Raw genomic sequence first — 72,089 nt, forward strand, 5'->3', positions numbered from 1 at the left:
TAACCTACTGTATAAAAAAATAAATACAATTAAATTTCAAAATTAAAAAAAAAATTTAAAATAAAACAGAAAAAAGTTCTTCCCTTCACACAGATGTATTTATAGGAATGAATTATTTCCATGCTTATATCTATAAATACATAAAAGAGGAATAAAATCTAACTTGAACCATAAAAGAAAAAAAATACCAGAACCCACAAGTTATACAGAGGGAAACCCTATCAGGGCACTTGCTCCAGCGGTAAACAATTATGAAATTGGTCAGAGGTGGGGAATCACCTCCCATACAGCCAGCAACCCACCCCCCATGCAAGGAGCGTCCTCATTGAGAAGCTGGGGGACCGTGCTGAGGCATCTGTGAGTAAACGTGAGCTGAGCCCCAGGCCAGCTGCTGCTGAACTGTTCCCACCCTTCCCAGGTAAAACACCTGAATATGTACAAGGGCTTGAAAGCCTAGAGGAAGGGCCCTGGAGCCACACCAGCGACAGCACGCAGGCCAACTTGGTGCCTGCAGGCCAGCCAGGATGGTCCTGGCCCCGTGCGCTCTTCTGGAAGCTTTCTATTGCCCTGCCTGAGATACCCCTCCTGTCCCGGCCCCCACTGCTTTTCTCTTTCCTCACCTCTGTCCGGAGAGAAATTCCATCGGAAGGTATGGGTGACACATCCTCTTCTTTACAGGTGGCAGCCTGGCAACTCCTGCAGAAAGGCCAGCAGAGCCCCACTCACACCGGGCCACCAACAAATCCTTGGCCCCTCACTCCCTCCCACCAGCACAGCCCCGAGACTGCTGACGGGGCAGAGAATATGGAGTCAGGCACAACTTCAGGGGCTATTGCTGCCTGGAGCGCTGTTTATATTGACCTCAACCAGGCACACCTGGGGAGGGCCGGCCGGCAGGGTAAGGCTGCCCAGGTCAGCTAATCCACAACCCTCAGGGAATCACATTGTTGAAAATGGACCTCGCTAAGGCAGAATAGAAGCCAAGGAAAAAAAGGACACAATGCCATTGGCAGCCCCGTAGATGAGTCTAGAGGTAATCACGTGAATTGGAGTAAGTCAGAAAGTGAAAGACACATATCGTATCATATCACTTATAGGTGTTACCTAAAAATGGATACCAGGGCAGATATTTCCACGGAGAAGGGCAATCACAGATTCATTAAACAAACTTATGGTTCACCAATGGAAAGGTGTGAGGATTGGTTTCATTACGATTTCGTGGTTAACAGACATAATGAAACACAGGTGACATATATAATCACCAAAGACCTACGGAATACCAAGAGAAGACTACTCAACATTCTGTCCTAACGTACATGATAAAAGGATCCCAGGAAAAACAGACATCTGTATATGTGTAAAAGAACCACATCTTCCACACCTACAACAAGCCAAACATTGTAATCAAACTTGCTGTAATAGAAAATTAAAAAAAATTAAAAACACGAACAAGAAGTAGTGAGACAAACTTGAGGGGCTTTCTCCTGGCACATTCCATTCTAAATTCCAATCTAGAACACAACTTCCATTGAGGCTCTGTTGCTCTAGTAACCAGATTTGGTAAGGGAGAACTGCTGCCACCTTGTGGCCGTTTCAAGCAACAGCAGCTTTAATCCCAGCGCTAATGGTCAGTTGATATTCAAAATCATTGCAGCCCTGTAAATGACACCTGCCCTGAAAACAAATCCTGGGGTCACATATCGACCAAAAAATTCAAAGGACGTCCATATTTCAAAACAACCATTTCAAAAGGCATATTTTACGCACATTAGTGTTCTGCTTCTTTTTCTTTCTTTCCTTTTTTGTTAAAAAAAACGGGAATGGAAAATGGCATCCCTCAGAATGGGCGAAAATTGTTGCAAATGAATCAATGGACAAAGGTTTAATCTCCAATATATATATATAAACAGCTCATGCAGCTTAATATTAAAAAAACAAGCAACCCAATACAGAAATGGGCAGAAGATCTAAAGAGACGTTTCTTCAAAGAAGACACAGAGATGGCCAAGACGCACATGAAAAGCTGCTGAACAGCACTAATTATTAGAGAAATGCAAATCAAACTACAATGAGGTATCACCTCACACCTGTTAGAATCGGCATCATCAGAAAATCTACAAACAACAAATTCTGGGGAGGGTGTGGACAAAAGGAGCCCTCTTCCACTATTGGTGGGGATGTAAATTGATACAGTCACTATGGAGAACAGTATGGAGTTTCCTTAAAAAAACTAGAAATAGAATTACCATCTGATCCAGCAATCCCACTTCTGGACATATACCCAAAGAAAACCATAAATCAAAAAGGCACATTCACCACAATGTTCATTGCAGCACTATTTACAATAGCCAGGTAATGCAAGTAACCTAAATGCCCACAGACAGATGAATGGATAAAGATGTGGTACATATATAAAATGGAATATTACTCAGCCATAAAAAGGAATGAAACTGGGTCATTTGTAGAGACATCGATGGATCTAGAGACTGTCATACAGAATGAAGTAAGTCAGAAAGAGGAAAACAAATATTGTATATTAATGCATATATGTGGAACCGAAAAAATGGTACAGATGAACTGGTTTGCAGGGAAGAAATAGAGACACAGAGGTAGAGAACAAACGTATGGACACCAAGTGGGGGAAGCCATGGGGTGGTGGTGGTGGGATGAGTTGGGAGATTGGGATTGACCTGTATACATGTATATGCATAAAATTCATAACTAATAATAACCTACTGTATAAAAAAATAAATACAATTAAATTTCAAAATTAAAAAAAAAATTTAAAATAAAACAGAAAAAAGTTCTTCCCTTCACACAGATGTATTTATAGGAATGAATTATTTCCATGCTTATATCTATAAATACATAAAAGAGGAATAAAATCTAACTTGAACCATAAAAGAAAAAAAATACCTGAACCCACCAGTTATACAGAAGGAAACCCTATCAGGGCACTTGCTCCAGCGGTAAACAATTATGAAATTGGTCAGAGGTGGGGAATCACCTCCCATACAGCCAGCAACCCACCCCCCATGCAAGGAGCGTCCTCATTGCGAAGCTGGGGGACCGTGCTGAGGCATCTGTGAGTAAACGTGAGCTGAGCCCCAGGCCAGCTGCTGCTGAACTGTTCCCACCCTTCCCAGGTAAAACACCTGAATATGTACAAGGGCTTGAAAGCCTAGAGGAAGGGCCCTGGAGCCACACCAGCGAGAGCACGCAGGCCAACTTGGTGCCTGCAGGCCAGCCAGGATGGTCCTGGCCCCGTGCGCTCTTCTGGAAGCTTTCTATTGCCCTGCCTGAGATACCCCTCCTGTCCCGGCCCCCTCTGCTTTTCTCTTTCCTCACCTCTGTCCGGAGAGAAATTCCATCGGAAGGTATGGGTGACACATCCTCTTCTTTACAGGTGGCAGCCTGGCAACTCCTGCAGAAAGGCCAGCAGAGCCCCACTCACACCGGGCCACCAACAAATCCTTGGCCCCTCACTCCCTCCCACCAGCACAGCCCCGAGACTGCTGACGGGGCAGAGAATATGGAGTCAGGCACAACTTCAGGGGCTATTGCTGCCTGGAGCGCTGTTTATATTGACCTCAACCAGGCACACCTGGGGAGGGCCGGCCGGCAGGGTAAGGCTGCCCAGGTCAGCTAATCCACAACCCTCAGGGAATCACATTGTTGAAAATGGACCTCGCTAAGGCAGAATAGAAGCCAAGGAAAAAAAGGACACAATGCCATTGGCAGCCCCGTAGATGAGTCTAGAGGTAATCACGTGAATTGGAGTAAGTCAGAAAGTGAAAGACACATATCGTATCATATCACTTATAGGTGTTACCTAAAAATGGATACCAGGGCAGATATTTCCACGGAGAAGGGCAATCACAGATTCATTAAACAAACTTATGGTTCACCAATGGAAAGGTGTGAGGATTGGTTTCATTACGATTTCGTGGTTAACAGACATAATCAAACACAGGTGACATATATAATCACCAAAGACCTACGGAATACCAAGAGAAGACTACTCAACATTCTGTCCTAACGTACATGATAAAAGGATCCCAGGAAAAACAGACATCTGTATATGTGTAAAAGAACCACATCTTCCACACCTACAACAAGCCAAACATTGTAATCAAACTTGCTGTAATAGAAAATTAAAAAAAATTAAAAACACGAACAAGAAGTAGTGAGACAAACTTGAGGGGCTTTCTCCTGGCACATTCCATTCTAAATTCCAATCTAGAACCCAACTTCCATTGAGGCTCTGTTGCTCTAGTAACCAGATTTGGTAAGGGAGAACTGCTGCCACCTTGTGGCCGTTTCACGCAACAGCAGCTTTAGTCCCAGCGCTAATGGTCAGTTGATATTCAAAATCATTGCAGGCCTGTAAATGACACCTGCCCTGAAAACAAATCCTGGGGTCACATATCGACCAAAAAATTCAAAGGACGTCCATATTTCAAAACAACCATTTCAAAAGGCATATTTTACGCACATTAGTGTTCTGCTTCTTTTTCTTTCTTTCCTTTTTTGTTAAAAAAAACGGGAATGGAAAAAGGCATCCCTCAGAATGGGCGAAAATCGTTGCAAATGAATCAATGGACAAAGGTTTAATCTCCAATATATATATATAAACAGCTCATGCAGCTTAATATTAAAAAAACAAGCAACCCAATACAGAAATGGGCAGAAGATCTAAAGAGACGTTTCTTCAAAGAAGACACAGAGATGGCCAAGACGCACATGAAAAGCTGCTGAACAGCACTAATTATTAGAGAAATGCAAATCAAACTACAATGAGGTATCACCTCACACCTGTTAGAATCGGCATCATCAGAAAATCTACAAACAACAAATTCTGGGGAGGGTGTGGACAAAAGGAGCCCTCTTCCACTATTGGTGGGGATGTAAATTGATACAGTCACTATGGAGAACAGTATGGAGTTTCCTTAAAAAAACTAGAAATAGAATTACCATCTGATCCAGCAATCCCACTTCTGGACATATACCCAGAGAAAACCATAAATCAAAAAGGCACATTCACCACAATGTTCATTGCAGCACTATTTACAATAGCCAGGTAATGCAAGTAACCTAAATGCCCACAGACAGATGAATGGATAAAGATGTGGTACATATATAAAATGGAATATTACTCAGCCATAAAAAGGAATGAAACTGGGTCATTTGTAGAGACATCGATGGATCTAGAGACTGTCATACAGAATGAAGTAAGTCAGAAAGAGGAAAACAAATATTGTATATTAATGCATATATGTGGAACCGAAAAAATGGTACAGATGAACTGGTTTGCAGGGAAGAAATAGAGACACAGAGGTAGAGAACAAACGTATGGACACCAAGTGGGGGAAGCCATGGGGTGGTGGTGGTGGGATGAGTTGGGAGATTGGGATTGACCTGTATACATGTATATGCATAAAATTCATAACTAATAATAACCTACTGTATAAAAAAATAAATACAATTAAATTTCAAAATTAAAAAAAAAATTTAAAATAAAACAGAAAAAAGTTCTTCCCTTCACACAGATGTATTTATAGGAATGAATTATTTCCATGCTTATATCTATAAATACATAAAAGAGGAATAAAATCTAACTTGAACCATAAAAGAAAAAAAATACCTGAACCCACCAGTTATACAGAGGGAAACCCTATCAGGGCACTTGCTCCAGCGGTAAACAATTATGAAATTGGTCAGAGGTGGGGAATCACCTCCCATACAGCCAGCAACCCACCCCCCATGCAAGGAGCGTCCTCATTGCGAAGCTGGGGGACCGTGCTGAGGCATCTGTGAGTAAACGTGAGCTGAGCCCCAGGCCAGCTGCTGCTGAACTGTTCCCACCCTTCCCAGGTAAAACACCTGAATATGTACAAGGGCTTGAAAGCCTAGAGGAAGGGCCCTGGAGCCACTCCAGCGACAGCACGCAGGCCAACTTGGTGCCTGCAGGCCAGCCAGGATGGTCCTGGCCCCGTGCGCTCTTCTGGAAGCTTTCTATTGCCCTGCCTGAGATACCCCTCCTGTCCCGGCCCCCTCTGCTTTTCTCTTTCCTCACCTCTGTCCGGAGAGAAATTCCATCGGAAGGTATGGGTGACACATCCTCTTCTTTACAGGTGGCAGCCTGGCAACTCCTGCAGAAAGGCCAGCAGAGCCCCACTCACACCGGGCCACCAACAAAGCCTTGGCCCCTCACTCCCTCCCACCAGCACAGCCCCGAGACTGCTGACGGGGCAGAGAATATGGAGTCAGGCACAACTTCAGGGGCTATTGCTGCCTGGAGCGCTGTTTATATTGACCTCAACCAGGCACACCTGGGGAGGGCCGGCCGGCAGGGTAAGGCTGCCCAGGTCAGCTAATCCACAACCCTCAGGGAATCACATTGTTGAAAATGGACCTCGCTAAGGCAGAATAGAAGCCAAGGAAAAAAAGGACACAATGCCATTGGCAGCCCCGTAGATGAGTCTAGAGGTAATCACGTGACTTGGAGTAAGTCAGAAAGTGAAAGACACATATCGTATCATATCACTTATAGGTGTTACCTAAAAATGGATACCAGGGCAGATATTTCCACGGAGAAGGGCAATCACAGATTCATTAAACAAACTTATGGTTCACCAATGGAAAGGTGTGAGGATTGGTTTCATTACGATTTCGTGGTTAACAGACATAATGAAACACAGGTGACATATATAATCACCAAAGACCTACGGAATACCAAGAGAAGACTATTCAACTTTCTGTCCTAACGTACATGGGAAAAGGATCCCAGGAAAAACAGACATCTGTATATGTGTAAAAGAACCACATCTTCCACACCTACAACAAGCCAAACATTGTAATCAAACTTGCTGTAATAGAAAATAAAAAAAAAATTAAAAACACGAACAAGAAGTAGTGAGACAAACTTGAGGGGCTTTCTCCTGGCACATTCCATTCTAAATTCCAATCTAGAACACGACTTCCATTGAGGCTCTGTTGCTCTAGTAACCAGATTTGGTAAGGGAGAACTGCTGCCACCTTGTGGCCGTTTCACGCAACAGCAGCTTTAATCCCAGCGCTAATGGTCAGTTGATATTCAAAATCATTGCAGGCCTGTAAATGACACCTGCCCTGAAAACAAATCCTGGGGTCACATATCGACCAAAAAATTCAAAGGACGTCCATATTTCAAAACAACCATTTCAAAAGGCATATTTTCCGCACATTAGTGTTCTGCTTCTTTTTCTTTCTTTCCTTTTTTGTTAAAAAAAACGGGAATGGAAAAAGGCATCCCTCAGAATGGGCGAAAATCGTTGCAAATGAATCAATGGACAAAGGTTTAATCTCCAATATATATATATAAACAGCTCATGCAGCTTAATATTAAAAAAACAAGCAACCCAATACAGAAATGGGCAGAAGATCTAAAGAGACGTTTCTTCAAAGAAGACACAGAGATGGCCAAGACGCACATGAAAAGCTGCTCAACAGCACTAATTATTAGAGAAATGCAAATCAAACTACAATGAGGTATCACCTCACACCTGTTAGAATCGGCATCATCAGAAAATCTACAAACAACAAATTCTGGGGAGGGTGTGGACAAAAGGAGCCCTCTTCCACTATTGGTGGGGATGTAAATTGATACAGTCACTATGGAGAACAGTATGGAGTTTCCTTAAAAAACTAGAAATAGAATTACCATCTGATCCAGCAATCCCACTTCTTGGCATATACCCAGAGAAAACCATAAATCAACAAGGCACATTCACCACAATGTTCATTGCAGCACTATTAACATAGCCAGGTAATGCAAGCAACCTAAATGCCCACAGACAGATGAATGTATAAAGGTGTGGTACATATATAAAATGGAATATTACTCAGCCATAAAAAGGGATGAAACTGGGTCATTTGTAGAGACATCGATGGATCTAGAGACTGTTATCGAGAATGAAGTAAGTCAAAAAGAGGAAAACAAATATTGTATATTAATGCATATATGTGGAACCTAAAAAATGGTACAGATGAACTGGTTTGCAGGGAAGAAATAGAGACACAGAGGTAGAGAACAAACGTATGGACACCAAGTGGGGGAAGCCATGGGGTGGTGGTGGTGGGATGAGTTGGGAGATTGGGATTGACCTGTATACATGTATATGCATAAAATTCATAACTAATAATAACCTACTGTATAAAAAAATAAATACAATTAAATTTCAAAATTAAAAAAAAAATTTAAAATAAAACAGAAAACAGTTCTTCCCTTCACACAGATGTATTTATAGGAATGAATTATTTCCATGCTTATATCTATAAATACATAAAAGAGGAATAAAATCTAACTTGAACCATAAAAGAAAAAAAATACCTGAACCCACCAGTTATACAGAGGGAAACCCTATCAGGGCACTTGCTCCAGCGGTAAACAATTCTGAAATTGGTCAGAGGTGGGGAATCACCTCCCATACAGCCAGCAACCCACCCCCCATGCAAGGAGCGTCCTCATTGCGAAGCTGGGGGACCGTGCTGAGGCATCTGTGAGTAAACGTGAGCTGAGCCCCAGGCCAGCTGCTGCTGAACTGTTCCCACCCTTCCCAGGTAAAACACCTGAATATGTACAAGGGCTTGAAAGCCTAGAGGAAGGGCCCTGGAGCCACTCCAGCGACAGCACGCAGGCCAAATTGGTGCCTGCAGGCCAGCCAGGATGGTCCTGGCCCCGTGCGCTCTTCTGGAAGCTTTCTATTGCCCTGCCTGAGATACCCCTCCTGTCCCGGCCCCCTCTGCTTTTCTCTTTCCTCACCTCTGTCCGGAGAGAAATTCCATCGGAAGGTATGGGTGACACATCCTCTTCTTTACAGGTGGCAGCCTGGCAACTCCTGCAGAAAGGCCAGCAGAGCCCCACTCACACCGGGCCACCAACAAATCCTTGGCCCCTCACTCCCTCCCACCAGCACAGCCCCGAGACTGCTGACGGGGCAGAGAATATGGAGTCAGGCACAACTTCAGGGGCTATTGCTGCCTGGAGCGCTGTTTATATTGACCTCAACCAGGCACACCTGGGGAAGGCCGGCCGGCAGGGTAAGGCTGCCCAGGTCAGCTAATCCACAACCCTCAGGGAATCACATTGTTGAAAATGGACCTCGCTAAGGCAGAATAGAAGCCAAGGAAAAAAAGGACACAATGCCATTGGCAGCCCCATAGATGAGTCTAGAGGTAATCACGTGAATTGGAGTAAGTCAGAAAGTGAAAGACACATATCGTATCATATCACTTATAGGTGTTACCTAAAAATGGATACCAGGGCAGATATTTCCACGGAGAAGGGCAATCACAGATTCATTAAACAAACTTATGGTTCACCAATGGAAAGGTGTGAGGATTGGTTTCATTACGATTTCGTGGTTAACAGACATAATCAAACACAGGTGACATATATAATCACCAAAGACCTACGGAATACCAAGAGAAGACTACTCAACATTCTGTCCTAACGTACATGATAAAAGGATCCCAGGAAAAACAGACATCTGTATATGTGTAAAAGAACCACATCTTCCACACCTACAACAAGCCAAACATTGTAATCAAACTTGCTGTAATAGAAAATTTAAAAAAATTAAAAACACGAACAAGAAGTAGTGAGACAAACTTGAGGGGCTTTCTCCTGGCACATTCCATTCTAAATTCCAATCTAGAACACAACTTCCATTGAGGCTCTGTTGCTCTAGTAACCAGATTTGGTAAGGGAGAACTGCTGCCACCTTGTGGCCGTTTCACGCAACAGCAGCTTTAATCCCAGCGCTAATGGTCAGTTGATATTCAAAATCATTGCAGGCCTGTAAATGACACCTGCCCTGAAAACAAATCCTGGGGTCACATATCGACCAAAAAATTCAAAGGACGTCCATATTTCAAAACAACCATTTCAAAAGGCATATTTTACGCACATTAGTGTTCTGCTTCTTTTTCTTTCTTTCCTTTTTTGTTAAAAAAAACGGGAATGGAAAAAGGCATCCCTCAGAATGGGCGAAAATCGTTGCAAATGAATCAATGGACAAAGGTTTAATCTCCAATATATATATATAAACAGCTCATGCAGCTTAATATTAAAAAAACAAGCAACCCAATACAGAAATGGGCAGAAGATCTAAAGAGACGTTTCTTCAAAGAAGACACAGAGATGGCCAAGACGCACATGAAAAGCTGCTCAACAGCACTAATTATTAGAGAAATGCAAATCAAACTACAATGAGGTATCACCTCACACCTGTTAGAATCGGCATCATCAGAAAATCTACAAACAACAAATTCTGGGGAGGGTGTGGACAAAAGGAGCCCTCTTCCACTATTGGTGGGGATGTAAATTGATACAGTCACTATGGAGAACAGTATGGAGTTTCCTTAAAAAAACTAGAAATAGAATTACCATCTGATCCAGCAATCCCACTTCTGGGCATATACCCAGAGAAAACCATAAATCAAAAAGGCACATTCACCACAATATTCATTGCAGCACTATTAACATAGCCAGGTAATGCAAGCAACCTAAATGCCCACAGACAGATGAATGGATAAAGATGTGGTACATATATAAAATGGAATATTACTCAGCCATAAAAAGGGATGAAACTGGGTCATTTGTAGAGACATCGATGGATCTAGAGACTGTCATACAGAATGAAGTAAGTCAGAAAGAGGAAAACAAATATTGTATATTAATGCATATATGTGGAACCTAAAAAATGGTACAGATGAACTGGTTTGCAGGGGAGAAATAGAGACACAGAGGTAGAGAACAAACGTATGGACACCAAGTGTGGGAAGCCATGGTGTGGTGGTGGTGGGATGAGTTGGGAGTTTGGGATTGACCTGTATACATGTATATGCATAAAATACATAACTAATAATAACCTGCTGTATAAAAAAATAAATAAAATTAAATTTCAAAATTTTAAAAAATAAAATTTTAAAATAAAACAGAAAACAGTTCTTCCCTTCACACAGATGTATTTTTAGGAATGAATTATTTCCATGCTTATATCTCTAAATACATAAAAGAGGAATCAAATCTAACTTGAACCATAAAAGAAAAAAAAACCTGAACCCACCAATTATAGAGGGAAACCCTATCAGGGCACTTGCTCCAGCGGTAAACAATTCTGAAATTGGTCAGAGGTGGGGAATCACTTCCCATACAGCCAGCAACCCACCCCCCATGCAAGGAGCGTCCTCATTGCAAAGCTGGGGGACCGTGCTGAGGCATCTTTGAGTAAACGTGAGCTGAGCCCCAGGCCAGCTGCTGCTGAACTGTTCCCACCCTTCCCAGGTAAAACACCTGAATATATACAAGTGCTTGAAAGCCTAGAGGAAGGGCCCTGGAGCCACATCAGCGACAGCACGCAGGCCAACTTGGTGCCTGCAGGTCAACCAGGATGGTCCTGGCCCCGAGCGCTCTTCTGGAAGCTTTCTATTGCCCTGCCTGAGATACCCCTCCTGTCCCGGCCCCCACTGCTTTTATCCTTCCTCACCTCTGTCCGGAGTGAAATTCCATCGGAAGGTATGAGTGACACATCCTCTTCTTTACAGGTGGCAGCCTGGCAACTCCTGCAGAAAGGCCAGCAGAGCCCCACTCACACCGGGCCACCAACAAAGCCTTGGCCCCTCACTCCCTCCCACCAGCACAGCCCCGAGACTGCTGACGGGGCAGAGAATATGGAGTCAGGCACAACTTCAGGGGCTATTGCTGCCTGGAGCACTGTTTATATTGACCTCAACCAGGCACACCTGGGGAGGGCCGGCCGGCAGGGTAAGGCTGCCCAGGTCAGCTAATCCACAACCCTCAGGGAATCACATTGTTGAAAATGGACCTCGCTAAGGCAGAAGAGAAGCCAAGGGAAAAAAGGACACAATGCCATTTGCAGCCCCGTAGATGAGTCTAGAGGTAATCACGTGACTTGTAGTAAGTCAGAAAGTGAAAGACACATATCGTATCATATCACTTATAGGTATTACCTAAAAATGGATACCAGGGCATATATGTCCACGGAGAAGGGCAATCACAGATTCATTAAACAAACTTATGGTTCACCAATGGAAAGGTGTGAGGATTGGTTTCATTACGATATCGGGGTTAACAGACATAATCAAACACAGGTGACATATATAATCACCAAAGACCTACGGAATACCAAGAGAAGACTACTCAACATTCTGTCCTAACGTACATGGGAAAAGGATCCCAGGAAGAACAGACATCTGTATATGTGTAAAAGAACCACATCTTCCACACCTACAACAAGCCAAACATTGTAATCAAACTTGCTGTAATAGAAAGTAAAAAAAAAATTAAAAACACGAACAAGAAGAAGTGAGACAAACTTGAGGGGCTTTCTCCTGGCACATTCCATTCTAAATTCCAATCTAGAACACGACTTCCATTGCGGCTCTGTTGCTCTAGTAACCAGATTTGGTAAGGGAGAACTGCTGCCACCTTGTGGCCGTTTCACGCAACAGCAGCTTTAATCCCAGCGCTAATGGTCAGTTGATATTCAAAATCATTGCAGGCCTGTAAATGACACCTGCCCTGAAAACAAATCCTGGGGTCACATATCGACCAAAAAATTCAAAGGACGTCCATATTTCAAAACGACCATTTCAAAAGGCATATTTTACGCACATTAGTGTTCTGCTTCTTTTTCTTTTGTTTCTTTTTTGTTAAAAAAACGGGAATGGAAAAAGGCATCCCTCAGAATTGGTGAAAATCGTTGCAAATGAATCAATGGACAAAGGTTTAATCTCCAATATATATATAAACAGCTCATGCAGCTTAATATTCAAAAAACAAACAACCCAATACAGAAATGGGCAGAAGTTCTAAAGAGACGTTTCTTCAAAGAAGACACAGAGATGGCCAAGACGCACATGAAAAGCTGCTCAACATCACTAATTATTAGAGAAATGCAAATCAGAAGTACAATGAGGTATCACCTCAAACCTGTTAGAATCGGCATCATCAGAAAATCTACAAACAACAAATTCTGGGGAGGGTGTGGACAAAAGGAGCCCTCTTCCAGTATTGTTGGGGATGTAAATTGATACAGTCACTATGGAGAACAGTATGGAGTTTCCTTAAAAAAACTAGAAATACAATTACCATCTGATCCAGCAATCCCACTTCTGGGCATATACCCAGAGAAAACCATAAATCAAAAAGGCACATTCACCACAATGTTCATTGCAGCACTATTTACAATAGCCAGGTAATGCAAGTAACCTAAATGCCCACAGACAAATGAATGGATAAAGATGTGGTACATATATAAAATGGAATATTACTCAGCCATAAAAAGGAATGAAACTGGGTCATTTGTAGAGACATCGATGGATCTAGAGACTGTCATACAGAATGAAGTAAGTCAGAAAGAGGAAAACAAATATTGTATATTAATGCATATATGTGGAACCGAAAAAATGGTACAGATGAACTGGTTTGCAGGGAAGAAATAGAGACACAGAGGTAGAGAACAAACGTATGGACACCAAGTGGGGGAAGCCATGGGGTGGTGGTGGTGGGATGAGTTGGGAGATTGGGATTGACCTGTATACATGTATATGCATAAAATACATAACTAATAATAACCTACTGTATAAAAAAATAAATACAATTAAATTTCAAAATTAAAAAAAAATTAAAATAAAACAGAAAAGTGTTCTTCCCTTCACACAGATGTATTTATAGGAATGAATTATTTCCATGCTTATAATTATAAATACATAAAAGAGGAATCAAATCTAATTTGAACCAGAAAAGAAAAAAAAAACCTGAACACACCAGTTATACAGAGGGAAACCCTATCAGGGCACTTGCTCTAGCGGTAAACAATTCTGAAATTGGTCAGAGGTGGGGAATCACATCCCATACAGCGAGCAACCCACCCCCCATGCAAGGAGCGTCCTCATTGCAAAGCTGGGGGACCGTGCTGAGGCCTCTGTGAGTAAACGTGAGCTGAGCCCCAGGCCAGCTGCTGCTGAACTGTTCCCACCCTTTCCAGGTAAAACACCTGAATATGTACAAGGGCTTGAAAGCTTAGAGGAAGGGCCGTGGAGCCACACCAGCGACAGCACGCAGGCCAACTTGGTGCCTGCAGGTCAGCCAGGATGGTACTGGCCCCGGGCGCTCTTCTGGAAGCTTTCTATTGCCCTGCCTGAGATACCCCTCCTGTCCCGGCCCCCACTGCTTTTTTACTTCCTCACCTCTGTCCGGAGAGAAATTCCATCGGAAGGTATGGGTGACACATCCTCTTCTTTACAGGTGGCAGCCTGGCAACTCCTGCAGAAAGGCCAGCAGAGCCCCACTCACACCGGGCCACCAACAAAGCCTTGGCCCCTCACTCCCTCCAACAGCACAGCCCCGAGACTGCTGACGGGGCAGAGAATATGGAGTCAGGCACAACTTCAGGGGCTATTGCTGCCTGGAGCGCTGTTTATATTGACCTCAACCAGGCACACCTGGGGAGGGCCGGCCGGCAGGGTAAGGCTGCCCAGGTCAGCTAATCCACAACCCTCAGGGAATCACATTGTTGAAAATGGACCTCGCTAAGGCAGAATAGAAGCCAAGGAAAAAAAGGACACAATGCCATTTGCAGCCGCGTAGATGAGTCTAGAGGTAATCACGTGACTTGGAGTAAGTCAGAAAGTGAAAGACACATATCGTATCATATCACTTATAGGTGTTACCTAAAAATGGATACCAGGGCAGATATTTCCACGGAGAAGGGCAATCACAGATTCATTAAACAAACTTATGGTTCACCAATGGAAAGGTGTGAGGATTGGTTGCATTATGATATCGGGGTTAACAGACATAATCAAACACAGGTGACATATATAATCACCAAAGACCTACGGAATACCAAGAAAAGACTACTCAACATTCTGTCCTAACGTACATGGGAAAAGGATTCCAGGAAGAACAGACATCTGTATATGTGTAAAAGAACCACATCTTCCACACCTACAACAAGCCAAACATTGTAATCAAACTTGCTGTAATAGAAAATAAAAAAAAAATATTAAAAACACGAACAAGAAGTAGTGAGACAAACATGAGGGGCTTTCTCCTGGCACATTCCATTCTAAATTCCAATCTAGAACAGGTCTTCCATTGAGGCTCTGTTGCTCTAGTAACCAGATTTGGTAAGGGAGAACTGCTGCCACCTTGTGGCCGTTTCACGCAACAGCAGCTTTAATCCCAGCGCTAATGGTCAGTTGATATTCAAAATCATTGCAGGCCTGTAAATGACACCTGCCCTGAAAACAAATCCTGGGGTCACATATCGACCAAAAAATTCAAAGGATGTCCATATTTCAAAACGACCATTTCAAAAGGCATATTTTATGCACATTAGTGTTCTGCTTCTTTTTCTTTCTTTCCTTTTTTGTTAAAAAAACGGGAATGGAAAAAGGCATCCCTCAGAATGGGCGAAAATCGTTGCAAATGAATCAATGGACAAAGGTTTAATCTCCAGTATATATATAAACAGCTCATGCAGCTTAATATTAAAAAAACAAACAACCCAATACAAAAATGGGCAGAAGATCTAAAGAGACGTTTCTTCAAAGAAGACACAGAGATGGCCAAGACACACATAAAAAGCTGCTCAACAGCACTAATTATTAGAGAAAGGCAAATCAAAACTACAATGAGGTATCACCTCAAACCTGTTAGAATCGGCATCATCAGAAAACCTACAAACAACAAATTCTGGGGAGGGTGTGGACAAAAGGAGCCCTCTTCCACTATTGGTGGGGATGTAAATTGATACAGTCACTATGGAGAACAGTATGCAGTTTCCTTAAAAAAACTAGAAATAGAATTACCATCTGATCCAGCAATCCCACTTCTGGGAATATACCCAGAGAAAACCATAAATCAAAAAGGCACATTCACCACAATGTTCATTGCAGCACTATTTACAATCGCCAGGTAATGCAAGCAACCTAAATGCCCACAGACAGATGAATGGATAAAGATGTGGTACATATATAAAATGGAATATTACTCAGCCATAAAAAGGGATGAAACTGGGTCATTTGTAGAGACATCGATGGATCTAGAGACTGTCATACAGAATGAAGTAAGTCAGAACGAGGGAAAAGAAATATTTATATTAATGCATATATGTGGAACCTAAAAAATGGTACAGATGAACTGGTTTGCAGGGAAGAAATAGAGACACAGAGGTAGAGAACAAACGTATGGACACCAAGTGTGGGAAGCCATGGGTTGGTGGTTGTGGGATGAGTTGGGAGGTTGGGATTCACCTCTATACATGTATATGCATAAAATACATAACTAATAATAACCTGCTGTATAAAAAAATAAATACAATTAAATTTCAAAATTTTTTTTAAAAAAATTTAAAATAAAACAGAAAAAAGTTCTTCCCTTCACACAGATGTATTTACAGGAATGAATTATTTCCATGCTTATATCTATAAATACATAAAAGAGGAATCAAATCTAACTTGAACCATAAAAGAAAAAAAAACCTGAACCCACCAATTATACATAGGGAAAACCTATCAGGGCACTTGCTCTAGCGGTAAACAATTCTGAAATTGGTCAGAGGTGGGGAATCACCTCCCATACAGCCAGCAACCCACCCCCCATGCAAGGAGCGTCCTCATTGCAAAGCTCGGGACCGTGCTGAGGCATCTGTGAGTAAACGTGAGCTGAGCCCCAGGCCAGCTGCTGCTGAACTGTTCCCACCCTTCCCAGGTAAAACACCTGAATATGTACAAGGGCTTGAAAGCCTAGAGGAAGGGCCCAGGAGCCACACCAGCCACAGCACGCAGGCCAACTTAGTGCCTGCAGGTCTGCCAGGATGGTCCTGGCCCCGGGCGCTCTTCTGGAAGCTTTCTATTGCCCTGCCTGAGATACCCCTCCTGTCCCGGCCCCCACTGCTTTTATCCTTCCTCACCTCTGTCCGGAGAGAAATTCCATCGGAAGTTATGAGTGACACATCCTCTTCTTTACAGGTGGCAGCCTGGCAACTCCTTCAGAAAGGCCAGCAGAGCCCCACTCACACTGAGCCACCAACAAAGCCTTGGCCCCTCACTCCCTCCCACCAGCACAGCCCCGAGACTGCTGACGGGGCAGAGAATATGGAGTCAGGCCCAACTTCAGGGGCTATTGCTGCCTGGAGCGCTGTTTATATTGACCTCAACCAGGCACACCTGGGGAGGGCCGGCCGGCAGGGTAAGGCTGCCCAGGTCAGCTAATCCACAACCCTCGGGAATCACATTGTTGAAAATGGACCTCGCTAAGGCAGAATAGAAGCCAAGGAAAAAAAGGACACAATGCCATTTGCAGCCCCGTAGATGAGTCTAGAGGTAATCACGTGACTTGGAGTAAGTCAGAAAGTGAAAGACACATATCGTATCATATCACTTATAGGTGTTACCTAAAAATGGATACCAGGGCAGATATTTCCACGGAGAAGGGCAATCACAGATTCATTAAACAAACTTATGGTTCACCAATGGAAAGGTGTGAGGATTGGTTTCATTACGATATCGGGGTTAACAGACATAATCATACACAGGTGACATATATAATCACCAAAGACCTACGGAATACCAAGAGAAGACTACTCAACATTCTGTCCTAACGTACATGGGAAAAGGATCCCAGGAAGAACAGACATCTGTATATGTGTAAAAGAACCACATCTTCCACACCTACAACAAGCCAAACATTGTAATCAAACTTGCTGTAATAGAAAATAAAAAAAAAAATTAAAAACACGAACAAGAAGTAGTGAGACAAACTTGAGGGGCTTTCTCCTGGCACATTCCATTCTAAATTCCAATCTAGAACACGACTTCCATTGAGGCTCTGTTGCTCTAGTAACTAGATTTGGTAAGGGAGAACTGCTGCCACCTTGTGGCCGTTTCATGCAACAGCAGCTTTAATCCCAGCGCTAATGGTCAGTTGATATTCAAAATCATTGCAGGCCTGTAAATGACACCTGCCCTGAAAACAAATCCTGGGGTCACATATTGAACAAAAAATTCAAAGGACGTCCATATTTCAAAACGACCATTTCAAAAGGCATATTTTACGCACATTAGTGTTCTGCTTCTTTTTCTTTCTTTCCTTTTTTGTTAAAAAAACAGGAATGCAAAAAGGCATCCCTCAGAATGGGGAAAATCGTTGTAAATGAATCAATGGACAAAGGTATAATCTCCAATATATATATAAACAGCTCATGCAGCTTAATATTAAAAAAACAAACAACCCAATACAAAAATGGGCAGAAGATCTAAAGAGACGTTTCTTCAAAGAAGACACAGAGATGGCCAAGACGCACATGAAAAGCTGCTCAACAGCACTAATTATTAGAGAAATGCAAATCAAAACTACAATGAGGTATCACCTCACACCTGTTAGAATCGGCATCATCAGAAAATCTACAAACAACAAATTCTGGGGAGGGTGTGGACAAAAGGAGCCCTCTTCCACTATTGGTGGGGATGTAAATTGATACAGTCACTATGGAGAACAGTATGGAGTTTCCTTAAAAAAACTAGAAATAGAATTACCATCTGATCCAGCAATCCCACTTCTGGGCATATACCCAGAGAAAACCATAAATCAAAAAGGCACATTCACCACAATGTTCATTGCAGCACTATTTACAATAGCCAGGTAATGCAAGCAACCTAAATGCCCACAGACAGATGAATGGATAAAGATGTGGTACATATATAAAATGGAATATTACTCAGCCATAAAAAGGGATGAAACTGGGTCATTTGTAGAGACATCGATGGATCTAGAGACTGTCATACAGAATGAAGTAAGTCAGTAAGAGGAAAACAAATATTGTATATTAATGCATATATGTGGAACCGAAAAAATGGTACAGATGAACTGGTTTGCAGGGAAGAAATAGAGACATAGAGGTAGAGAACAAACGTATGGACACCAAGTGTGGGAAGTCATGGGGTGGTGGTGGTGGGATGAGTTGGGAGATTGGGATTGACCTGAATACATGTATAAGCATAAAATACATAACTAATAATAACCTGCTGTATAAAAAAATAAATAAAATTAAATTTCAAAATTTTAAAAAATAAAATTTTAAAATAAAACAGAAAACAGTTCTTCCCTTCACACAGATGTATTTATAGGAATGAATTATTTCCATGATTATATCTATAAATACATAAAAGAGGAATCAAATCTAACTTGAACCATAAAAGAAAAAAAAACCTGAACCCACCAATTATACAGAGGGAAACCCTATCAGGGCACTTGCTCCAGGGGTAAACAATTCTGAAATTGGTCAGAGGTGGGGAATCACTTCCCATACAGCCAGCAACCCACCCCCCATGCAAGGAGCGTCCTCATTGCAAAGCTGGGGGACCGTGCTGAGGCATCTGTGAGTAAACGTGAGCTGAGCCCCAGGCCAGCTGCTGCTGAACTGTTCCCACCCTTCCCAGGTAAAACACCTGAATATATACAAGTGCTTGAAAGCCTAGAGGAAGGGCCCTGGAGCCACATCAGCGACAGCACGCAGGCCAACTTGGTGCCGGCAGGTCAGCCAGGATGGTCCTGGCCCCGTGCGCTCTTCTGGAAGCTTTCTATTGCCCTGCCTGAGATACCCCTCCTGTCCCGGCCCCCACTGCTTTTATCCTTCCTCACCTCTGTCCGGAGAGAAATTCCATCGGAAGGTATGAGTGACACATCCTCTTCTTTACAGGTGGCAGCCTGGCAACTCCTGCAGAAAGGCCAGCAGAGCCCCACTCACACCGGGCCACCAACAAAGCCTTGGCCCATCACTCCCTCCCACCAGCACAGCCCCGAGACTGCTGACGGGGCAGAGAATATGGAGTCAGGCACAACTTCAGGGGCTATTGCTGCCTGGAGCGCTGTTTATATTGACCTCAACCAGGCACACCTTGGGAGGGCCGGCCGGCAGGGTAAGGCTGCCCAGGTCAGCTAATCCACAACCCTCAGGGAATCACATTGTTGAAAATGGACCTCGCTAAGGCAGAAGAGAAGCCAAGGGAAAAAAGGACACAATGCCATTTGCAGCCCTGTAGATGAGTCTAGAGGTAATCACGTGACTTGTAGTAAGTCAGAAAGTGAAAGACACATATCGTATCATATCACTTATAGGTATTACCTAAAAATGGATACCAGGGCATATATGTCCACGGAGAAGGGCAATCACAGATTCATTAAACAAACTTATGGTTCACCAATGGAAAGGTGTGAGGATTGGTTTCATTACGATATCGGGGTTAACAGACATAATCAAACACAGGTGACATATATAATCACCAAAGACCTACGGAATACCAAGAGAAGACTACTCAACATTCTGTCCTAACGTACATGGGAAAAGAATCCCAGGAAGAACAGACATCTGTATATGTGTAAAAGAACCACATCTTCCACACCTACAACAAGCCAAACATTGTAATCAAACTTGCTGTAACAGAAAATAAAAAAAAAATTAAAAACACAAACAAGAAGTAGTGAGACAAACTTGAGGGGCTTTCTCCTAGCACATTCCATTCTAAATTCCAATCTAGAACACGACTTCCATTGAGGCTCTGTTGCTCTAGTTACCAGATTTGGTAAGGGAGAACTGCTGCCACCTTGTGGCCGTTTCACGCAACAGCAGCTTTAATCCCAGCGCTAATGGTCAGTTGATATTCAAAATCATTGCAGGCCTGTAAATGACACCTGCCCTGAAAACAAATCCTTGGGTCACATATCGACCAAAAAATTCAAAGGACGTCCATATTTCAAAACGACCATTTCAAAAGGCATATTTTACGCACATTAGTGTTCTGCTTCTTTTTCTTTCTTTCCTTTTTTGTTAAAAAAACGGGAATGGAAAAAGGCATCCCTCAGAATGGGTAAAATCGTTGCAAATGAATCAATGGACAAAGGTTTAATCTCCAATATATATATAAACAGCTCATGCAGCTTAATATTCAAAAAACAAAAAACCCAATACAGAAATGGGCAGAAGATCTAAAGAGACGTTTCTTCAAAGAAGACACAGAGATGGCCAAGACGCACATGAAAAGCTGCTCAACAGCACTAATTATTAGAGAAATGCAAATCAAAACTACAATGAGGTATCACCTCACACCTGTTAGAATCGGCATCATCAGAAAATCTACAAACAACAAATTCTGGGGAGGGTGTGGACAAAAGGAGCCCTCTTCCACTATTGGTGGGGATGTAAATTGATACAGTCACTATGGAGAACAGTATGGAGTTTCCTTAAAGAAACTAGAAATAGAATTACCATCTGATCCAGCAATCCCACTTCTGGGCATATACCCAGAGAAAACCATAAATCAAAAAGGCACATTCACCACAATGTTCATTGCAGCACTATTTACAATAGCCAGGTAATGCAAGCAACCTAAATGCCCACAGACAGATGAATGGATAAAGATGTGGTACATATATAAAATGGAATATTACTCAGCCATAAAAAGGGATGAAACTGGGTCATTTGTAGAGACATCGATGGATCTAGAGACTGTCATACAGAATGAAGTAAGTCAGTAAGAGGAAAACAAATATTGTATATTAATGCATATATGTGGAACCGAAAAAATGGTACAGATGAACTGGTTTGCAGGGAAGAAATAGAGACATAGAGGTAGAGAACAAACGTATGGACACCAAGTGTGGGAAGTCATGGGGTGGTGGTGGTGGGATGAGTTGGGAGATTGGGATTGACCTGAATACATGTATAAGCATAAAATACATAACTAATAATAACCTGCTGTATAAAAAAATAAATAAAATTAAATTTCAAAATTTTAAAAAATAAAATTTTAAAATAAAACAGAAAACAGTTCTTCCCTTCACACAGATGTATTTATAGGAATGAATTATTTCCATGATTATATCTATAAATACATAAAAGAGGAATCAAATCTAACTTGAACCATAAAAGAAAAAAAAACCTGAACCCACCAATTATACAGAGGGAAACCCTATCAGGGCACTTGCTCCAGGGGTAAACAATTCTGAAATTGGTCAGAGGTGGGGAATCACTTCCCATACAGCCAGCAACCCACCCCCCATGCAAGGAGCGTCCTCATTGCAAAGCTGGGGGACCGTGCTGAGGCATCTGTGAGTAAACGTGAGCTGAGCCCCAGGCCAGCTGCTGCTGAACTGTTCCCACCCTTCCCAGGTAAAACACCTGAATATATACAAGTGCTTGAAAGCCTAGAGGAAGGGCCCTGGAGCCACATCAGCGACAGCACGCAGGCCAACTTGGTGCCGGCAGGTCAGCCAGGATGGTCCTGGCCCCGTGCGCTCTTCTGGAAGCTTTCTATTGCCCTGCCTGAGATACCCCTCCTGTCCCGGCCCCCACTGCTTTTATCCTTCCTCACCTCTGTCCGGAGAGAAATTCCATCGGAAGGTATGAGTGACACATCCTCTTCTTTACAGGTGGCAGCCTGGCAACTCCTGCAGAAAGGCCAGCAGAGCCCCACTCACACCGGGCCACCAACAAAGCCTTGGCCCATCACTCCCTCCCACCAGCACAGCCCCGAGACTGCTGACGGGGCAGAGAATATGGAGTCAGGCACAACTTCAGGGGCTATTGCTGCCTGGAGCGCTGTTTATATTGACCTCAACCAGGCACACCTGGGGAGGGCCGGCCGGCAGGGTAAGGCTGCCCAGGTCAGCTAATCCACAACCCTCAGGGAATCACATTGTTGAAAATGGACCTCGCTAAGGCAGAAGAGAAGCCAAGGGAAAAAAGGACACAATGCCATTTGCAGCCCTGTAGATGAGTCTAGAGGTAATCACGTGACTTGTAGTAAGTCAGAAAGTGAAAGACACATATCGTATCATATCACTTATAGGTATTACCTAAAAATGGATACCAGGGCATATATGTCCACGGAGAAGGGCAATCACAGATTCATTAAACAAACTTATGGTTCACCAATGGAAAGATGTGAGGATTGGTTTCATTATGATATCGGGGTTAACAGACATAATCAAACACAGGTGACATATATAATCACCAAAGACCTACGGAATACCAAGAGAAGACTACTCAACATTCTGTCCTAACGTACATGGGAAAAGGATCCCAGGAAGAACAGACATCTGTATATGTGTAAAAGAACCACATCTTCCACACCTACAACAAGCCAAACATTGTAATCAAACTTGCTGTAACAGAAAATAAAAAAAAAATTAAAAACACAAACAAGAAGTAGTGAGACAAACTTGAGGGGCTTTCTCCTAGCACATTCCATTCTAAATTCCAATCTAGAACACGACTTCCATTGAGGCTCTGTTGCTCTAGTTACCAGATTTGGTAAGGGAGAACTGCTGCCACCTTGTGGCCGTTTCACGCAACAGCAGCTTTAATCCCAGCGCTAATGGTCAGTTGATATTCAAAATCATTGCAGGCCTGTAAATGACACCTGCCCTGAAAACAAATCCTTGGGTCACATATCGACCAAAAAATTCAAAGGACGTCCATATTTCAAAACGACCATTTCAAAAGGCATATTTTACGCACATTAGTGTTCTGCTTCTTTTTCTTTCTTTCCTTTTTTGTTAAAAAAACGGGAATGGAAAAAGGCATCCCTCAGAATGGGTGAAAATCGTTGCAAATGAATCAATGGACAAAGGTTTAATCTCCAATATATATATAAACAGCTCATGCAGCTTAATATTCAAAAAACAAAAAACCCAATACAGAAATGGGCAGAAGATCTAAAGAGACGTTTCTTCAAAGAAGACACAGAGATGGCCAAGACGCACATGAAAAGCTGCTCAACAGCACTAATTATTAGAGAAATGCAAATCAAACTACAATGAGGTATCACCTCACACCTGTTAGAATCGGCATCATCAGAAAATCTACAAACAACAAATTCTGGGGAGGGTGTGGACAAAAGGAGCCCTCTTCCACTATTGGTGGGGATGTAAATTGATACAGTCACTATGGAGAACAGTATGGAGTTTCCTTAAAAAAACTAGAAATAGAATTACCATCTGATCCAGCAATCCCACTTCTGGGCATATACCCAGAGAAAACCATAAATCAAAAAGGCACATTCACCACAATGTTCATTGCAGCACTATTTACAATAGCCAGGTAATGCAAGCAACCTAAATGCCCACAGACAGATGAATGGATAAAGATGTGGTACATATATAAAATGGAATATTACTCAGCCATAAAAAGGGATGAAACTGGGTCATTTGTAGAGACATCGATGGATCTAGAGACTGTCATACAGAATGAAGTAAGTCAGTAAGAGGAAAACAAATATTGTATATTAATGCATATATGTGGAACCTAAAAAATGGTACAGATGAACTGGTTTGCAGGGAAGAAATAGAGACATAGAGGTAGAGAACAAACGTATGGACACCAAGTGTGGGAAGTCATGGGGTGGTGGTGGTGGGATGAGTTGGGAGATTGGGATTGACCTGAATACATGTATAAGCATAAAATACATAACTAATAATAACCTGCTGTATAAAAAAATAAATAAAATTAAATTTCAAAATTTTAAAAAATAAAATTTTAAAATAAAACAGAAAACAGTTCTTCCCTTCACACAGATGTATTTATAGGAATGAATTATTTCCATGATTATATCTATAAATACATAAAAGAGGAATCAAATCTAACTTGAACCATAAAAGAAAAAAAAACCTGAACCCACCAATTATACAGAGGGAAACCCTATCAGGGCACTTGCTCCAGGGGTAAACAATTCTGAAATTGGTCAGAGGTGGGGAATCACTTCCCATACAGCCAGCAACCCACCCCCCATGCAAGGAGCGTCCTCATTGCAAAGCTGGGGGACCGTGCTGAGGCATCTGTGAGTAAACGTGAGCTGAGCCCCAGGCCAGCTGCTGCTGAACTGTTCCCACCCTTCCCAGGTAAAACACCTGAATATATACAAGTGCTTGAAAGCCTAGAGGAAGGGCCCTGGAGCCACATCAGCGACAGCACGCAGGCCAACTTGGTGCCGGCAGGTCAGCCAGGATGGTCCTGGCCCCGTGCGCTCTTCTGGAAGCTTTCTATTGCCCTGCCTGAGATACCCCTCCTGTCCCGGCCCCCACTGCTTTTATCCTTCCTCACCTCTGTCCGGAGAGAAATTCCATCGGAAGGTATGAGTGACACATCCTCTTCTTTACAGGTGGCAGCCTGGCAACTCCTGCAGAAAGGCCAGCAGAGCCCCACTCACACCGGGCCACCAACAAAGCCTTGGCCCATCACTCCCTCCCACCAGCACAGCCCCGAGACTGCTGACGGGGCAGAGAATATGGAGTCAGGCACAACTTCAGGGGCTATTGCTGCCTGGAGCGCTGTTTATATTGACCTCAACCAGGCACACCTTGGGAGGGCCGGCCGGCAGGGTAAGGCTGCCCAGGTCAGCTAATCCACAACCCTCAGGGAATCACATTGTTGAAAATGGACCTCGCTAAGGCAGAAGAGAAGCCAAGGGAAAAAAGGACACAATGCCATTTGCAGCCCTGTAGATGAGTCTAGAGGTAATCACGTGACTTGTAGTAAGTCAGAAAGTGAAAGACACATATCGTATCATATCACTTATAGGTATTACCTAAAAATGGATACCAGGGCATATATGTCCACGGAGAAGGGCAATCACAGATTCATTAAACAAACTTATGGTTCACCAATGGAAAGGTGTGAGGATTGGTTTCATTACGATATCGGGGTTAACAGACATAATCAAACACAGGTGACATATATAATCACCAAAGACCTACGGAATACCAAGAGAAGACTACTCAACATTCTGTCCTAACGTACATGGGAAAAGAATCCCAGGAAGAACAGACATCTGTATATGTGTAAAAGAACCACATCTTCCACACCTACAACAAGCCAAACATTGTAATCAAACTTGCTGTAACAGAAAATAAAAAAAAAATTAAAAACACAAACAAGAAGTAGTGAGACAAACTTGAGGGGCTTTCTCCTAGCACATTCCATTCTAAATTCCAATCTAGAACACGACTTCCATTGAGGCTCTGTTGCTCTAGTTACCAGATTTGGTAAGGGAGAACTGCTGCCACCTTGTGGCCGTTTCACGCAACAGCAGCTTTAATCCCAGCGCTAATGGTCAGTTGATATTCAAAATCATTGCAGGCCTGTAAATGACACCTGCCCTGAAAACAAATCCTTGGGTCACATATCGACCAAAAAATTCAAAGGACGTCCATATTTCAAAACGACCATTTCAAAAGGCATATTTTACGCACATTAGTGTTCTGCTTCTTTTTCTTTCTTTCCTTTTTTGTTAAAAAAACGGGAATGGAAAAAGGCATCCCTCAGAATGGGTGAAAATCGTTGCAAATGAATCAATGGACAAAGGTTTAATCTCCAATATATATATAAACAGCTCATGCAGCTTAATATTCAAAAAACAAAAAACCCAATACAGAAATGGGCAGAAGATCTAAAGAGACGTTTCTTCAAAGAAGACACAGAGATGGCCAAGACGCACATGAAAAGCTGCTCAACAGCACTAATTATTAGAGAAATGCAAATCAAAACTACAATGAGGTATCACCTCACACCTGTTAGAATCGGCATCATCAGAAAATCTACAAACAACAAATTCTGGGGAGGGTGTGGACAAAAGGAGCCCTCTTCCACTATTGGTGGGGATGTAAATTGATACAGTCACTATGGAGAACAGTATGGAGTTTCCTTAAAGAAACTAGAAATAGAATTACCATCTGATCCAGCAATCCCACTTCTGGGCATATACCCAGAGAAAACCATAAATCAAAAAGGCACATTCACCACAATGTTCATTGCAGCACTATTTACAATAGCCAGGTAATGCAAGCAACCTAAATGCCCACAGACAGATGAATGGATAAAGATGTGGTACATATATAAAATGGAATATTACTCAGCCATAAAAAGGGATGAAACTGGGTCATTTGTAGAGACATCGATGGATCTAGAGACTGTCATACAGAATGAAGTAAGTCAGTAAGAGGAAAACAAATATTGTATATTAATGCATATATGTGGAACCGAAAAAATGGTACAGATGAACTGGTTTGCAGGGAAGAAATAGAGACATAGAGGTAGAGAACAAACGTATGGACACCAAGTGTGGGAAGTCATGGGGTGGTGGTGGTGGGATGAGTTGGGAGATTGGGATTGACCTGAATACATGTATAAGCATAAAATACATAACTAATAATAACCTGCTGTATAAAAAAATAAATAAAATTAAATTTCAAAATTTTAAAAAATAAAATTTTAAAATAAAACAGAAAACAGTTCTTCCCTTCACACAGATGTATTTATAGGAATGAATTATTTCCATGATTATATCTATAAATACATAAAAGAGGAATCAAATCTAACTTGAACCATAAAAGAAAAAAAAACCTGAACCCACCAATTATACAGAGGGAAACCCTATCAGGGCACTTGCTCCAGGGGTAAACAATTCTGAAATTGGTCAGAGGTGGGGAATCACTTCCCATACAGCCAGCAACCCACCCCCCATGCAAGGAGCGTCCTCATTGCAAAGCTGGGGGACCGTGCTGAGGCATCTGTGAGTAAACGTGAGCTGAGCCCCAGGCCAGCTGCTGCTGAACTGTTCCCACCCTTCCCAGGTAAAACACCTGAATATATACAAGTGCTTGAAAGCCTAGAGGAAGGGCCCTGGAGCCACATCAGCGACAGCACGCAGGCCAACTTGGTGCCGGCAGGTCAGCCAGGATGGTCCTGGCCCCGTGCGCTCTTCTGGAAGCTTTCTATTGCCCTGCCTGAGATACCCCTCCTGTCCCGGCCCCCACTGCTTTTATCCTTCCTCACCTCTGTCCGGAGAGAAATTCCATCGGAAGGTATGAGTGACACATCCTCTTCTTTACAGGTGGCAGCCTGGCAACTCCTGCAGAAAGGCCAGCAGAGCCCCACTCACACCGGGCCACCAACAAAGCCTTGGCCCATCACTCCCTCCCACCAGCACAGCCCCGAGACTGCTGACGGGGCAGAGAATATGGAGTCAGGCACAACTTCAGGGGCTATTGCTGCCTGGAGCGCTGTTTATATTGACCTCAACCAGGCACACCTGGGGAGGGCCGGCCGGCAGGGTAAGGCTGCCCAGGTCAGCTAATCCACAACCCTCAGGGAATCACATTGTTGAAAATGGACCTCGCTAAGGCAGAAGAGAAGCCAAGGGAAAAAAGGACACAATGCCATTTGCAGCCCTGTAGATGAGTCTAGAGGTAATCACGTGACTTGTAGTAAGTCAGAAAGTGAAAGACACATATCGTATCATATCACTTATAGGTATTACCTAAAAATGGATACCAGGGCATATATGTCCACGGAGAAGGGCAATCACAGATTCATTAAACAAACTTATGGTTCACCAATGGAAAGGTGTGAGGATTGGTTTCATTATGATATCGGGGTTAACAGACATAATCAAACACAGGTGACATATATAATCACCAAAGACCTACGGAATACCAAGAGAAGACTACTCAACATTCTGTCCTAACGTACATGGGAAAAGGATCCCAGGAAGAACAGACATCTGTATATGTGTAAAAGAACCACATCTTCCACACCTACAACAAGCCAAACATTGTAATCAAACTTGCTGTAACAGAAAATAAAAAAAAAATTAAAAACACAAACAAGAAGTAGTGAGACAAACTTGAGGGGCTTTCTCCTAGCACATTCCATTCTAAATTCCAATCTAGAACACGACTTCCATTGAGGCTCTGTTGCTCTAGTTACCAGATTTGGTAAGGGAGAACTGCTGCCACCTTGTGGCCGTTTCACGCAACAGCAGCTTTAATCCCAGCGCTAATGGTCAGTTGATATTCAAAATCATTGCAGGCCTGTAAATGACACCTGCCCTGAAAACAAATCCTTGGGTCACATATCGACCAAAAAATTCAAAGGACGTCCATATTTCAAAACGACCATTTCAAAAGGCATATTTTACGCACATTAGTGTTCTGCTTCTTTTTCTTTCTTTCCTTTTTTGTTAAAAAAACGGGAATGGAAAAAGGCATCCCTCAGAATGGGTGAAAATCGTTGCAAATGAATCAATGGACAAAGGTTTAATCTCCAATATATATATAAACAGCTCATGCAGCTTAATATTCAAAAAACAAAAAACCCAATACAGAAATGGGCAGAAGATCTAAAGAGACGTTTCTTCAAAGAAGACACAGAGATGGCCAAGACGCACATGAAAAGCTGCTCAACAGCACTAATTATTAGAGAAATGCAAATCAAACTACAATGAGGTATCACCTCACACCTGTTAGAATCGGCATCATCAGAAAATCTACAAACAACAAATTCTGGGGAGGGTGTGGACAAAAGGAGCCCTCTTCCACTATTGGTGGGGATGTAAATTGATACAGTCACTATGGAGAACAGTATGGAGTTTCCTTAAAAAAACTAGAAATAGAATTACCATCTGATCCAGCAATCCCACTTCTGGGCATATACCCAGAGAAAACCATAAATCAAAAAGGCACATTCACCACAATGTTCATTGCAGCACTATTTACAATAGCCAGGTAATGCAAGCAACCTAAATGCCCACAGACAGATGAATGGATAAAGATGTGGTACATATATAAAATGGAATATTACTCAGCCATAAAAAGGGATGAAACTGGGTCATTTGTAGAGACATCGATGGATCTAGAGACTGTCATACAGAATGAAGTAAGTCAGTAAGAGGAAAACAAATATTGTATATTAATGCATATATGTGGAACCTAAAAAATGGTACAGATGAACTGGTTTGCAGGGAAGAAATAGAGACATAGAGGTAGAGAACAAACGTATGGACACCAAGTGTGGGAAGTCATGGGGTGGTGGTGGTGGGATGAGTTGGGAGATTGGGATTGACCTGAATACATGTATAAGCATAAAATACATAACTAATAATAACCTGCTGTATAAAAAAATAAATAAAATTAAATTTCAAAATTTTAAAAAATAAAATTTTAAAATAAAACAGAAAACAGTTCTTCCCTTCACACAGATGTATTTATAGGAATGAATTATTTCCATGATTATATCTATAAATACATAAAAGAGGAATCAAATCTAACTTGAACCATAAAAGAAAAAAAAACCTGAACCCACCAATTATACAGAGGGAAACCCTATCAGGGCACTTGCTCCAGGGGTAAACAATTCTGAAATTGGTCAGAGGTGGGGAATCACTTCCCATACAGCCAGCAACCCACCCCCCATGCAAGGAGCGTCCTCATTGCAAAGCTGGGGGACCGTGCTGAGGCATCTGTGAGTAAACGTGAGCTGAGCCCCAGGCCAGCTGCTGCTGAACTGTTCCCACCCTTCCCAGGTAAAACACCTGAATATATACAAGAGCTTGAAAGCCTAGAGGAAGGGCCCTGGAGCCACATCAGCGACAGCACGCAGGCCAACTTGGTGCCGGCAGGTCAGCCAGGATGGTCCTGGCCCCGTGCGCTCTTCTGGAAGCTTTCTATTGCCCTGCCTGAGATACCCCTCCTGTCCCGGCCCCCACTGCTTTTATCCTTCCTCACCTCTGTCCGGAGAGAAATTCCATCGGAAGGTATGAGTGACACATCCTCTTCTTTACAGGTGGCAGCCTGGCAACTCCTGCAGAAAGGCCAGCAGAGCCCCACTCACACCGGGCCACCAACAAAGCCTTGGCCCATCACTCCCTCCCACCAGCACAGCCCCGAGACTGCTGACGGGGCAGAGAATATGGAGTCAGGCACAACTTCAGGGGCTATTGCTGCCTGGAGCGCTGTTTATATTGACCTCAACCAGGCACACCTGGGGAGGGCCGGCCGGCAGGGTAAGGCTGCCCAGGTCAGCTAATCCACAACCCTCAGGGAATCACATTGTTGAAAATGGACCTCGCTAAGGCAGAAGAGAAGCCAAGGGAAAAAAGGACACAATGCCATTTGCAGCCCTGTAGATGAGTCTAGAGGTAATCACGTGACTTGTAGTAAGTCAGAAAGTGAAAGACACATATCGTATCATATCACTTATAGGTATTACCTAAAAATGGATACCAGGGCATATATGTCCACGGAGAAGGGCAATCACAGATTCATTAAACAAACTTATGGTTCACCAATGGAAAGGTGTGAGGATTGGTTTCATTACGATATCGGGGTTAACAGACATAATCAAACACAGGTGACATATATAATCACCAAAGACCTACGGAATACCAAGAGAAGACTACTCAACATTCTGTCCTAACGTACATGGGAAAAGGATCCCAGGAAGAACAGACATCTGTATATGTGTAAAAGAACCACATCTTCCACACCTACAACAAGCCAAACATTGCAATCAAACTTGCTGTAACAGAAAATAAAAAAAAAATTAAAAACACAAACAAGAAGTAGTGAGACAAACTTGAGGGGCTTTCTCCTAGCACATTCCATTCTAAATTCCAATCTAGAACACGACTTCCATTGAGGCTCTGTTGCTCTAGTTACCAGATTTGGTAAGGGAGAACTGCTGCCACCTTGTGGCCGTTTCACGCAACAGCAGCTTTAATCCCAGCGCTAATGGTCAGTTGATATTCAAAATCATTGCAGGCCTGTAAATGACACCTGCCCTGAAAACAAATCCTGGGGTCACATATCGACCAAAAAATTCAAAGGACGTCCATATTTCAAAACGACCATTTCAAAAGGCATATTTTACGCACATTAGTGTTCTGCTTCTTTTTCTTTTGTTCCTTTTTTGTTAAAAAAACGGGAATGGAAAAAGGCATCCCTCAGAATGGGTGAAAATCGTTGCAAATGAATCAATGGACAAAGGTTTAATCTCCAATATATATATAAACAGCTCATGCAGCTTAATATTCAAAAAACAAAAAACCCAATACAGAAATGGGCAGAAGATCTAAAGAGACGTTTCTTCAAAGAAGACACAGAGATGGCCAAGACGCACATGAAAAGCTGCTGAACAGCACTAATTATTAGAGAAATGCAAATCAAACTACAATGAGGTATCACCTCACACCTGTTAGAATCGGCATCATCAGAAAATCTACAAACAACAAATTCTGGGGAGGGTGTGGACAAAAGGAGCCCTCTTCCACTATTGGTGGGGATGTAAATTGATACAGTCACTATGGAGAACAGTATGGAGTTTCCTTAAAAAAACTAGAAATAGAATTACCATCTGATCCAGCAATCCCACTTCTGGACATATACCCAGAGAAAACCATAAATCAAAAAGGCACATTCACCACAATGTTCATTGCAGCACTATTTACAATAGCCAGGTAATGCAAGTAACCTAAATGCCCACAGACAGATGAATGTATAAGGGTGTGGTACATATATAAAATGGAATATTACTCAGCCATAAAAAGGAATGAAACTGGGTCATTTGTAGAGACATCGATGGATCTAGAGACTGTCATACAGAATGAAGTAAGTCAGAAAGAGGAAAACAAATATTGTATATTAATGCATATATGTGGAACCTAAAAAATGGTACAGATGAACTGGTTTGCAGGGAAGAAATAGAGACACAGAGGTAGAGAACAAACGTATGGACACCAAGTGTGGGAAGCCATGGGTTGGTGGTTGTGGGATGAGTTGGGAGGTTGGGATTCACCTCTATACATGTATATGCATAAAATACATAACTAATAACAACCTGCTGTATAAAAAAATAAATAAAATTAAATTTCAAAATTTAAAAAAAAATTTAAAATAAAACAGAGAAAAGTTCTTCCCTTCACACAGATGTATTTATAGGAATGAATTATTTCCATGCTTATATCTATAAATACATAAAAGAGGAATCAAATCTAACTTGAACCAGAAAAGAAAAAAAAACCTGAACATACCAGTTATACAGAGGGAAACCCTATCAGGGCACTTGCTCTAGCGGTAAACAATTCTGAAATTGGTCAGAGGTGGGGAATCACATCCCATACAGCGAGCAGCCCACCCCCCATGCAAGGAGCGTCCTCATTGCAAAGCTGGGGGACCGTGCTGAGGCCTCTGTGAGTAAACGTGAGCTGAGCCCCAGGCCAGCTGCTGCTGAACTGTTCCCACCCTTCCCAGGTAAAACACCTGAATATGTACAAGGGCTTGAAAGCTTAGAGGAAGGGCCGTGGAGCCACACCAGCGACAGCACGCAGGCCAACTTGGTGCCTGCAGGTCAGCCAGGACGGTACTGGCCCCGGGCGCTCTTCTGGAAGCTTTCTATTGCCCTGCCTGAGATACCCCTCCTGTCCCGGCCCCCACTGCTTTTTTCCTTCCTCACCTCTGTCCGGAGAGAAATTCCATCGGAAGGTATGGGTGACACATCCTCTTCTTTACAGGTGGCAGCCTGGCAACTCCTGCAGAAAGGCCAGCAGAGCCCCACTCACACCGGGCCACCAACAAAGCCTTGGCCCCTCACTCCCTCCAACAGCACAGCCCCGAGACTGCTGACGGGGCAGAGAATATGGAGTCAGGCACAACTTCAGGGGCTATTGCTGCCTGGAGCGCTGTTTATATTGACCTCAACCAGGCACACCTGGGGAGGGCCGGCCGGCAGGGTAAGGCTGCCCAGGTCAGCTAATCCACAACCCTCAGGGAATCACATTGTTGAAAATGGACCTCGCTAAGGCAGAATAGAAGCCAAGGAAAAAAAGGACACAATGCCATTTGCAGCCCCGTAGATGAGTCTAGAGGTAATCACGTGACTTGGAGTAAGTCAGAAAGTGGAAGACACATATCGTATCATATCACTTATAGGTGTTACCTAAAAATGGATACCAGGCCAGATATTTCCACGGAGAAGGGCAATCACAGATTCATTAAACAAACTTATGGTTCACCAATGGAAAGGTGTGAGGATTGGTTGCATTATGATATCGGGGTTAACAGACATAATCAAACACAGGTGACATATATAATCACCAAAGACCTACGGAATACCAAGAGAAGACTACTCAACATTCTGTCCTAACGTACATGGGAAAAGGATCCCAGGAAGAACAGACATCTGTATATGTGTAAAAGAACCACATCTTCCACACCTACAACAAGCCAAACATTGTAATCAAACTTGCTGTAATAGAAAATAAAAAAAATATTAAAAACACGAACAAGAAGTAGTGAGACAAACATGAGGGGCTTTCTCCTGGCACATTCCATTCTAAATTCCAATCTAGAACAGGACTTCCATTGAGGCTCTGTTGCTCTAGTAACCAGATTTGGTAAGGGAGAACTGCTGCCACCTTGTGGCCGTTTCACGCAACAGCAGCTTTAATCCCAGCGCTAATGGTCAGTTGATATTCAAAATCATTGCAGGCCTGTAAATGACACCTGCCCTGAAAACAAATCCTGGGGTCACATATCGACCAAAAAATTCAAAGGACGTCCATATTTCAAAACAACCATTTCAAAAGGAATATTTTACGCACATTAGTGTTCTGCTTCTTTTTCTTTATTTCCTTTTTTGTTAAAAAAAACGGGAATGGAAAAAGGCATCCCTCAGAATGGGCGAAAATCGTTGCAAATGAATCAATGGACAAAGGTTTAATCTCCAATATATATATAAACAGCTCATGCAGCTTAATATTAAAAAAACAAACAACCCAATACAAAAATGGGCAGAAGATCTAAAGAGACGTTTCTTCAAAGAAGACACAGAGATGGCCAAGACGCACATAAAAAGCTGCTCAACAGCACTAATTATTAGAGAAATGCAAATCAAAACTACAATGAGGTATCACCTCAAACCTGTTAGAATCGGCATCATCAGAAAACCTACAAACAACAAATTCTGGGGAGGGTGTGGACAAAAGGAGCCCTCTTCCACTATTGGTGGGGATGTAAATTGATACAGTCACTATGGAGAACAGTATGCAGTTTCCTTAAAAAAACTAGAAATAGAATTACCATCTGATCCAGCAATCCCACTTCTGGGAATATACCCAGAGAAAACCATAAATCAAAAAGGCACATTCACCACAATGTTCATTGCAGCACTATTTACAATCGCCAGGTAATGCAAGCAACCTAAATGCCCACAGACAGATGAATGGATAAAGATGTGGTACATATATAAAATGGAATATTACTCAGCCATAAAAAGGGATGAAACTGGGTCATTTGTAGAGACATCGATGGATCTAGAGACTGTCATACAGAATGAAGTAAGTCAGAACGAGGGAAAAGAAATATTTATATTAATGCATATATGTGGAACCTAAAAAATGGTACAGATGAACTGGTTTGCAGGGAAGAAATAGAGACACAGAGGTAGAGAACAAACGTATGGACACCAAGTGTGGGAAGCCATGGGTTGGTGGTTGTGGGATGAGTTGGGAGGTTGGGATTCACCTCTATACATGTATATGAATAAAATACATAACTAATAATAACCTGCTGTATAAAAAAATAAATACAATTAAATTTCAAAATGTTTTTTAAAAAAATTTAAAATAAAACAGAAAAAAGTTCTTCCCTTCACACAGATGTATTTACAGGAATGAATTATTTCCATGCTTATATCTATAAATACATAAAAGAGGAATCAAATCTAACTTGAACCATAAAAGAAAAAAAAAACCTGAACCCACCAATTATACATAGGGAAACCCTATCATGGCACTTGCTCTAGCGGTAAACAATTCTGAAATTGGTCAGAGGTGGGGAATCACCTCCCATACAGCCAGCAACCCACCCCCCATGCAAGGAGCGTCCTCATTGCAAAGCTCGGGACCGTGCTGAGGCATCTGTGAGTAAACGTGAGCTGAGCCCCAGGCCAGCTGCTGCTGAACTGTTCCCACCCTTCCCAGGTAAAACACCTGAATATGTACAAGGGCTTGAAAGCCTAGAGGAAGGGCCCAGGAGCCACACCAGCCACAGCACGCAGGCCAACTTAGTGCCTGCAGGTCAGCCAGGATGGTCCTGGCCCCGGGCGCTCTTCTGGAAGCTTTCTATTGCCCTGCCTGAGATACCCCTCCTGTCCCGGCCCCCACTGCTTTTATCCTTCCTCACCTCTGTCCGGAGAGAAATTCCATCGGAAGTTATGAGTGACACATCCTCTTCTTTACAGGTGGCAGCCTGGCAACTCCTGCAGAAAGGCCAGCAGAGCCCCACTCACACTGAGCCACCAACAAAGCCTTGGCCCCTCACTCCCTCCCACCAGCACAGCCCCGAGACTGCTGACGGGGCAGAGAATATGGAGTCAGGCACAACTTCAGGGGCTATTGCTGCCTGGAGCTCTGTTTATATTGACCTCAACCAGGAACACCTGGGGAGGGCCGGCCGGCAGGGTAAGGCTGCCCAGGTCAGCTAATCCACAACCCTCAGGGAATCACATTGTTGAAAATGGACCTCGCTAAGGCAGAATAGAAGCCAAGGAAAAAAAGGACACAATGCCATTTGCAGCCCCGTAGATGAGTCTAGAGGTAATCACGTGACTTGGAATAACTCAGAAAGTGAAAGACACATATCGTATCATATCACTTATAGGTGTTACCTAAAAATGGATACCAGGGCAGATATTTCCACGGAGAAGGGCAATCACAGATTCATTAAACAAACTTATTGTTCACCAATGGAAAGGTGTGAGGATTGGTTTCATTACGATATCGGGGTTAACAGACATAATCATACACAGGTGACATATATAATCACCAAAGACCTACGGAATACCAAGAGAAGACTACTCAACATTCTGTCCTAACGTACATGGGAAAAGGATCCCAGGAAGAACAGACATCTGTATATGTGTAAAAGAACCACATCTTCCACACCTACAACAAGCCAAACATTGTAATCAAACTTGCTGTAATAGAAAATAAAAAAAAAAATTAAAAACACGAACAAGAAGTAGTGAGACAAACTTGAGGGGCTTTCTCCTGGCACATTCCATTCTAAATTCCAATCTAGAACACGACTTCCATTGAGGCTCTGTTGCTCTAGTAACTAGATTTGGTAAGGGAGAACTGCTGCCACATTGTGGCCGTTTCACACAACAGCAGCTTTAATCCCAGCGCTAATGGTCAGTTGATATTCAAAATCATTGCAGGCCTGTAAATGACACCTGCCCTGAAAACAAATCCTGGGGTCACATATTGAACAATAAATTCAAAGGACGTCCATATTTCAAAACGACCATTTCAAAAGGCATATTTTACGCACATTAGTGTTCTGCTTCTTTTTCTTTCTTTCCTTTTTTGTTAAAAAAACAGGAATGCAAAAAGGCATCCCTCAGAATGGGGAAAATCGTTGTAAATGAATCAATGGACAAAGGTTTAATCTCCAATATATATATAAACAGCTCATGCAGCTTAATATTAAAAAAACAAACAACCCAATACAAAAATGGGCAGAAGATCTAAAGAGACGTTTCTTCAAAGAAGACACAGAGATGGCCAAGACGCACATGAAAAGCTGCTCAACAGCACTAATTATTAGAGAAATGCAAATCAAAACTACAATGAGGTATCACCTCACACCTGTTAGAATCGGCATCATCAGAAAATCTACAAACAACAAATTCTGGGGAGGGTGTGGACAAAAGGAGCCCTCTTCCACTATTGGTGGGGATGTAAATTGATACAGTCACTATGGAGAACAGTATGGAGTTTCGTAAAAAAACTAGAAATAGAATTACCATCTGATCCAGCAATCCCACTTCTGGGCATATACCCAGAGAAAACCATAAATCAAAAAGGCACATTCACCACAATGTTCATTGCAGCACTATTTACAATAGCCAGGTAATGCAAGCAACCTAAATGCCCACAGACAGATGAATGGATAAAGATGTGGTACATATATAAAATGGAATATTGCTCAGCCATAAAAAGGGATGAAACTGGGTCATTTGTAGAGACATCGATGGATCTAGAGACTGTCATACAGAATGAAGAAGTCAGTAAGAGGAAAACAAATATTGTATATTAATGCATATATGTGGAACCTAAAAAATGGTACAGATGAACTGGTTTGCAGGGAAGAAATAGAGACATAGAGGTAGAGAACAAACGTATGGACACCAAGTGTGGGTAGTCATGGGGTGGTGGTGGTGGGATGAGTTGGGAGATTGGGATTGACCTGAATACATGTATAAGCATAAAATACATAACTAATAATAACCTGCTGTATAAAAAAATAAATACAATTAAATTTCAAATTTTTTTTAAAAAAAATTTAAAATAAAACAGAAAAAAGTTCTTCCCTTCACACAGATGTATTTACAGGAATGAATTATTTCCATGCTTATATCTATAAATACATAAAAGAGGAATCAAATCTAACTTAAACCATAAAAGAAAAAAAAAACGTGAACCCACCAATTATACATATGGAAACCATATCAGGGCACTTGCTCCAGCGGTAAACAATTCTGAAATTGGTCAGAGGTGGGGAATCACCTCCCATACAGCCAGCAACCCAGCCCCCATGCAAGGAGCGTCCTCATTGCAAAGCTCGGGACCGTGCTGAGGCATCTGTGAGTAAACGTGAGCTGAGCCCCAGGCCAGCTGCTGCTGAACTGTTCCCACCCTTCCCAGGTAAAACACCTGAATATGTACAAGGGCTTGAAAGCCTAGAGGAAGGGCCCAGGAGCCACACCAGCCACAGCACGCAGGCCAACTTGGTGCCTGCAGGTCAGCCAGGATGGTCCTGGCCCCGGGCGCTCTTCTGGAAGCTTTCTATTTCCCTGCCTGAGATACCCCTCCTGTCCCGGCCCCCACTGCTTTTATCCTTCCACACATCTGTCCAGAGAGAAATTCCATCGGAAGTTATGAGTGACACATCCTCTTCTTTACAGGTGGCAGCCTGGCAACTCCTGCAGAAAGGCCAGCAGAGCCCCACTCACACTGGGCCACCAACAAAGCCTTGGCCCCTCACTCCCTCCCACCAGCACAGCCCCGAGACTGCTGACGGGGCAGAGAATATGGAGTCAGGCACAACTTCAGGGGCTATTGCTGCCTGGAGCGCTGTTTATATTGACCTCAACCAGGCACACCTGGGGAGGGCCGGCCGGCAGGGTAAGGCTGCCCAGGTCAGCTAATCCACAACCCTCAGGGAATCACATTGTTGAAAATGGACCTCGCTAAGGCAGAATAGAAGCCAAGGAAAAAAAGGACACAATGCCATTTGCAGCCCCGTAGATGAGTCTAGAGGTAATCACGTGACTTGTAGTAAGTCAGAAAGTGAAAGACACATATCGTATCATATCACTTATAGGTGTTACCTAAAAATGGATACCAGGGCAGATATTTCCACGGAGAAGGGCAATCACAGATTCATTAAACAAACTTATGGTTCACCAATGGAAAGGTGTGAGGATTGGTTTCATTACGATTTCGGGGTTAACAGACATAATCAAACACAGGTGACATATATAATCACCAAAGACCTACGGAATACCAAGAGAAGACTACTCAACATTCTGTCCTAACGTACATGGGAAAAGGATCCCAGGAAGAACAGACATCTGTATATGTGTAAAAGAACCACATCTTCCACACCTACAACAAGCCAATCATTGTAATCAAACTTGCTGTAATAGAAAATAAAAAAAAATTAAAAACACGAACAAGAAGTAGTGAGACAAACTTGAGGGGCTTTCTCCTGGCACATTCCATTCTAAATTCCAATCTAGAACACGACTTCCATTGAGGCTCTGTTGCTCTAGTAACTAGATTTGGTAAGGGAGAACTGCTGCCACATTGTGGCCGTTTCACACAACAGCAGCTTTAATCCCAGCGCTAATGGTCAGTTGATATTCAAAATCATTGCAGGCCTGTAAATGACACCTGCCCTGAAAACAAATCCTGGGGTCACATATTGAACAAAAATTTCAAAGGACGTCCATATTTCAAAACGACCATTTCAAAAGGCATATTTTACGCACATTAGTGTTCTGCTTCTTTTTCTTTCATTCCTTTTTTGTTAAAAAAACGGGAATGGAAAAAGGCATCCCTCAGAATGGGCGAAAATCGTTGCAAATGAATCAATGGACAAAGGTTTAATCTCCAATATATATATAAACAGCTCATGCAGCTTAATATTAAAAAAACAAACAACCCAATACAAAAATGGGCAGAAGATCTAAAGAGACGTTTCTTCAAAGAAGACACAGAGATGGCCAAGACGCACATGAAAAGCTGCTCAACAGCACTAATTATTAGAGAAATGCAAATCAAAACTACAATGAGGTATCACCTCACACCTGTTAGAATCGGCATCATCAGAAAATCTACAAACAACAAATTCTGGGGAGGGTGTGGACAAAAGGAGCCCTCTTCCACTATTGGTGGGGATGTAAATTGATACAGTCACTATGGAGAACAGTATGGAGTTTCCTTAAAAAAACTAGAAATAGAATTACCATCTGATCAAGCAATCCCACTTCTGGGCATATACCCAGAGAAAACCATAAATCAAAAAGGCACATTCACCACAATGTTCATTGCAGCACTATTTACAATAGCCAGGTAATGCAAGTAACCTAAATGCCCACAGACAGATGAATGGATAAAGATGTGGTACATATATAAAATGGAATATTACTCAGCCATAAAAAGGGATGAAACTGGGTCATTTGTAGAGACATCGGTGGATCTAGAGACTGTCATACAGAATGAAGTATGTCAGAAAGAGGAAAACAAATATTGTATATTAATGCATATATGTGGAACCTAAAAAATGGTACAGATGAACTGGTTTGCAGGGAAGAAATAGAGACATAGAGGTAGAGAACAAACGTATGGACACCAAGTGTGGGAAGCCATGGGGTGGTGGTGGTGGGATGAGTTGGGAGATTGGGATTGACATGTATACATGTATAAGCATAAAATACATAACTAATAATAACCTGCTGTATAAAAAAATAAATACAATTAAATTTCAAATTTTTTTTAAAAAAAATTTAAAATAAAACAGAAAAAAGTTCTTCCCTTCACACAGATGTATTTACAGGAATGAATTATTTCCATGCTTATATCTATAAATACATAAAAGAGGAATCAAATCTAACTTAAACCATAAAAGAAAAAAAAAACGTGAACCCACCAATTATACATATGGAAACCATATCAGGGCACTTGCTCCAGCGGTAAACAATTCTGAAATTGGTCAGAGGTGGGGAATCACCTCCCATACAGCCAGCAACCCAGCCCCCATGCAAGGAGCGTCCTCATTGCAAAGCTCGGGACCGTGCTGAGGCATCTGTGAGTAAACGTGAGCTGAGCCCCAGGCCAGCTGCTGCTGAACTGTTCCCACCCTTCCCAGGTAAAACACCTGAATATGTACAAGGGCTTGAAAGCCTAGAGGAAGGGCCCAGGAGCCACACCAGCCACAGCACGCAGGCCAACTTGGTGCCTGCAGGTCAGCCAGGATGGTCCTGGCCCCGGGCGCTCTTCTGGAAGCTTTCTATTTCCCTGCCTGAGATACCCCTCCTGTCCCGGCCCCCACTGCTTTTATCCTTCCACACATCTGTCCAGAGAGAAATTCCATCGGAAGTTATGAGTGACACATCCTCTTCTTTACAGGTGGCAGCCTGGCAACTCCTGCAGAAAGGCCAGCAGAGCCCCACTCACACTGGGCCACCAACAAAGCCTTGGCCCCTCACTCCCTCCCACCAGCACAGCCCCGAGACTGCTGACGGGGCAGAGAATATGGAGTCAGGCACAACTTCAGGGGCTATTGCTGCCTGGAGCGCTGTTTATATTGACCTCAACCAGGCACACCTGGGGAGGGCCGGCCGGCAGGGTAAGGCTGCCCAGGTCAGCTAATCCACAACCCTCAGGGAATCACATTGTTGAAAATGGACCTCGCTAAGGCAGAATAGAAGCCAAGGAAAAAAAGGACACAATGCCATTTGCAGCCCCGTAGATGAGTCTAGAGGTAATCACGTGACTTGTAGTAAGTCAGAAAGTGAAAGACACATATCGTATCATATCACTTATAGGTGTTACCTAAAAATGGATACCAGGGCAGATATTTCCACGGAGAAGGGCAATCACAGATTCATTAAACAAACTTATGGTTCACCAATGGAAAGGTGTGAGGATTGGTTTCATTACGATTTCGGGGTTAACAGACATAATCAAACACAGGTGACATATATAATCACCAAAGACCTACGGAATACCAAGAGAAGACTACTCAACATTCTGTCCTAACGTACATGGGAAAAGGATCCCAGGAAGAACAGACATCTGTATATGTGTAAAAGAACCACATCTTCCACACCTACAACAAGCCAATCATTTTAATCAAACTTGCTGTAATAGAAAATAAAAAAAAATTAAAAACACGAACAAGAAGTAGTGAGACAAACTTGAGGGGCTTTCTCCTGGCACATTCCATTCTAAATTCCAATCTAGAACACGACTTCCATTGAGGCTCTGTTGCTCTAGTAACTAGATTTGGTAAGGGAGAACTGCTGCCACATTGTGGCCGTTTCACACAACAGCAGCTTTAATCCCAGCGCTAATGGTCAGTTGATATTCAAAATCATTGCAGGCCTGTAAATGACACCTGCCCTGAAAACAAATCCTGGGGTCACATATTGAACAAAAATTTCAAAGGACGTCCATATTTCAAAACGACCATTTCAAAAGGCATATTTTACGCACATTAGTGTTCTGCTTCTTTTTCTTTCATTCCTTTTTTGTTAAAAAAACGGGAATGGAAAAAGGCATCCCTCAGAATGGGCGAAAATCGTTGCAAATGAATCAATGGACAAAGGTTTAATCTCCAATATATATATAAACAGCTCATGCAGCTTAATATTAAAAAAACAAACAACCCAATACAAAAATGGGCAGAAGATCTAAAGAGACGTTTCTTCAAAGAAGACACAGAGATGGCCAAGACGCACATGAAAAGCTGCTCAACAGCACTAATTATTAGAGAAATGCAAATCAAAACTACAATGAGGTATCACCTCACACCTGTTAGAATCGGCATCATCAGAAAATCTACAAACAACAAATTCTGGGGAGGGTGTGGACAAAAGGAGCCCTCTTCCACTATTGGTGGGGATGTAAATTGATACAGTCACTATGGAGAACAGTATGGAGTTTCCTTAAAAAAACTAGAAATAGAATTACCATCTGATCAAGCAATCCCACTTCTGGGCATATACCCAGAGAAAACCATAAATCAAAAAGGCACATTCACCACAATGTTCATTGCAGCACTATTTACAATAGCCAGGTAATGCAAGCAACCTAAATGCCCACAGACAGATGAATGGATAAAGATGTGGTACATATATAAAATGGAATATTACTCAGCCATAAAAAGGGATGAAACTGGGTCATTTGTAGAGACATCGCTGGATCTAGAGACTGTCATACAGAATGAAGTAAGTCAGAAAGAGGGAAAACAAATATTGTATATTAATGCATATATGTGGAACCTAAAAAATGGTACAGATGAACTGGTTTGCAGGGAAGAAATAGAGACACAGAGGTAGAGAACAAACGTATGGACACCAAGTGTGGGAAGCCATGGGCTGGTGGTTGTGGGATGAGTTGGGATGTTGGGATTCAACTCTATACATGTATATGCATAAAATACATAACTAATAATAACCTGCTGTATAAAAAAATAAATAAAATTAAATTTCAAAATTTAAAAAAAAATTTAAAATAAAATAGATAAAAGTTCTTCCCTTCACACAGATGTATTTATAGGAATGAATTATTTCCATGCTTATATCTATAAATACATAAAAGAGGAATCAAATCTAACTTGAACCATAAAAGAAAAAAAAACCTGAACACACCAGTTATACAGAGGGAAACCCTATCAGGGCACTTGCTCTAGCGGTAAACAATTCTGAAATTGGTCCTAGGTGGGGAATCACATCCCATACAGCCAGCAACCCACCCCCCATGCAAGGAGCGTCCTCATTGCAAAGCTGGGGGACCGTGCTGAGGCATCTGTGAGAAAACGTGAGCTGAGCCCCAGGCCAGCTGCTGCTGAACTGTTCCCACCCTTCCCAGGTAAAACACCTGAATATGTACAAGGGCTTGAAAGCCTAGAGGAAGGGCCGTGGAGCCACACCAGCGACAGCACGCAGGCCAACTTGGTGCCTGCAGGTCAGCCAGGACGGTCCTGGCCCCGGGCGCTCTTCTGGAAGCTTTCTATAGCCCTGCCTGAGATACCACTCCTGTCCCGGCCCCCACTGCTTTTTTCCTTCCTCACCTCTGTCCGGAGAGAAATTCCATCGGAAGTTATGAGTGACACATCCTCTTCTTTACAGGTGGCAGCCTGGCAACTCCTGCAGAAAGGCCAGCAGAGCCCCACTCACACCGGGCCACCAACAAAGCCTTGGCCCCTCACTGCCTCCCACCAGCACAGCCCCGAGACTGCTGACGGGGCAGAGAATATGGAGTCAGGCACAACTTCAGGGGCTATTGCTGCCTGGCGCGCTGTTTATATTGACCTCAACCAGGCACACCTTGGGAGGGCGAGCCGGCAGGGTAAGGCTGCCCAGGTCAGCTAATCCACAACCATCAGGGAATCACATTGTTGAAAATGGACCTCGCTAAGGCAGAATAGAAGCCAAGGAAACAAAGGACACAATGCCATTTGCAGCCCCGTAGATGAGTCTAGATGTAATCACGTGACTTGGAGTAAGTCAGAAAGTGAAAGACACATATCGTATCATATCACTTATAGGTATTACCTAAAAATGGATACCAGGGCAGATATTTCCACGGAGAAGGGCAATCACAGATTCATTAAACAAACTTATGGTTCACCAATGGAAAGGTGTGAGGATTGGTTTCATTACGATTTCGGGGTTCACAGATATAATCAAACACAGGTGACATATATAATCACCAAAGATTTACGGAATACCAAGAGAAGACTACTCAACATTCTGTCCTAACGTACATGGGAAAAGGATCCCAGGAAGAACAGACATCTGTATATGTGTAAAAGAACCACATCTTCCACACCTACAACAAGCCAAACATTGTAATGAAACTTGCTGTAATAGAAAATAAAAAAAAAAATTAAAAACACGAACAAGAAGTAGTGAGACAAACTTGAGGGGCTTTCTCCTGGCACATTCCATTCTAAATTCCAATGTAGAACACAACTTCCATTGAGGCTCTGTTGCTCTAGTAACCAGATTTGGTAAGGGAGAACTGCTGCCACCTTGTGGCCGTTTCACGCAACAGCAGCTTTAATCCCAGCGCTAATGGTCAGTTGATATTCAAAATCATTGCAGGCCTGTAAATGACACCTGCCCTGAAAACAAATCCTGGGGTCACATATCGACCAAAAAATTCAAAGGACGTCCATATTTCAAAACGACCATTTCAAAAGGCATATTTTACGCACATTAGTGTTCTGCTTCTTTTTCTTTCTTTCCTTTTTTGTTAAAAAAACGGGAATGGAAAAAGGCATCCCTCAGAATGGGCGAAAATCGTTGCAAATGAATCAATGGACAAAGGTTTAATCTCCAATATATATATAAACAGCTCATGCAGCTTAATATTAAAAAAACAAACAACCCAATACAAAAATGGGCAGAAGATCTAAAGAGACGTTTCTTCAAAGAAGACACAGAGATGGCCAAGACGCACATGAAAAGCTGCTCAACAGCACTAATTCTTAGAGAAATGCAACTCAAAACTACAATGAGGTATCACCTCACACCTGTTAGAATCGGCATCAGCAGAAAATCTACAAACAACAAATTCTGGGGAGGGTGTGGACAAAAGGAGCCCTCTTCCACTATTGGTGGGGATGTAAATTGATACAGTCACTATGGAGAACAGTATGGAGTTTCCTTAAAAAAACTAGAAATAGAATTACCATCTGATCCAGCAATCCCACTTCTGGGCATATACCCAGAGCAAACCATAAACCAAAAAGGCACATTCACCACAATGTTCATTGCAGCACTATTTACAATAGCCAGGTAATGCAAGCAACCTAAATGCCCACAGACAGATGAATGGATAAAGATGTGGTACATATATAAAATGGAATATTACTCAGCCATAAAAAGGGATGAAACTGGGTCATTTGTAGAGACATCGATGGATCTAGAGACTGTCATACAGAATGAAGTAAGTCAGAAAGAGGAAAACAAATATTGTATATTAATGCATATAAGTGGAACCTAAAAATGGTACAGATGAACTGGTTTGCAGGGAAGAAATAGAGACATAGAGGTAGAGAACAAACGTATGGACACCAAGTGTGGGAAGCCATGGGGTGGTGGTGGTGGGATGAGTTGGGAGATTGGGATTGACCTGTATACATGTATAAGCATAAAATACATAACTAATAATAACCTGCTGTATAAAAAAATAAATAAAATTAAATTTCAAAATTTTTTAAAAAAAAATTTAATATAAAACAGAAAAAAGTTCTTCCCTTCACACAGATGTATTTACAGGAATGAATTATTTCCATGCTTATATCTATAAATACATAAAAGAGGAATCAAATCTAACTTGAACCATAAAATAAAAAAAAAAACCTGAACCCACCAGTTATACAGAGGGAAACCCTATCAGGGCACTTGCTCCAGCGGTAAACAATTCTGAAATTGGTCAGAGGTGGGGAATCACCTCCCATACAGCCAGCAACCCACCCCCCATGCAAGGAGCGTCCTCATTGCAAAGCTGGGGGACCGTGCTGAGGCATTTGTGAGTAAACGTGAGCTGATCCCCAGGTCAGCTGCTGCTGAACTGTTCCCACCCTACCCAGGTGAAACACCTGAATATGTACAAGGGCTTGAAAGCCTAGAGGAAGGGCCATGGAGCCACACCAGTGACAGCACGCAGGCCAACTTGGTGCCTGCAGGCCAGCCAGGATGGTCCTGGCCACGGGAGCTCTTCTGGAAGCTTTCTATTGCCCTACCTGAGATACCCTTCCTGTCCCGGCCCCCACTGCTTTTATCCTTCCTCACCTCTGTCCGGAGAGAAATTCCATCGGAAGGTATGGGTGACACATCCTCTTCTTTACAGGTGACAGCCTGGCAACTCCTGCAGAAAGGCGAGCAGAGTCCCACTCACACCGGGACACCAACAAGCCTTGACCCCTCACTCCCTCCCACCAGCACAGCCCCGAGACTGCTGACGGGGCAGCGAATATGGAGTCAGGCACAACTTCAGGGGCTATTGCTGCCTGGAGCGCTGTTTAAATTGACCTCGACCAGGCACAGCTGGGGAGGGCCGGCCGGCAGGGTAAGGCTGCCCAGGTCAGCTAATCCACAACCCTCAGGGAATCACATTGTTGAAAATGGACCTCGCTAAGGCAGAATAGAAGCCAAGGAAAAAAAGGACACAATGCCATTTGCAGCCCCGTAGATGAGTCTAGAGGTAATCACGTGACTTGTAGTAATTCAGAACGTGAAAGACACATATCGTATCATATCACTTATAGGTATTACCTAAAAATGGATACCAGGGCAGATATGTCCATGGAGAAGGGCAATCACAGATTCATTAAACAAACTTATGGTTCACCAATGGAAAGGTGTGAGGATTGGTTTCATTATGATATCGGGGTTAACAGACATAATCAAACACACGTGACATATATAATCACCAAAGACCTATGGAATACCAAGAGAAGACTACTCAACATTCTGTCCTAACGTACATAGGAAACGGATCCCAGGAAAAACAGTCATCTGTATATGTGTAAAAGAACCACAAGTTCCACACTAACAACAAGCCAAACTTTGGAATCAAACTTGCTATAATAGAAAATAAAAAAAAAAAAAATTAAAAACACGAACAAGAAGTAGTGAGACAAACTTGAGGGGCTTTCTCCTGGCACATTCCATTCTACATTCCAATCTAGAACATGACTTCCATTGAGGCTCTGTTGCCCTAGTAACCAGATTTGATAAGGGGGAACTGCTGCCAACTTGTGGCCGTTTCACGTAACAGCAGCTTTAATCCCAGCAGTAATGGTCATTTGATATTCAAAATCATTGCAGGCCTGTAAATGACACTTGCCCAAAACAAATCCTGGGGTCACATATCGACCAAAAAATTCAAAGAACGTCCATATTTCAAAACGACCATTTCAAAAGGCATATTTTACGCAGATTAGTGTTCTGCTTCTTTTTCTTTCTTTCCTTTTTTGTTAAAAAAACGGGAATGGAAAAAGGCATCCCTCAGAATGGGCGAAAATCGTTGCAAATGAATCAATGGACAAAGGTTTAATCTCCAATATATATATAAACAGCTCATGCAGCTTAATATTAAAAAAACAAACAACCCAATACAGAAATGGGCAGAAGATCTAAAGAGACGTTTCTTCAAAGAAGACACAGAGATGGCCAAGACGCACATGAAAAGCTGCTCAACAGCACTAATTATTAGAGAAATGCAAATCAAAACTACAATGAGGTATCACCTCACACCTGTTAGAATCGGCATCATCAGAAAATCTACAAACAACAAATTCTGGGGAGGCTGTGGACAAAAGGAGCACTCTTCCACTATTGGTGGGGATGTAAATTGATACAGTCACTATGGAGAAGAGTATGGAGTTTCCTTAAAAAAACAAGAAATAGAATTACCATCTGATCCAGCAATCCCACTTCTGGGCATATACCCAGAGAAAACCATAAATCAAAAAGGCACATTCACCACAATGTTCATTGCAGCACTATTTACAATAGCCAGGTAATGCAAGCAACCTAAATGCCCACAGACAGATGAATGGATAAAGATGTGGTACATATATAAAATGGAATATTACTCAGCCATAAAAAGGGATGAAACTGGGTCATTTGTAGAGACATCGATGGATCTAGAGACTGTCATACAGAATGAAGTCAGAAAGAGGAAAACAAATACTGTATATTAATGCATATATGTGGAACTTAAAAAATGGTACAGATGAATTGGTTTGCAGGGAAGAAATAGAGACACAGAGGTAGAGAACAAACGTATGGACACCAAGTGAGGGAAGCCATGGGGTGGTGGTGGTGGGATGAGTTGGGAGATTGGGATTGACCTGTATACATGTATATGCATAAAATACATAACTAATAATAACCTGCTGTATAAAAAAACAATTACAATTAAATTTCAAAATTTAAAAAAAAATTAAAATAAAACAGAAAAAAGTTCTTCCCTTCACACAGATATATTTATAGGAATGAATTATTTCCATGCTTATATCTATAAATACATAAAAGAGGAATAAAATCTAACTTGAACCATAAAAGATAAAAAAATCCTGAACCCACCAGTTATACAGAGGGAAACCCTATCAGGGCACTTGCTCCAGCTGTAAACAATTCTGAAATTGGTCAGAGGTGGGGAATCACCTCCCATACAGCCAGCAACCCACCCCCCATGCAAGGAGCGTCCTCATTGCAAAGCTGTGGGACTGTGCTGAGGCATCTGTGAGTAAACGTGAGCTCAGCCCCAGGCCAGCTGCTGCTGAACTGTTCCCACCCTTCCCAGGTAAAACACCTGAATATGTACAAGGGCTTGAAAGCCTAGAGCAAGGTCCCTGGAGCCACACCAGCGACAGCACGCAGGCCAACTTGGTGCCTGCAGGTCAGCCAGGATGGTCCTGGACCCGGGCGCTCTTCTGGAAGCTTTCTATTTCCTGAGATACCCCTCCTGTCCCAGCCCCCACTGCTTTTATCCTTCCTCACCTCTGTCCGGAGAGAAATTCCATCGGAAGTTATGAGTGACACATCCTCTTCTTTACAGGTGGCAGCCTGGCAACTCCTGCAGAAAGGCCAGCAGAGCCCCACTCACACCGGGCCACCAACAAAGCCTTGGCCCCTCACTCGCTCCCAGCAGCACAGCCCCGAGACTGCTGATGGGGCAGAGAATATGGAGTCAGGCACAACTTCAGGGGCTATTGCTGCCTGGAGCGCTGTTTATATTGACCTCAACCAGGCACACCTGGGGAGGGCCGGCCGGCAGGGTAAGTCTGCCCATGTCAGCTAATCCACAACCCTCAGGGAATTACATTGTTGAAAATGGACCTCGCTAAGGCAGAATAGAAGCCAAGGAAAAAAAGGACACAATGCAATTTGCAGCCCCGTAGATGAGTCTAGATGTAATCACGTGACTTGGAGTAAGTCAGAAAGTGAAAGACACATATCGTATCATATCACTTATAGGTGTTACCTAAAAATGGATACCAGGGCAGATATTTCCACGGAGAAGGGCAATCACAGATTCATTAAACAAACTTATGGTTCACCAATGGAAAGGTGCGAGGATTGGTTTCATTATGATTTTGCGGTTAACAGACATAATCAAACACAGGTGACATATATAATCACCAAAGACCTACGGAATACCAAGAGAAGACTACTCAACATTCTGTCCTAACGTACATGGGAAAAGGATCCCAGGAAGAACAGACATCTGTATATGTGTAAAAGAACCACATCTTCCACACCTACAACAAGCCAAACATTGTAATCAAACTTGCTGTAATAGAAAATAAAAAAAAAATATATTAAAAACACGAACAAGAAGTAGTGAGACAAACTTGAGGGGCTTTCTCCTGGCACATTCCATTCTAAATTCCAATGTAGAACAGGACTTCCATTGAGCCTCTGTTGCTCTAGTAACCAGATTGGTAAGGGAGAACTGCTGCCACCTTGTGGCCGTTTCACGCAACAGCAGCTTTAATCCCAGGGCTAATGGTCAGTTGATATTCAAAATCATTGCAGGCCTGTAAATGACACCTGCCCTGAAAACAAATCCTGGGGTCACATATCGACCAAAAAATTCAAAGGACGTCCATATTTCAAAACGACCATTTCCAAAGGCATATTTTACGCACATTAGTGTTCTGCTTCTTTTTCTTTCTTTCCTTTTTTGTTAAAAAAACGGGAATGCAAAAAGGCACCCGCAGAATGGGCGAAAATCGTTGCAATCGAATCAATGGTCAAATGTTTAATCTCCAATATATATATAAACAGCTCATGCAGCTTAATATTAAAAAACAAACAACCCAATACAAAAATGGGCAGAAGATCTAAAGAGACGTTTCTTCAAAGAAGACACAGAGATGGCCAAGACGCACATGAAAAGCTGCTCAACAGCACTAATTATTAGAGAAATGCAAATCAAAACTACAATGAGGTATCACCTCACACCTGTTAGAATCGGCATCATCAGAAAATCTACAAACAACAAATTCTGGGGAGGGTGTGGACAAAAGGAGCCCTCTTCCACTATTGGTGGGGATGTAAATTGATACAGTCACTATGGAGAACAGTAAGGAGTTTCCTTAAAAAAACTAGAAATAGAATTACCATCTGATCCAGCAATCCCACTTCTGGGCATATACCCAGAGAAAACCATAAATCAAAAAGGCACATTCACCACAATGTTCATTGCAGCACTATTTACAATAGCCAGGTAATGCAAGCAACCTAAATGCCCACAGACAGATGAATGGATAAAGATGTGGTACATATATAAAATGGAATATTACTCAGCCATAAAAAGGGATGAAACTGGGTCATTTGTAGAGACATCGATGGATCTAGAGACTGTCATACAGAATGAAGTAAGTCAGAAAGAGGAAAACAAATATTGTATATTAATGCATATATGTGGAACCTAAAAAATGGTACAGATGAACTGGTTTGCAGGGAAGAAATAGAGACACAGAGGTAGAGAACAAACGTATGGACACCAAGTGTGGGAAGCCATGGGGTGGTGGTGGTGGGATGAGTTGGGAGATTGGGATTGACCTGTATACATATATATGCATAAAATACATAACTAATAATAACCTGCTGTATAAAAAATAAATAAAATTAAATTTCAAAATTTTAAAAAATAAAATTATAAAATAAAACAGAAAAAAGTTCTTCCCTTCACACAGATGTATTTATAGGAATGAATTATTTCCATGCTTATATCTATAAATACATAAAAGAGGAATCAAATCTAACTTGAACCATAAAAGAAAAAAAAACCTGAACCCACCAGTTATACAGAGGGAAACCCTATCAGGGCACTTGCTCCAGCTGTAAACAATTCTGAATTTGGTTAGAGGTGGGGAATCACCTCCCATACAGCCAGCAACACACCCCCCATGCAAGGAGTGTCCTCATTGCAAAGCTGGGGGACCGTGCTGAGGCATCTGTGAGTAAACGTGAGCTGATCCCCAGGTCAGCTGCTGCTGAACTGTTCCCACCCTTCCCAGGTGAAACACCTGAATATGTACAAGGGCTTGAAAGCCTAGAGGAAGGGCCCAGGAGCCACACCAGCCACAGCACGCAGGCCAACTTGGTGCCTGCAGGCCAGCCAGGATGGTCCTGGCCACGGGAGCTCTTCTGGAAGCTTTCTATTGCCCTACCTGAGATACTCTTCCTGTCCCGGCCCCCACTGCTTTTATCCTTCCTCACCTCTGTCCGGAGAGAAATTCCATCGGAAGGTATGGGTGACACATCCTCTTCTTTACAGGTGACAGCCTGGCAACTCCTGCAGAAAGGCGAGCAGAGTCCCACTCACACCGGGACACCAACAAGCCTTGACCCCTCACTCCCTCCCACCAGCACAGCCCCGAGACTGCTGACGGGGCAGCGAATATGGAGTCAAGCACAACTTCAGGGGCTATTGCTGCCTGGAGCGCTGTTTAAATTGACCTCGACCAGGCACACCTGGGGAGGGCCGGCCGGCAGGGTAAGGCTGCCCAGGTCAACTAATCCACAACCCTCAGGGAATCACATTGTTGAAAATGGACCTCGCTAAGGCAGAATAGAAGCCAAGGAAAAAAAGGACACAATGCCATTTGCAGCCCCGTAGATGAGTCTAGATGTAATCACGTGACTTGGAGTAAGTCAGAAAGTGAAAGACACATATCGTATCATATCACTTATAGGTGTTACCTAAAAATGGATACCAGGGCAGATATTTCCACGGAGAAGGGCAATCACAGATTCATTAAACAAACTTATGGTTCACCAATGGAAAGGTGTGAGTATTGGTTTCATTACGATTTCGGGGTTAACAGACATAATCAAACACAGGTGACATATATAATCACCAAAGACCTACGGAATACCAAGAGAAGACTACTCAACATTCTGTCCTAACGTACATGGGAAAAGGATCCCAGGAAGAACAGACATCTGTATATGTGTAAAAGAACCACATCTTCCACACCTACAACAAGCCAAACATTGTAATCAAACTTGCTGTAATAGAAAATAAAAAAAAATTAAAAACACGAACAAGAAGTAGTGAGACAAACTTGAGGGGCTTTCTCCTAGCACATTCCATTCTAAATTCCAATCTAGAACACGACTTCCATTGAGGCTCTGTTGCTCTAGTAACTAGATTTGGTAAGGGAGAACTGCTGCCACATTGTGGCCGTTTCACACAACAGCAGCTTTAATCCCAGCGCTAATGGTCAGTTGATATTCAAAATCATTGCAGGCCTGTAAATGACACCTGCCCTGAAAACAAATCCTGGGGTCACATATTGAACAAAAAATTCAAAGGACGTCCATATTTCAAAACGACCATTTCAAAAGGCATATTTTACGCACATTAGTGTTCTGCTTCTTTTTCTTTCTTTCCTTTTTTGTTAAAAAAACGGGAATGGAAAAAGGCATCCCTCAGAATGGGCGAAAATCGTTGCAAATGAATCAATGGACAAAGGTTTAATCTCCAATATATATATAAACAGCTCATGCAGCTTGATATTAAAAAAACAAACAACCCAATACAAAAATGGGCAGAAGATCTAAAGAGACGTTTCTTCAAAGAAGACACAGAGATGGCCAAGACGCACATGAAAAGCTGCTCAACAGCACTAATTATTAGAGAAATGCAAATCAAAACTACAATGAGGTATCACCTCACACCTGTTAGAATCGGCATCATCAGAAAATCTACAAACAACAAATTCTGGGGAGGGTGTGGACAAAAGGAGCCCTCTTCCACTATTGGTGGGGATGTAAATTGATACAGTCACTATGGAGAACAGTATGGAGTTTCCTTAAAAAAACTAGAAATAGAATTACCATCTGATCCAGCAATCCCACTTCTGGGCATATACCCAGAGAAAACCATAAATCAAAAAGGCACATTCACCACAATGTTCATTGCAGCACTATTTACAATAGCCAGGTAATGCAAGTAACCTAAATGCCCACAGACAGATGAATGGATAAAGATGTGGTACATATATAAAATGGAATATTACTCAGCCATAAAAAGGGATGAAACTGGGTCATTTGTAGAGACATCGGTGGATCTAGAGACTGTCATACAGAATGAAGTATGTCAGAAAGAGGAAAACAAATATTGTATATTAATGCATATATGTGGAACCTAAAAAATGGTACAGATGAACTGGTTTGCAGGGAAGAAATAGAGACATAGAGGTAGAGAACAAACGTATGGACACCAAGTGTGGGAAGCCATGGGGTGGTGGTGGTGGGATGAGTTGGGAGATTGGGATTGACATGTATACATGTATAAGCATAAAATACATAACTAATAATAACCTGCTGTATAAAAAAATAAATACAATTAAATTTCAAAATTTTTTTAAAAAAAATTTAAAATAAAACAGAAAAAAGTTCTTCCCTTCACACAGATGTATTTACAGGAATGAATTATTTCCATGCTTATATCTATAAATACATAAAAGAGGAATCAAATCTAACTTAAACCATAAAAGAAAAAAAAAACGTGAACCCACCAATTATACATATGGAAACCATATCAGGGCACTTGCTCCAGCGGTAAACAATTCTGAAATTGGTCAGAGGTGGGGAATCACCTCCCATACAGCCAGCAACCCAGCCCCCATGCAAGGAGCGTCCTCATTGCAAAGCTCGGGACCGTGCTGAGGCATCTGTGAGTAAACGTGAGCTGAGCCCCAGGCCAGCTGCTGCTGAACTGTTCCCACCCTTCCCAGGTAAAACACCTGAATATGTACAAGGGCTTGAAAGCCTAGAGGAAGGGCCCAGGAGCCACACCAGCCACAGCACGCAGGCCAACTTGGTGCCTGCAGGTCAGCCAGGATGGTCCTGGCCCCGGGCGCTCTTCTGGAAGCTTTCTATTTCCCTGCCTGAGATACCCCTCCTGTCCCGGCCCCCACTGCTTTTATCCTTCCTCACATCTGTCCAGAGAGAAATTCCATCGGAAGTTATGAGTGACACATCCTCTTCTTTACAGGTGGCAGCCTGGCAACTCCTGCAGAAAGGCCAGCAGAGCCCCACTCACACTGGGCCACCAACAAAGCCTTGGCCCCTCACTCCCTCCCACCAGCACAGCCCCGAGACTGCTGACGGGGCAGAGAATATGGAGTCAGGCACAACTTCAGGGGCTATTGCTGCCTGGAGCGCTGTTTATATTGACCTCAACCAGGCACAGCTGGGGAGGGCCGGCCGGCAGGGTAAGGCTGCCCAGGTCAGCTAATCCACAACCCTCAGGGAATCACATTGTTGAAAATGGACCTCACTAAGGCAGAATAGAAGCCAAGGAAAAAAAGGACACAATGCCATTTGCAGCCCCGTAGATGAGTCTAGAGGTAATCACGTGACTTGGAGTAAGTCAGAAAGTGAAAGACACATATCGTATCATATCACTTATAGGTGTTACCTAAAAATGGATACCAGGGCAGATATTTCCACGGAGAAGGGCAATCACAGATTCATTAAACAAACTTATGGTTCACCAATGGAAAGGTGTGAGGATTGGTTTCATTACGATTTCGGGGTTAACAGACATAATCAAACACAGGTGACATATATAATCACCAAAGACCTACGGAATACCAAGAGAAGACTACTCAACATTCTGTCCTAACGTACATGGGAAAAGGATCCCAGGAAGAACAGACATCTGTATATGTGTAAAAGAACCACATCTTCCACACCTACAACAAGCCAATCATTGTAATCAAACTTGCTGTAATAGAAAATAAAAAAAAATTAAAAACACGAACAAGAAGTAGTGAGACAAACTTGAGGGGCTTTCTCCTGGCACATTCCATTCTAAATTCCAATCTAGAACACGACTTCCATTGAGGCTCTGTTGCTCTAGTAACTAGATTTGGTAAGGGAGAACTGCTGCCACATTGTGGCCGTTTCACACAACAGCAGCTTTAATCCCAGCGCTAATGGTCAGTTGATATTCAAAATCATTGCAGGCCTGTAAATGACACCTGCCCTGAAAACAAATCCTGGGGTCACATATTGAACAAAAATTTCAAAGGACGTCCATATTTCAAAACGACCATTTCAAAAGGCATATTTTACGCACATTAGTGTTCTGCTTCTTTTTCTTTCTTTCCTTTTTTGTTAAAAAAACGGGAATGGAAAAAGGCATCCCTCAGAATGGGCGAAAATCGTTGCAAATGAATCAATGGACAAAGGTTTAATCTCCAATATATATATAAACAGCTCATGCAGCTTGATATTAAAAAAACAAACAACCCAATACAAAAATGGGCAGAAGATCTAAAGAGACGTTTCTTCAAAGAAGACACAGAGATGGCCAAGACGCACATGAAAAGCTGCTCAACAGCACTAATTATTAGAGAAATGCAAATCAAAACTACAATGAGGTATCACCTCACACCTGTTAGAATCGGCATCATCAGAAAATCTACAAACAACAAATTCTGGGGAGGGTGTGGACAAAAGGAGCCCTCTTCCACTATTGGTGGGGATGTAAATTGATACAGTCACTATGGAGAACAGTATGGAGTTTCCTTAAAAAAACTAGAAATAGAATTACCATCTGATCAAGCAATCCCACTTCTGGGCATATACCCAGAGAAAACCATAAATCAAAAAGGCACATTCACCACAATGTTCATTGCAGCACTATTTACAATAGCCAGGTAATGCAAGCAACCTAAATGCCCACAGACAGATGAATGGATAAAGATGTGGTACATATATAAAATGGAATATTACTCAGCCATAAAAAGGGATGAAACTGGGTCATTTGTAGAGACATCGCTGGATCTAGAGACTGTCATACAGAATGAAGTAAGTCAGAAAGAGGGAAAACAAATATTGTATATTAATGCATATATGTGGAACCTAAAAAATGGTACAGATGAACTGGTTTGCAGGGAAGAAATAGAGACACAGAGGTAGAGAACAAACGTATGGACACCAAGTGTGGGAAGCCATGGGCTGGTGGTTGTGGGATGAGTTGGGATGTTGGGATTCACCTCTATACATGTATATGCATAAAATACATAACTAATAATAACCTGCTGTATAAAAAAATAAATAAAATTAAATTTCAAAATTTAAAAAAAAATTTTAAATAATATAGATAAAAGTTCTTCCCTTCACACAGATGTATTTATAGGAATGAATTATTTCCATGCTTATATCTATAAATACATAAAAGAGGAATCAAATCTAACTTGAACCATAAAAGAAAAAAAAACCTGAACACACCAGTTATACAGAGGGAAACCCTATCAGGGCACTTGCTCTAGCGGTAAACAATTCTGAAATTGGTCCTAGGTGGGGAATCACATCCCATACAGCCAGCAACCCACCCCCCATGCAAGGAGCGTCCTCATTGCAAAGCTGGGGGACCGTGCTGAGGCATCTGTGAGAAAACGTGAGCTGAGCCCCAGGCCAGCTGCTGCTGAACTGTTCCCACCCTTCCCAGGTAAAACACCTGAATATGTACAAGGGCTTGAAAGCCTAGAGGAAGGGCCGTGGAGCCACACCAGCGACAGCACGCAGGCCAACTTGGTGCCTGCAGGTCAGCCAGGACGTTCCTGGCCCCGGGCGCTCTTCTGGAAGCTTTCTATAGCCCTGCCTGAGATACCACTCCTGTCCCGGCCCCCACTGCTTTTTTCCTTCCTCACCTCTGTCCGGAGAGAAATTCCATCGGAAGTTATGAGTGACACATCCTCTTCTTTACAGGTGGCAGCCTGGCAACTCCTGCAGAAAGGCCAGCAGAGCCCCACTCACACCGGGCCACCAACAAAGCCTTGGCCCCTCACTGCCTCCCACCAGCACAGCCCCGAGACTGCTGACGGGGCAGAGAATATGGAGTCAGGCACAACTTCAGGGGCTATTGCTGCCTGGCGCGCTGTTTATATTGACCTCAACCAGGCACACCCTGGGAGGGCGAGCCGGCAGGGTAAGGCTGCCCAGGTCAGCTAATCCACAACCATCAGGGAATCACATTGTTGAAAATGGACCTCGCTAAGGCAGAATAGAAGCCAAGGAAAAAAAGGACACAATGCCATTTGCAGCCCCGTAGATGAGTCTAGATGTAATCACGTGACTTGGAGTAAGTCAGAAAGTGAAAGACACATATCGTATCATATCACTTATAGGTATTACCTAAAAATGGATACCAGGGCAGATATTTCCAAGGAGAAGGGCAATCACAGATTCATTAAACAAACTTATGGTTCACCAATGGAAAGGTGTGAGGATTGGTTTCATTACGATTTCGGGGTTCACAGATATAATCAAACACAGGTGACATATATAATCACCAAAGATCTACGGAATACCAAGAGAAGACTACTCAACATTCTGTCCTAACGTACATGGGAAAAGGATCCCAGGAAGAACAGACATCTGTATATGTGTAAAAGAACCACATCTTCCACACCTACAACAAGCCAAACATTGTAATGAAACTTGCTGTAATAGAAAATAAAAAAAAAAATTAAAAACACGAACAAGAAGTAGTGAGACAAACTTGAGGGGCTTTCTCCTGGCACATTCCATTATAAATTCCAATGTAGAACACAACTTCCATTGAGGCTCTGTTGCTCTAGTAACCAGATTTGGTAAGGGAGAACTGCTGCCACCTTGTGGCCGTTTCACGCAACAGCAGCTTTAATCCCAGCGCTAATGGTCAGTTGATATTCAAAATCATTGCAGGCCTGTAAATGACACCTGCCCTGAAAACAAATCCTGGGGTCACATATCGACCAAAAAATTCAAAGGACGTCCATATTTCAAAACGACCATTTCAAAAGGCATATTTTACGCACATTAGTGTTCTGCTTCTTTTTCTTTCTTTCCTTTTTTGTTAAAAAAACGGGAATGGAAAAAGACATCCCTCAGAATGGGCGAAAATCGTTGCAAATGAATCAATGGACAAAGGTTTAATCTCCAATATATATATAAACAGCTCATGCAGCTTAATATTAAAAAAACAAACAACCCAATACAAAAATGGGCAGAAGATCTAAAGAGACGTTTCTTCAAAGAAGACACAGAGATGGCCAAGACGCACATGAAAAGCTGCTCAACAGCACTAATTCTTAGAGAAATGCAAATCAAAACTACAATGAGGTATCACCTCACACCTGTTAGAATCGGCATCATCAGAAAATCTACAAACAACAAATTCTGGGGAGGGTGTGGACAAAAGGAGCCCTCTTCCACTATTGGTGGGGATGTAAATTGATACAGTCACTATGGAGAACAGTATGGAGTTTCCTTAAAAAAACTAGAAATAGAATTACCATCTGATCCAGCAATCCCACTTCTGGGCATATACCCAGAGCAAACCATAAACCAAAAAGGCACATTCACCACAATGTTCATTGCAGCACTATTTACAATAGCCAGGTAATGCAAGCAACCTAAATGCCCACAGACAGATGAATGGATAAAGATGTGGTACATATATAAAATGGAATATTACTCAGCCATAAAAAGGGATGAAACTGGGTCATTTGTAGAGACATCGATGGATCTAGAGACTGTCATACAGAATGAAGTAAGTCAGAAAGAGGAAAACAAATATTGTATATTAATGCATATAAGTGGAACCTAAAAATGGTACAGATGAACTGGTTTGCAGGGAAGAAATAGAGACATAGAGGTAGAGAACAAACGTATGGACACCAAGTGTGGGAAGCCATGGGGTGGTGGTGGTGGGATGAGTTGGGAGATTGGGATTGACCTGTATACATGTATAAGCATAAAATACATAACTAATAATAACCTGCTGTATAAAAAAATAAATAAAATTAAATTTCAAAATTTTTTTAAAAAAAATTTAATATAAAACAGAAAAAAGTTCTTCCCTTCACACAGATGTATTTACAGGAATGAATTATTTCCATGCTTATATCTATAAATACATAAAAGAGGAATCAAATCTAACTTGAACCATAAAATAAAAAAAAAAACCTGAACCCACCAGTTATACAGAGGGAAACCCTATCAGGGCACTTGCTCCAGCGGTAAACAATTCTGAAATTGGTCAGAGGTGGGGAATCACCTCCCATACAGCCAGCAACCCACCCCCCATGCAAGGAGCGTCCTCATTGCAAAGCTGGGGGACCGTGCTGAGGCATTTGTGAGTAAACGTGAGCTGATCCCCAGGTCAGCTGCTGCTGAACTGTTCCCACCCTACCCAGGTGAAACACCTGAATATGTACAAGGGCTTGAAAGCCTAGAGGAAGGGCCATGGAGCCACACCAGTGACAGCACGCAGGCCAACTTGGTGCCTGCAGGCCTGCCAGGATGGTCCTGGCCACGGGAGCTCTTCTGGAAGCTTTCTATTGCCCTACCTGAGATACCCTTCCTGTCCCGGACCCCACTGCTTTTATCCTTCCTCACCTCTGTCCGGAGAGAAATTCCATCGGAAGGTATGGGTGACACATCCTCTTCTTTACAGGTGACAGCCTGGCAACTCCTGCAGAAAGGCGAGCAGAGTCCCACTCACACCGGGACACCAACAAGCCTTGACCCCTCACTCCCTCCCACCAGCACAGCCCCGAGACTGCTAACGGGGCAGCGAATATGGAGTCAGGCACAACTTCAGGGGCTATTGCTGCCTGGAGCGCTGTTTAAATTGACCTCGACCAGGCACAGCTGGGGAGGGCCGGCCGGCAGGGTAAGGCTGCCCAGGTCAGCTAATCCACAACCCTCAGGGAATCACATTGTTGAAAATGGACCTCGCTAAGGCAGAATAGAAGCCAAGGAAAAAAAAGGACACAATGCCATTTGCAGCCCCGTAGATGAGTCTAGAGGTAATCACGTGACTTGTAGTAATTCAGAACGTGAAAGACACATATCGTATCATATCACTTATAGGTATTACCTAAAAATGGATACCAGGGCAGATATTTCCACGGAGAAGGGCAATCACAGATTCATTAAACAAACTTATGGTTCACCAATGGAAAGGTGTGAGGTTTGGTTTCATTACGATATCGGGGTTAACAGACATAATCAAACACACGTGACATATATAATCACCAAAGACCTATGGAATACCAAGAGAAGACTACTCAACATTCTGTCCTAACGTACATAGGAAACGGATCCCAGGAAAAACAGTCATCTGTATATGTGTAAAAGAACCACATCTTCCACACCTACAACAAGCCAAACATTGTAATCAAACTTGCTGTAATAGAAAATAAAAAAAAAAATTAAAAACACGAACAAGAAGTAGTGAGACAAACTTGAGGGGCTTTCTCCTGGCACATTCCATTCTACATTCCAATCTAGAACATGACTTCCATTGAGGCTCTGTTGCCCTAGTAACCAGATTTGATAAGGGGGAACTGCTGCCAACTTGTGGCCGTTTCACGTAACAGCAGCTTTAATCCCAGCAGTAATGGTCATTTGATATTCAAAATCATTGCAGGCCTGTAAATGACACTTGCCCAAAACAAATCCTGGGGTCACATATCGACCAAAAAATTCAAAGAACGTCCATATTTCAAAACGACCATTTCAAAAGGCATATTTTACGCAGATTAGTGTTCTGCTTCTTTTTCTTTCTTTCCTTTTTTGTTAAAAAAACGGGAATGGAAAAAGGCATCCCTCAGAATGGGCGAAAATCGTTGCAAATGAATCAATGGACAAAGGTTTAATCTCCAATATATATATAAACAGCTAATGCAGCTTAATATTAAAAAAACAAACAACCCAATACAGAAATGGGCAGAAGATCTAAAGAGACGTTTCTTCAAAGAAGACACAGAGATGGCCAAGACGCACATGAAAAGCTGCTCAACAGCACTAATTATTAGAGAAATGCAAATCAAAACTACAATGAGGTATCACCTCACACATGTTAGAATCGGCATCATCAGAAAATCTACAAACAACAAATTCTGGGGAGGGTGTGGACAGAAGGAGCACTCTTCCACTATTGGTGGGGATGTAAATTGATACAGTCACTATGGAGAACAGTATGGAGTTTCCTTAAAAAAACTAGAAATAGAATTACCATATGATCCAGCAATCCCACTTCTGGGCATATACCCAGAGAAAACCATAAATCAAAAAGGCACATTCACCACAATGTTCATTGCAGCACTATTTACAATAGCCAGGTAATGCAAGCAACCTAAATCCCCACAGACAGATGAATGGATAAAGATGTGGTACATATATAAAATGGAATATTACTCAGCCATAAAAAGGGATGAAACTGGGTCATTTGTAGAGACATCGATGGATCTAGAGACTGTCATACAGAATGAAGTCAGAAAGAGGAAAACAAATACTGTATATTAATGCATATATGTGGAACTTAAAAAATGGTACAGATGAACTGGTTTGCAGGGAAGAAATAGAGACACAGAGGTAGAGAACAAACGTATGGACACCAAGTGAGGGAAGCCATGGGGTGGTGGTGGTGGGATGAGTTGGGAGATTGGGATTGACCTGTATACATGTATATGCATAAAATACATAACTAATAATAACCTGCTGTATAAAAAAACAATTACAATTAAATTTCAAAATTTAAAAAAAAATTAAAATAAAACAGAAAAAAGTTCTTCCCTTCACACAGATATATTTATAGGAATGAATTATTTCCATGCTTATATCTATAAATACATAAAAGAGGAATAAAATCTAACTTGAACCATAAAAGATAAAAAAATCCTGAACCCACCAGTTATACAGAGGGAAACCCTATCAGGGCACTTGCTCCAGCTGTAAACAATTCTGAAATTGGTCAGAGGTGGGGAATCACCTCCCATACAGCCAGCAACCCACCCCCCATGCAAGGAGCGTCCTCATTGCAAAGCTGTGGGACTGTGCTGAGGCATCTGTGAGTAAACGTGAGCTCAGCCCCAGGCCAGCTGCTGCTGAACTGTTCCCACCCTTCCCAGGTAAAACACCTGAATATGTACAAGGGCTTGAAAGCCTAGAGCAAGGGCCCTGGAGCCACACCAGCGACAGCACGCAGGCCAACTTGGTGCCTGCAGGTCAGCCAGGATGGTCCTGGACCCGGGCGCTCTTCTGGAAGCTTTCTATTTCCTGAGATACCCCTCCTGTCCCAGCCCCCACTGCTTTTATCCTTCCTCACCTCTGTCCGGAGAGAAATTCCATCGGAAGTTATGAGTGACACATCCTCTTCTTTACAGGTGGCAGCCTGGCAACTCCTGCAGAAAGGCCAGCAGAGCCCCACTCACACCGGGCCACCAACAAAGCCTTGGCCCCTCACTCGCTCCCACCAGCACAGCCCCGAGACTGCTGATGGGGCAGAGAATATGGAGTCAGGCACAACTTCAGGGGCTATTGCTGCCTGGAGCGCTGTTTATATTGACCTCAACCAGGCACACCTGGGGAGGGCCGGCCGGAAGGGTAAGTCTGCCCATGTCAGCTAATCCACAACCCTCAGGGAATTACATTGTTGAAAATGGACCTCGCTAAGGCAGAATAGAAGCCAAGGAAAAAAAGGACACAATGCAATTTGCAGCCCCGTAGATGAGTCTAGATGTAATCACGTGACTTGGAGTAAGTCAGAAAGTGAAAGACACATATCGTATCATATCACTTATAGGTGTTACCTAAAAATGGATACCAGGGCAGATATTTCCACGGAGAAGGGCAATCACAGATTCATTAAACAAACTTATGGTTCATCAATGGAAAGGTGCGATGATTGGTTTCATTATGATTTTGCGGTTAACAGACATAATCAAACACAGGTGACATATATAATCACCAAAGACCTACGGAATACCAAGAGAAGACTACTCAACATTCTGTCCTAACGTACATGGGAAAAGGATCCCAGGAAGAACAGACATCTGTATATGTGTAAAAGAACCACATCTTCCACACCTACAACAAGCCAAACATTGTAATCAAACTTGCTGTAATAGAAAATAAAAAAAAATATATTAAAAACACGAACAAGAAGTAGTGAGACAAACTTGAGGGGCTTTCTCCTGGCACATTCCATTCTAAATTCCAATGTAGAACAGGACTTCCATTGAGCCTCTGTTGCTCTAGTAACCAGATTGGTAAGGGAGAACTGCTGCCACCTTGTGGCCGTTTCACGCAACAGCAGCTTTAATCCCAGGGCTAATGGTCAGTTGATATTCAAAATCATTGCAGGCCTGTAAATGACACCTGCCCTGAAAACAAATCCTGGGGTCACATATCGACCAAAAAATTCAAAGGACGTCCATATTTCAAAACGACCATTTCCAAAGGCATATTTTACGCACATTAGTGTTCTGCTTCTTTTTCTTTCTTTCCTTTTTTGTTAAAAAAACGGGAATGCAAAAAGGCATCCCGCCGAATGGGCGAAAATCGTTGCAATCGAATCAATGGTCAAATGTTTAATCTCCAATATATATATAAACAGCTCATGCAGCTTAATATTAAAAAACAAACAACCCAATACAAAAATGGGCAGAAGATCTAAAGAGACGTTTCTTCAAAGAAGACACAGAGATGGCCAAGACGCACATGAAAAGCTGCTCAACAGCACTAATTATTAGAGAAATGCAAATCAAAACTACAATGAGGTATCACCTCACACCTGTTAGAATCGGCATCATCAGAAAATCTACAAACAACAAATTCTGGGGAGGGTGTGGACAAAAGGAGCCCTCTTCCACTATTGGTGGGGATGTAAATTGATACAGTCACTATGGAGAACAGTAAGGAATTTCCTTAAAAAAACTAGAAATAGAATTACCATCTGATCCAGCAATCCCACTTCTGGGCATATACCCAGAGCAAACCATAAACCAAAAAGGCACATTCACCACAATGTTCATTGCAGCACTATTTACAATAGCCAGGTAATGCAAGCAACCTAAATGCCCACAGACAGATGAATGGATAAAGATGTGGTACATATATAAAATGGAATATTACTCAGCCATAAAAAGGGATGAAACTGGGTCATTTGTAGAGACATCGATGGATCTAGAGACTGTCATACAGAATGAAGTAAGTCAGAAAGAGGAAAACAAATATTGTATATTAATGCATATATGTGGAACCTAAAAAATGGTACAGATGAACTGGTTTGCAGGGAAGAAATAGAGACACAGAGGTAGAGAACAAACGTATGGACACCAAGTGTGGGAAGCCATGGGGTGGTGGTGGTGGGATGAGTTGGGAGATTGGGATTGACCTGTATACATATATATGCATAAAATACATAACTAATAATAACCTGCTGTATAAAAAATAAATAAAATTAAATTTCAAAATTTTAAAAAATAAAATTATAAAATAAAACAGAAAAAAGTTCTTCCCTTCACACAGATGTATTTATAGGAATGAATTATTTCCATGCTTATATCTATAAATACATAAAAGAGGAATCAAATCTAACTTGAACCATAAAAGAAAAAAAAACCTGAACCCACCAGTTATACAGAGGGAAACCCTATCAGGGCACTTGCTCCAGCTGTAAACAATTCTGAATTTGGTTAGAGATGGGGAATCACCTCCCATACAGCCAGCAACACACCCCCCATGCAAGGAGTGTCCTCATTGCAAAGCTGGGGGACCGTGCTGAGGCATCTGTGAGTAAACGTGAGCTGATCCCCAGGTCAGCTGCTGCTGAACTGTTCCCACCCTTCCCAGGTGAAACACCTGAATATGTACAAGGGCTTGAAAGCCTAGAGGAAGGGCCCAGGAGCCACACCAGCCACAGCACGCAGGCCAACTTGGTGCCTGCAGGCCAGCCAGGATGGTCCTGGCCACGGGAGCTCTTCTGGAAGCTTTCTATTGCCCTACCTGAGATACTCTTCCTGTCCCGGCCCCCACTGCTTTTATCCTTCCTCACCTCTGTCCGGAGAGAAATTCCATCGGAAGGTATGGGTGACACATCCTCTTCTTTACAGGTGACAGCCTGGCAACTCCTGCAGAAAGGCGAGCAGAGTCCCACTCACACCGGGACACCAACAAGCCTTGACCCCTCACTCCCTCCCACCAGCACAGCCCCGAGACTGCTGACGGGGCAGCGAATATGGAGTCAAGCACAACTTCAGGGGCTATTGCTGCCTGGAGCGCTGTTTAAATTGACCTCGACCAGGCACACCTGGGGAGGGCCGGCCGGCAGGGTAAGGCTGCCCAGGTCAGCTAATCCACAACCCTCAGGGAATCACATTGTTGAAAATGGACCTCGCTAAGGCAGAATAGAAGCCAAGGAAAAAAAGGACACAATGCCATTTGCAGCCCCGTAGATGAGTCTAGAGGTAATCACGTGACTTGTAGTAAGTCAGAACGTGAAAGACACATATCGTATCATATCACTTATAGGTATTACCTAAAAATGGATACCAGGGCAGATATGTCCATGGAGAAGGGCAATCACAGATTCATTAAACAAACTTATGGTTCACCAATGGAAAGGTGTGAGGATTGGTTTCATTACGATATCGGGGTTAACAGACATAATCAAACACAGGTGACATATATAATCACCAAAGACCTACAGAATACCAAGAGAAGACTACTCAACATTCTGTCCTAACGTACATGGGAAACGGATCCCAGGAAAAACAGTCATCTGTATATGTGTAAAAGAACCACATCTTCCACACTAACAACAAGCCAAACTTTGGAATCAAACTTGCTATAATAGAAAATAAAAAAAAAAAAAATTAAAAACACGAACAAGAAGTAGTGAGACAAACTTGAGGGGCTTTCTCCTGGCACATTCCATTCTACATTCCAATCTAGAACACGACTTCCATTGAGGCTCTGTTGCCCTAATAACCAGATTTGATAACGGGGAACTGCTGCCAACTTGTGGCCGTTTCACGTAACAGCAGCTTTAATCCCAGCAGTAATGGTCATTTGATATTCAAAATCATTGCAGGCCTGTAAATGACACTTGCCCAAAACAAATCCTGGGGTCACATATCGACCAAAAAATTCAAAGAACGTCCATATTTCAAAACGACCATTTCAAAAGGCATATTTTACGCACATTAGTGTTCTGCTTCTTTTTCTTTCTTTCCTTTTTTGTTAAAAAAACGGGAATGGAAAAAGGCATCCCTCAGAATGGGCGAAAATCGTTGCAAATGAATCAATGGACAAAGGTTTAATCTCCAATATATATATAAACAGCTCATGCAGCTTAATATTAAAAAAACAAACAACCCAATACAGAAATGGGCAGAAGATCTAAAGAGACGTTTCTTCAAAGAAGACACAGAGATGGCCAAGACGCACATGAAAAGCTGCTCAACAGCACTAATTATTAGAGAAATGCAAATCAAAACTACAATGAGGTATCACCTCACACCTGTTAGAATCGGCATCATCAGAAAATCTACAAACAACAAATTCTGGGGAGGGTGTGGACAAAAGGAGCCCTCTTCCACTATTGGTGGGGATGTAAATTGATACAGTCACTATGGAGAACAGTATGGAGTTTCCTTAAAAAAACTAGAAATAGAATTACCATCTGATCCAGCAATCCCACTTCTGGGCATATACCCAGAGAAAACCATAAATCAAAAAGGCACATTCACCACAATGTTCATTGCAGCACTATTTACAATAGCCAGGTAATGCAAGCAACCTAAATGCCCACAGACAGATGAATGGATAAAGATGTGGTACATATATAAAATGGAATATTACTCAGCCATAAAAAGGGATGAAACTGGGTCATTTGTAGAGACATCGATGGATCTAGAGACTGTCATACAGAATGAAGTCAGAAAGAGGAAAACAAATACTGTATATTAATGCATATATGTGGAACTTAAAAAATGGTACAGATGAACTGGTTTGCAAGGAAGAAATAGAGACACAGAGGTAGAGAACAAACGTATGGACACCAAGTGGGGGAAGCCATGGGGTGGTGGTGGTGGGATGAGTTGGGAGATTGGGATTGACCTGTATACATGTATATGCATAAAATACATAACTAATAATAACCTGCTGTATAAAAAAACAATTACAATTAAATTTCAAAATTTAAAAAAAAAATTAAAATAAAACAGAAAAAAGTTCTTCCCTTCACACAGATATATTTATTGGAATGAATTATTTCCATGCTTATATCTATAAATACATAAAAGAGGAATAAAATCTAACTTGAACCATAAAAGATAAAAAAATCCTGAACCCACCAGTTATACAGAGGGAAACACTATCATGGCACTTGCTCCAGCTGTAAACAATTCTGAAATTGGTCAGAGGTGGGGAATCACCTCCCATACAGCCAGCAACCCACCCCCCATGCAAGGAGCGTCCTCATTGCAAAGCTGTGGGACTGTGCTGAGGCATCTGTGAGTAAACGTGAGCTCAGCCCCAGGCCAGCTGCTGCTGAACTGTTCCCACCCTTCCCAGGTATAACACCTGAATATGTACAAGGGCTTGAAAGCCTAGAGGAAGGGCCCTGGAGCCACACCAGCGACAGCACGCAGGCCAACTTGGTGCCTGCAGCTCAGCCAGGATGGTCCTGGCCCTGGGCGCTCTTCTGGAAGCTTTCTATTGCCCTGCCTGAGATACCCTTCTTGTCCCGGCCCCCACTGCTTTTATCCTTCCTCACCTCTGTCCGGAGAGAAATTCCATCGGAAGTTATGAGTGACACATCCTCTTCTTTACAGGTGGCAGCCTGGCAACTCCTGCAGAAAGGCCAGCAGAGCCCCACACACACCGGGCCACCAACAAAGCCTTGGCCCCTCACTCCCTGCCACCAGCACAGCCGCGAGACTGCTGATGGGGCAGAGAATATGGAGTCAGGCACAACTTCAGGGGCTATTGCTGCCTGGAGCGCTGTTTATATTGACCTCAACCAGGCACACCTGGGGAGGGCCAGCCGGCAGGGTAAGGTTGCCCAGGTCAGCTAATACACAACCCTCAGGGAATCACATTGTTGAAAATGGACTTCGCTAGGGCAGAATAGAAGCCAAGGGAAAAAAGGACACAATGCCATTTTCAGCCCCGTAGATGAGTCTAGAGGTAATCACGTGACTTGGAGTAAGTCAGAAAGTGAAAGACACATATCGTATCATATCACTTATAGGTATTACCTAAAAATGGATACCAGGGCAGATATGTCCACGGAGAAGGGCAATCACAGATTCATTAAACAAACTTATGATTCACCAATGGAAAGGTGTGAGGAATGGTTTCATTACGATATCGGGGTTAACAGACATAATCAAACACAGGTGACATATATAATCACCAAAGACCTACGGAATACCAAGAGAAGACTACTCAACATTCTGTCCTAACGTACATGGGAAAAGGATCCCAGGAAGAACAGACATCTGTATATGTGTAAAAGAACCACATCTTCCACACCTACAACAAGCCAAACATTGTAATCAAACTTGCTGTAATAGAAAATAAAAAAAAAAAATTAAAAACACGAACAAGAAGTAGTGAGACAAACTTGAGAGGCTTTCTCCTGGCACATTCCATTCTAAATTCCAATCTAGAACACGACTTCCATTGAGGCTCTGTTGCTCTAGTAACCAGATTTGGTAAGGGAGAACTGCTGCCACCTTGTGGCCGTTTCACGCAACAGCAGCTTTAATCCCAGCGCTAATGGTCAGTTGATATTCAAAATCATTGCAGGCCTGTAAATGACACCTGCCCTGAAAACAAATCCTGGGGTCACATATCGACCAAAAAATTCAAAGGACGTCCATATTTCAAAACGACCATTTCAAAAGGCATATTTTACACACATTAGTGTTCTGCTTCTTTTTCTTTCTTTCCTTTTTTGTTAAAAAAACGGGAATGGAAAAAGGCATCCCTCAGAATGGGCGAAAATCGTTGCAAATGAATCAATGGACAAAGGTTTAATCTCCAATATATATATAAACAGCTCATGCAGCTTAATATTAAAAAAAACAAGCAAGCCAATACAGAAATGGGCAGAAGATCTAAAGAGACGTTTCTTCAAAGAAGACACAGAGATGGCCAAGACGCACATGAAAAGCTGCTCAACAGCACTAATTATTAGAGAAATGCAAATCAAACTACAATGAGGTATCACCTCACACCTGTTAGAATCGGCATCATCAGAAAATCTACAAACAACAAATTCTGGGGAGGGTGTGGACAAAAGGAGCCCTCTTCCACTATTGGTGGGGATGTAAATTGATACACTCACTATGGAGAACAGTACGGAGTTTCCTTAAAAAAACTAGAAATAGAATTACCATCTGATCCAGCAATCCCACTTCTGGGCATATACCCAGAGAAAACCATAAATCAAAAAGGCACATTCAGGGCCTCCCTGGTGGCGCAAGTGGTTGAGAGTCCGCCTGCCGATGCAGGGGTTACGGGTTCATGCCCCGGTCTGGGAGGATCCCATATGCCGCGGAGCGGCTGGGCCCGTGAGCCATGACCGCTGAGCCTGTGCGTCCGGAGCCTGCGCGTCCGGAGCCTGTGCTCCGCAACAGGGGAGGCCACAACAGTGAGAGGCCCGCATACCGCAAAAAAAAAAAAAAAAAAGGCACATTCACCACAATGTTCATTGCAGCACTATTTACAATAGCCAGGTAATGCAAGTAACCTAAATGCCCACAGACAGATGAATGGATAAAGATGTGGTACATATATAAAATGGAATATTACTCAGCCATAAAAAGGAATGAAACTGGGTCATTTGTAGACATCGATGGATCTAGAGACTGTCATACAGAATGAAGTAAGTCAGAAAGAGGAAAACAAATATTGTATATTAATGCATATATGTGGAACCGAAAAAATGGTACAGATGAACTGGTTTGCAGGGAAGAAATAGAGACACAGAGGTAGAGAACAAACGTATGGACACCAAGTGTGGGAAGCCATGGGGTGGTGGTGGTGGGATGAGTTGGGAGATTGGGATTGACCTGTATACATGTATATGCATAAAATACATAACTAATAATAACCTACTGTATAAAAAAATAAATACAATTAAATTTCAAAATTAAAAAAAAATTTAAAATAAAACAGAAAAAAGTTCTTCCCTTCACACAGATGTAATTATAGGAATGAATTATTTCCATGCTTATATCTATAAATACATAAAAGAGGAATAAAATCTAACTTGAACCATAAAAGAAAAAAAATACCTGAACCCACCAGTTATACAGAGGGAAACCCTATCAGGGCACTTGCTCCAGCGGTAAACAATTCTGAAATTGGTCACAGGTGGGGAATCACCTCCCATACAGCCAGCAACCCACCCCCCATGCAAGGAGCATCCTCATTGTGAAGCTGGGGGACCGTGCTGAGGCATCTGTGAGTCAACGTTAGCTGAGCCCCAGGCCAGCTGCTGCTGAACTGTTCCCACCCTTCCCAGGTAAAACACCTGAATATGTACAAGGGCTTGAAAGCCTAGAGGATGGGCCCTGGAGCCACACCAGCGACAGCACGCAGGCCAACTTGGTGCGTGCAGGCCAGCCAGGATGGTCCTGGCCCCGTGCGCTCTTCTGGAAGCTTTCTATTGCCCTGCCTGAGATACCCCTCCTGTCCCGGCCCCCACTGCTTTTTTCTTTCCTCACCTCTGTCCGGAGAGAAATTCCATCGGAAGGTATTGGTGACACATCCTCTTCTTTACAGGTGGCAGCCTGGCAACTCCTGCAGAAAGGCCAGCAGAGCCCCACTCACACCGGGCCACCAACAAAGCCTTGGCCCCTCACTCCCTCCCACCAGCACAGCCCCGAGACTGCTGACGGGGCAGAGAATATGGAGTCAGGCACAACTTCAGGGGCTATTGCTGCCTGGAGCGCTGTTTATATTGACCTCAACCAGGCACACCTGGGGAGGGCCGGCCGGCAGGGTAAGGTTGCCCAGGTCAGCTAATCCACAACCCTCAGGGAATCACATTGT

Source organism: Mesoplodon densirostris, chromosome 13 (assembly GCF_025265405.1).
Source record: "Mesoplodon densirostris isolate mMesDen1 chromosome 13, mMesDen1 primary haplotype, whole genome shotgun sequence".
NCBI lineage: Eukaryota > Metazoa > Chordata > Mammalia > Artiodactyla > Ziphiidae > Mesoplodon > Mesoplodon densirostris.